We start from the raw sequence: 72,089 nt of genomic DNA, 5'->3' as shown, positions 1-72,089 counted from the left end.
TAGCATTAATCTGACAGCACATCAAATTCCTGAATAAAAATCCAGGATGACTTTGGGCAAGAAGATTTTGGTGTATCTGGTCTATCTTTGCACACCATTCTTCCTGCTGTCAGGATGAAATCACTCCTATTTCCAACTGGTAAAGCTTTGAAAAAGTCCTCAAACTTTCCAAGCTTTTGTGCAGCAGCAAAGATCTAATTGCATATCTTTATGAAAAATGGCAAATGGCTTTCTAATTAGGAAGAGTTTTGTATGAAGTTATTTATATGGAACAGTCTAGATTGATTTGTGTGAATGTTTGTCAGTCCAGCATAAGAAAATGTGCGGAAAATATGTGTAAATATTGGGTGATACAGAAATATAGTGCTATAGTAACCAGTTCCCTTGTTCCAGTTTTTTTTTCAAACAGGCAGTGAAAAGTACCAATACATTATACTCCAGTAAATTTAAAGAAAAATGTAAGGAAAATTGACAAAACCACGTTTACACTCATTAGGCCTTTTTTAATGGGGTAAAGAAAAAGAAGATATAAGCTGCCATTCTGTACTTGCATTTCAGTTATGACATTTACATTTTCTTTTTGTGTTTTTTTTACAATTGGAGAATATAAAACACTGTATTAGGTGTACTTACTACTAAAAAAGTATTGCAGAGGACTAAATAGCTCTGATAAACTATTATTCTAACTTCCTACAATTTCCATCCATTCAGACCTTCACTTCCAACAGGTACAAAGCAAGTGCAGCATCTTGGTAGCTAGAAAGAAGATTGTTACTATGTATTTAAAATTAGATTTGCAAAATATTTCATTTCTAGCTGATTTTAACTCACATTTTACTGAAGGGTGGTAGATACATAAAAGGTAGTCCATAAATTATATGTGTTATTTAGTATGGTGGAGTTTAATGTGTCGGAGTGGGAATTTCACTATGATCTCTGTGCTAGATTTCTGTGCACAGGTTCTAATTTGGCATCTTCTCTGACAGGAGCTTGCAGCCATGTTCAACAAGGCTCCAAATACTGCTAGAAAGTAGCAAATGTCCTAGTCCACGGATCCACGCGTTGAGCAACTAATGATATGGGAATGTGACTTGAGAGTGTATGGTGGCTACATCTGTGGAAGAACAGCCTAAATTCCCATCCATGACATTAGAATGCATTAAAAAAAAAATAATTAACTTGGCCTCAGTCCTGTAGGAAAACAGCATTCATATGCGGTCTCTTACTGTGGCCCATTTGCAAATCCAAACTTGGAAGTCTGATTCAAGGACAAAATTAGACATCTCAGGGGAAGGGCTCAGATGAAACCTAGGTGTGATGTAGACATTGGATCTTTTATATATATATTTTGTAAATCCTTGAAATTTAGCTCAATTTCTTTAAAGATATTCGGTGAAATGAAAGGGGAATTGGGCACCTAAGTGCCTTTGATGTTCTAAGAGTTTGTGAGGAAGAGTTACTTATGTGAAACCTGATAATGAAATTGTCCATAGTATAGTTTTAAGCATTTTTAAATTCTAAGAAAAAATAAATTATGCTGCCTATGTGCATATCAACTGTATTTTAACTGTAAATTCTTATTAATTGGCTTTATACCCTTGTACATGGAGGTCAGCCAAGCTCAAGACCCTGCTGTACTGAGTCCTGCACAAACGCACTGACAGTTTTTGGCTTGAGGGTTTAATCTTTTGGGGCAAGATAGAGTAGGGAGAGGGTAACTGAAATGGACGATGTGATCAGAATGAATGTAACAATGGCTTGAAAACACCATAGGAACATTAAAATCTTCTAAAGCTTTGCTATCTCAGCCCTTGCACTGGGGTACAATCAGGACAACCTAGATTATACACTGTACGTGCATGGCTAATTTCTATTAACTGACTGTGTTTGGGGAGAGCAGAGAGGAAAGGGTTGAAAAGCAAATCAATGAAACTAAAGTCAAGAAGCTCTAAGGCAGAGAGAAGATGGGTGTAGAAGCAAACAGGCAACTTCTAGTATCTTCCCGAACCCTGTCCTCTGCACTGTTTGCTACCCCTCCCATGCTCATTTGTCTTCTAACGTTTACGTTCTTCTCCGTCATGGGCACAGTGAAGAGACCAGCCTCCTCTCAAGCTTTGTGTGGTTTCCATACCATGTATTGCAAGACTTACCTGCGTCTTCTCCTGGCAGAAAGACACTGGCAACCATTCTCGAAACAGAAGTCTTGACCCAGTTTGTACTCACCATATAGTGATTTAGACGGTGTTTTGTTAGAAAGCTTGTGTGAATGTTACATTGGACACCGTGAAGATCTTAATAAAGTCAGACTTGTGTTTTGATGGGTTGTAAGTAATGTCAGGTGCCTCTTCACTTTCTGTCCCCCTGCGGTGACTGTCATTTAAAGCAGCTCAGTTGATCCTATCTGTCATACTGGAGATCAGCAGGAGGGTGCAATTCTAATGCAGCCAAATCTTCTCTTATAGAGGCCTGTTTTGTAAAAACTCAGTGAAAATAAAATCTGAGCCTCAGATAAGGTAGAACAGCAAATTCAAGGCACCTTCACAAATATTTAAGGAAAATGTGAAATTGATTTGTAGTCTGCTCTGCTGCATATTCTATACTTATTGTTTACAAGAGCAGGATGGTTTCAGACACAGATAAGCAGTATTAGCTGGGCAATTCTTCTGAAGCACACTTATTCTCTTCCAAAGGCATTTGCATAATAATAAAGGAAGAAAGCTATATAAGGTAAACTACATATCAGCAGAATTGTTTCTAAAAATGAATGCTTTTCAAGGTTTTCCAAGACGCAGTGGAAGCTCTTTGAAATCAATGAGGTAATTAAAACTAGTGGAAAAGGAGAATACGAAAAAGAAAGAAAAAAAAAGAGATTATTTGAAAGCTATTAAATGCCCAGTGATTGCAGAGTTTACCTGAGCTTGGGTGACCCCGTTTTTCATCCCTGCACTGCTACAGTTTCCCTATGGGAATTCTGGACAAGTAAATTCCTTCTGTGGCTCATCTCATGTACAAAGCAAAATTACAGTATTACTCTAATTCTGGGAGATGAAATCAAGCTTGTGTGGAGTGCAGTGGAGTGCAGAACAAGTTCCCCAGTGGCCCTATAGTATTAGTAAATTAAGCAACAACTCTCTTCCCTTACTGCAGTAGCTACTACTGCGTAGTAATAGCTAAATAGTCCCCATCTAGGCATTAAACTCAGGAGGAAACAGAAAGGAAGAAAGGAACCAGGAAAGTTTGTTCTGGGGCCTGTGACGTTGCTCAGTGGTTCTTCATCATGAAAGCATATGTGTAATGAGGACCTCCATGCCCACATATTATGATGGTGGAGACCTTTAAAAGTTCCCAACATAAAAAGATGGTCTTCAAACATTCCAGATAGCAAAGAAACATAATAATCAACCAAACATTTTTTTTATATTCCACAGTTCAGTGTGTAATAAATAATGTTTGAAAGGCGCTAGAGTTGCAGCACACACGGAATTTTGGTATATAATACTAAACTTGCATTTTCACTCTAATGATTCCATGATAAGCTGTCTCAAACTGCAGGTAAGTATATAATAACATAATGGAGAAAATTAGTAAAATTATCTGTGTCTTCCTGGTCCTGGCCCCAGCCCTGAAATGAATAGCACTGTTGGCATCTGGAGGCTGTACCTGTTGTAAGTTATGGCCCCTATTTTTACAGGAAGGATAAAACTGATATTTCAGTGACATTCATCATATATAATAAACTCTCTACTTTGGTAAAAATGCATTTATATGACAGTATTGGAAACGAGTACAGAAAATATAAGTAGTCAACTGTACATGTTACATACATTTTTTGCAATACTTTCTTTTGCTAATAAAATGTCACTAACTCCATTTTCCAGGCGTAGTTGGACAGAGTTGAAATTGCGAGCTCTGTGTTGTGAAAGAGCACAATACTCTTCTTGCCCTTTAAATCTCGTAACAATGTTAGAGCTTTGGCTATTGTATGGGCTCTGAATTGCCTGGTCAGAAACATGGACCCAGGGTTCATGTTATCCCAAAATATTTAGTTATACAACCAAACACATTCTGCTCACAAGGCTGTCAAGATGTCTGAGTGAGATAAATCTCTTATTTTCTGATGGTTTCTTATGAGTGATAGTGCTTGTGAGCTGCAAGGCACAGAAGGCAGTGGAGCCCAATGGGCTGTATTTGATTTTGGTGCTCTCACACTATTTTGCTGGAACACATTTTCATACCAGCATTTTGACCCACCATCTATCTACCTCTTGACACTGTTTCCTACAAGCAAGTAAGGAAGATTCAAGAGACCTGCCCAGCTAGCTTCCTGATTTAAGCCCCATCCCTTGTCAAGCATCATCTTCCTTCATGTAGGGTAGTAGGATTGCTCCATGGTTTCTCCTCAGTGAGAGACTCCCACTGCCCAGCGATGGGTCCATCCAGAGGGGTCGAACATCACATTTCTTGCAAGGACCCTCCTGCTTCCTTACACGTTTCTGGCCATGACAGTGCAGAGAGCAAGACTGAAGTGAGCCCTAAGCCCAGGTTTCCTCAGCATCAGTCTGCCAAATTTGGCACATGCTCTGGTTTTATGCTTCCTGCTACAGAATACTGAGTAAAACAGGGATTTTTTTAAAAAATTTTATTTTCTAATTTACTGATAGCACCATCTGAAATGCTTAATCAATACACATGAGCTAGAAAGAATGAACTTGTTATTTTGGCAGTGAGGTATAAGTTTTAGAAATAAAGCTGATGTCCCAGCAGGAAAAGTTACTCTGGTGAAGTCAGTTTGCCAGTTTAATCATCAGGTTTCAAATAATTAAACACCCCAGAAATGTATTTTCAGATTATAGCAGGGTTGACTTTACCCTCTGGTTATAAGTGTCAGTAATCAGTAATACCATTAATTCTTTTTAATACTCTTAATAATTTCTGTACCGGCAATAGAGAATAACATGAATGATGTAGTGGAGGTTTTTAAAGCGAGAATAGGGCCATGACAAAATGAATCAGCTTTTTGGTTTATCTAGTTCCTCTGAAATCAAGGGAGTTATACTAAGTTGCACCATACGAGAAGCCAAGTCATTTCAAACACTGTATGATTTAATAGTAACTGTGCCAAACTCAGTTATGCTTTCATAGGAGTAGTAGAAAATAATGACGCTATGCAAGGGAAGGTGCAGTTTTTAAGCCTTATGCATATGTATTCATTCTGTGGAGTAGACTACAGAAATAGCTACTTAAACATTGGTTTAATACTTTAAGAGTGTCAACTTTTTAAGAAAATAGCTCCTTTTGCTGCAGGAATCCTTATATAAAAAGTAATGATGAATAATATTGTCTAATTTTACCTCCTCTTTTCTGTGATACGGTATGCCTTAAATAAATAAATAAATAAACAAGCAAGAGAACAACAGTATGATTCCTTGTAAGAATTATATCCTTTTCAGAGACTTTGCAACAAATATGAGGCTTAATTCTTTTGTTAATTAGGACAGAAACACCATAGAAGTACATTGGCCAAATGTTACTGAAACTTTTCTAACACTTTAATTGTTGTTTGTAGAAAGGCTTTTTTTCTGTTGTTGTTTTAGCATTTCCTCTGTTATTATGAAGGACAATATATATCATTTTTACTGCAAAGTGCCAGGCAAACCAGGATATTCAAATGAACAAACCCAGATGCTTTACAACTTTTGCCCACTTGAAATCAGATCCGAAAAATATAGGACCTAAATATCAATACTGCAAGGTTTTAGTTTTATATCAGGCATAAATCTTAACAACCCATACTTAACAATGAGCTCAGATTTTAACTTAATCTTTGGCAGGCTGAGAATTAAACCAGCACACTCTCCATTTTCTTGTCTCCCAGGTGGCTCCTTGAAAAAGCCACTGTCTCTGCCAGCCAGTTTAAAGGTTTTATAGTTTGTGAAAAGCAGATACAGTACTGCCTAGGTGGGCCACAGGGTCCTCCTGGAAGACAAAGAGTTGAGTCTTGCACTCCCGCGCATTCTTCTGCTTAAATAAAGTTGCTGGTTGCCTAATGAATGTTAGCTGTAATACTCCCTGTGGTCAGTGGGGCTGTTGTTTAATGAATTGCTTAATGTGCTTGATTACTGTTACTATGTGGAATGAGGGAAATAGCCAGAGAGATTTGAAAGGCCCACTAGAGAATACGATGAAAATGAATTGGATCAATAAGAAGTTTTTGCTCATCGCTGAACAGCGCATTTTATGCTGCATTGTTGGAGTTGGGGATAATGTAATTTTGTGGCTTGCTGTTTTTCTTTTTATAATTCAGAAATATAAATCTCATTTGACATTGGGTTTTAGGGCTGGCCTTCCTGGAGTTATAAATGTTCCCCTGACTCCAGTCCCGGTTACTCACATGGACAGATAAATTAATTAGGAAAACTTTTATGCCAATTACTTTATGCCCTTGGCTTTCATATGTTTCTGAAGAGCAGCAGCTAATTAAAGATATGATTCATAATTACTGGTCGATCGAGTAGTTGAGTAATGGAATCAGGAACTGTTCCAAAAAAATTATCCATCACATCATTACTAATTGTTACATAATACATAAGGATGTGGAATTCAAATAAAAAATTACTCACATTTGGAAGATTCATTCAATTAGTGGGTTTGTGATATTTTTTATAACAATTATAAACAGAAAGATAGTTCTCACATTTTTAATGATCACAGAGGTTTTATAAATATTTATAATTAAATAAGAGCATAATTGCCAGTAAGAAAAGGACTCAAGGACCTAGCTGGAGGAGTGGGTTAGGAGTATATTGAATTTATGGAAGCTGGAAATCAAATCTTTGGGTCACATTAGGGCTCAAGTGAAATGAATATGATGGTGTCTTCCTAGTACTGTTTGCAGAAGCCACAAAACTGCTCTTGTTTGGCAAGCATCACAGACTAATTTCTAGAGAATAGAAGAGCTGTTGCAAGCTATAATTTGGCACTGAACAGAGCACAGAAATTTGCACAGAATTTGTCAACACTACTTTTTCACAGTCAGCATTTGCTGTCCCAGCAAGAAGATCATAACAGATGCCACAACCTGGTGAAACTAGTAAAAAGGTGAAAAAAAATTAAATTCCTCCAGCATTTGCTTGCTAAGTTTGCAGATGTTCCGCGTTATCACATTTTATGAGCAGTAGTGTCACTTCTTCAATAAAAGATATCTGAAAATTTTAACCATGGATTCATTCATGTGAAGACGTCCCAGCCAAAAGTTCAAAAGTTCTCATGAGAGCACCCCAAGTACTCATAAAAAATTCAGCTGACAATATTTATTTGAACTTCTTAGAGACCCTGACCCCACATATTCCTCAATTTCTTCATTTATTAAAGTAACTCAGATCTCGGGTTTTTCACCTACTCCACAATGGGGCTTCTTTTTTTGCTATAGTTTGTTGGGTTTATATGATTAACCTAACCTACTACTCATTAGACATATGGCATATGGTTTGGAGGAGGATTAATAAATGTTTTGCTGTATCTGATAGAAAATGAATGAAAACAAACTTTCACTTCTGCTTACAGCTTTAAATGACTGTTTAGCTGCCATCCACCTGCAGGTACCACGTTCTGCCCTCCTATCATCAGGGAACAAAGGAGAATTCAATTAAACATTTTTATATTCTCATTGACTTGGATTGCTATAGATATCTACAGCAGCACATAGGAGAACCTGACTGATGGATGGATAAAAGCATGCAGCAAAAGAATGTCCCGAATACCTCTAAGTCCAGAGGTGCAAGGCAGACACAAGACAGAAAAAGGGGAAAGGGATCAGCAAGGCATGTTTGGCCTCTACTGAGAGTCAACATGGGAGAAAAGTCCCCTGACGTACCCACCAGCATGGGGCTCTCTAATGAACCTTCTTTACCCCGTACCCTGTTTCCAGGGGAAACAGCTGCTTTTTCCTCTTTTATTTATTTTTTTAAGAAGTTTTTTTCTAACATTACTTCATCTTTTAAAACCATGTTTTGGTGCTTCAGGTCTTAGTACCTCCTGATGAAGCGAGCAGGAAGAGTTTTCCCCCTGCACCAGGTCAGGTGAGCACAGGAGGAGAGGAAGGTGGCAGTGATGCGTAGAAGTCTGCAGAGACGCTAAGGATCGCAGCTGTAGAACTAAATGCTTTTAAAACTCCAAAGTTAATGTCCCAGGGAATAATAAAATACAAAAACAAGTAATATACAATCATGATGTTACATTAGATGGGAAATCAATACTGAACCTGGTAGCCATATTACAGTTTGTTTCTACTGTGATCATTAGTCAGAAACTGCTTTTTAGGATAAACGGTGACAGCCTCTGACCCATCAATATCCTTATCAAACACACACTCCTGCCTGGCAGAGGCATGGATGCTCCTCATCTGCAACAGCCTCAGCACTCTGAAAGGACTGTCTACAAGCCAAATGAAATTCACGTCTAAAGAAAAATCCAAACCCCAACACAATATAACTTTAATTCACAAAATACACAGGAAAATTAAAAAGGGCACTTTGAAATGAATTAAAGCTAATGGCTCTATAGAAGTTTTCTTTTTAAACGTTTAAGCTGCTATGCTGCTGGTTTATGAAACATTATAAATGTATTTGCATAAGCGGAGCAGGGTGAGGAAAGATATTTGAGTTTGATACGGTTAGGGGGTTTTATGGAAGTTTAATTTCTTCTCGTTTTAACACTAGAATTAAATGATTCAGTTGTCTGGACATTTGTCTGGAACTAGAAACCCTGTGGACATATGTCAGACCTCCTTAAGATGCAGCAGGGCACAAGAGCAGTTCAGTCAATGCTGCGTATCTTTGGGGGAAAATTCTCTTTTTTAAAAAACTTTGAACAAGAGAAGAGAAAACGTATGGTCTATTTTAACACATTGTAGTCCATGTCTTAGAGAAAATTTTGCTCTAGATTACTCAGTATTATATGTGGCACCCTCTGACTTTAAAGGGAAATAAAGATTATTTTCATACTATTTTTAATTACTATACAAATTGCTTTAAAGCAATTGAAAAGGAGCAGGTTTGAATTAAAGGATGAAAAATTACATTGAATTATTCTTATTATGAGAATAGCCCTATAGCTCTTGGTGAAATGGAGATTTTCATATTTTGGGTAAAATAATCATATCAGTGGTAAGTGCTACCATGTAACAAATTCCCCTATATGTTATATATTTTATAAAGATACATAAAAATACAGCCTTACACTACAAAAGCAAAATCCCTTCAGCCATGTTTAGTGCTTGAAAAGTCACATGACCAAGACTAATTAAGCCCCTGTGGTTTATCAGCTCAGATCAGTGGGTGATGGATTTTTCATAAATATTTGGGGTCATTTGATACATTTTACTTTGATACATTTAAACATTTCACAGTTTAAGTTATTTCAAAATTAAAACCTCAAACTATTGCAAGCTCTCATTTTTTTCACTAGATAAAAAGCAACCAGATAGACAGAACTTAATGAAATACAAGTTAATTCAGTTGCCTTAGCATTTTTTCACTGGAAAACCTTTCTTTCAAAACAAAAAAGTTCTGGGGAGCTTCAAGAACAGCTGATGGTCTTTACTCCTTGATACCCGGAAGGTGTTACCTCTTCTCTGGAGTACCCATAAGGATGGAGGCATGCAGAGCTCCAAGAGGGTGAAAGGGAGTGGAGAACAGAGGGTAATGGTGAAATGGGGTGCACAATTTCCACATTAGCCAGAAATTTTCTACATGCAACCTGTGTCACTTAGTACTTGGCAGCACCATGTACTTATGAAACTGTTAAGGCTGTTGTTTCTGTCTCTGAAATACTTCAAACTTGAGAACCTCATGAAGTAACTTTCAGGCAAAGCAACTATTTGTCACTTCTTGGATTTCAGCTAATTATATGCTTTCACCAAGAAGCTGCTATTTATTCTGCATGCGTGAATTTCTTTGTGGAATAAATGTTATTTGTAAAAATTCAAGATAACATGGTTCATGACTGTCTGTGTCAAATGTAATATGCACTATTAAACTAGATGTGCCCTCAGAGCAGATTTCATCATTAGTTTACCACCTTTCTGATGTCAAATGCAAATGTCTGATGTTGCAACAGATTCCCAATAACGTCCTAATGCACTGCATATGCCATAAAACTTCCATTACGAGCAACAGCAGCTGGGTTTGTGTCACTATAACCAGTGAAATTTTATGAAGTGCAAACTTGTTCTACAAAGATCCATAATCTAAAAAGTGGACTAAATTTCCATAGTTTCAGGGCTTCACCAACTAGTGCAAAATAAGCTGAAAATCCACTAAGTAGCACATGCTGTTGTGACCATTACATGCCCAGACTCTGCTCTCAGAGCTACCTCTCTATTAAACGCTGGATAGAATTAATACATGGTATTAATACACAGTATGATACTGCAAGATCTCCCTGTCTCTGTCCTGATCCTCTGAGACTCTTTCCTCCCTGCCTGAGGGTGCCCCATGGGTGATTGAGCCCCCAGCATGCAGGGACAGTGACAATGCTGGGAAGGCTGGTGAGCATAGGTGGCAGGACCTTTGCGGAGGCTGAACCTAGGAGTGAATGTTATCTGGGGCAAGACAAGGAAAATGGCTGTGGGACTCTTCACAAGGAGAAATAAATGCCTGTTTATGACAGCTGCTTTTTTAAACAGCCACATCTCAAGCCCAAAAAAAGAGAAAGGAGAACCATTCTTTCCCCAGTACTTTTTTGTGCTTCTGATGAGCAGTAAGATACTCTCACAATTTGAGGGTGGGAGGGGCATACAGGTACATCAAATCAATAGATGTGCCTTGCAGAAACCAGACAGCTAAATTATTAACATTATTTTCAGAAAAAAAAAGAAGGTGCTTGTTATTACATGATTCATGCTTGAAGTTTTCCAAGTATTTAAAACAGAGTCTCCATGATTTACAAGTAAGAACAGATTATGAGTGTCTGAGAACCTAATTGACTGCCTCCTCTCGGCCATTGACTTCAGCAGTAAATTTTTTTCCACTTACCTGCTCAAAATAGCAGCTTCTGCCCCTTAAACACCCAGCACAGATCAGGCATGGGAAAGTTCTATGTGTCTATTCTTACTGAATAAATCAAAATTTGAGGCTAAAAGCTTCAATCTTGTAAAACTCACACTGTTGGAAACAAATTGCTGGACACCTTGAAATCTCTGAGGGACAAAGAAAATCAAAGCCAATTTCTAATATTTTTCTTCCTAAAGCTCCTCTCATTTTAAAATGAAGAGGCATGTGGAGTATTCAGGCTGAGGTGAAGGAGGTGGGCAAGCACAAAAGAGCTTGTGCAGCATTGGGAATCTCCAGTGCCACACAACGACTTAGTCTAATTTATTCAGCAGTGAATTCCAGTGAGATCTCCTCTCAGCCCTGTTTACACACATATGTTCCAATGTATGAGAGCTCTCCTCTCTCACATAAAAGCTGACACACAGATGTATAGCACGCATGTTATACTTTCCTACTTGGCAACTGATTGCATATCTTAGCTCCAACGTGGAAGTAATCCTCACATATGTATAATTATTTTTAATGAATTTAGTCCTTGAAGTGTGAAGATCCGTAAAGATCTTTATAGTCTCCTTTGACACTTGAAGGTAAATATTTGCATTGTGCATTTCAAATTAGATGTGGAACGCCTGTTAAAAATAAGGGGAGCTGGAAGTCTGGTCTGTCTAATGATTTCCTTCTTGATCATTGCGATAGTAGAGAAAATATAGAGAGCAGGTGCTCAAATCCTTCCCCGGCTCCCTAGAGGATGGAAAGTTCTGTTAGCAAAGTCACCCTTAGGGTGGGTGAGAGCATCCTTCCCAGAGAGGGTCTGTGGCATGACATCTGTTAAATAAATGGCCCCCTTCCCTGGTGCTTCCTGAGTGATAACAAGCACTTTCAGATCCCCCTGCATTATTGAGATATAGACTTTTTTCCATCTACAATTATTCTGTAACTTATGCTGAAATATTTCTTGAGTCAGATGGCAGCAAGAGGGGAGACCATCAATGTTGTCATGGAAGGGAACACATTGGTCACACGGCAACTCTACACACTGTGAGAAAACTGAACCAGTTGGATTAATGCAAGGGAGGGATGAGTGGGCCCTCCATGAGGTTGCTCAGAGGACTGTGCAGCACTGCTCGTCAGTGTGAGTTAGCCAGTGAGGAGCTCTGTGCCAGAAAGGCAAGCTAACCCAACCATGCAGAGCTGCTCATCAGCCTGCCTAGCACTCATCTCTTGCCTGAACTTAGCCAACTGGCACTAGTGTGAGTCTGTTCCCACCACAGCCGAGTTGGTTGGGCAGGCATTGCCTTTAGTCAAACCTCTCAGATTTTGACCTCTCATGAAACTATTCAGAATTCCAAAAATTAATTGCATCAAGTCCCCTCGCTGATGAAGCCAAACCCTCCCACCATGTCCCATGTGTCTTAGCCCTGAACAGGTTGATTGGAACTTGACCCTCATCTTCCACGTTGACACCCAAGAAATCTGCTGAAGTAGAAACAACTTGTCCTGTCACAGCCCCTGATCCCTCTGAGCTGTCAGGCACTTCCTTCACCACTGAGGCTGAAATTCTCATCCCGTGTGAGGAGCATCCAGCAACACCTGTCAAGATGGAATTCCACCATGCTGCCCTTAGTTCTTCCCGAGGACTCCTTAGCTTTACATATCACGGACTCATCTTATTCGTGTAAGCCATTATGGTTATCTCTGCTGTGTGATAGCACAAGTACATTGTCCACAGCTATTACACCTAAGGAAAAAAATAAGTACACATTTTTATTGTAACAAAAGTTATGTGCCACTGACTATACACTTTAAAAATTGAAACATCTGATGCAGTGAAATTTCTGCTGTACGTAAGGATGGCGTGCATACATTCTTGTCCCAAATCAATAAAATAAACCCATGATTACCGCTCATCTGTTCAACGCTTTTGAATAAGTCATAATTCTACAGCCAGGATATACACCAATACACAGTGATTCATCAACACATGCCTGCTACAATATACCATATCATCAATTTCTAACCAAAAATGTAATATAACTATATATAATGTAAAGAATGGTTTGGAGCCTTAATGTGAGAGACTTGAGAGGAGGGAGAGTTAAGGAAATGTTATGTCCTAAATGTTATAGTCGTCTGGTCTGTTGCTCCAATGCACTGGTTTTGTAAGCCTTTAGTTACCTGGAAACTCTCGTAAGAGCCTGAAGAGGTGGGAGAAGGCTGGGGAAGGGAGAAGGGAAAAAAAAGAAAGAAATGAGGATTAAACTGAAGCACTCCTATCAGTGCTACATTTTCCCTCCAGATAAATCCTTATTGTGTACCGAGTACTGCAAGTGTGTATTTTGTTGAGGAGAGAGAGAAGGAACAATCAAAAATGCTGTTACATTGTATCACCATGAAAAGCACTTGTATTTTTTTAAAAGAAGGTATGACTGGGTGGAGCAATTTCTCACTCCTTTTTACTATCTTATATGTGGTTCAGGTCAGTACAAGAAAACGAGTCAAGCTGTGTTCCTGCATACCATGATGTGAAGGAGCAGAATATGCTGTTGTCTTTCTTTGACTCTAAGTAGCCCAAAGAAGTGATTTAGTTCTCCCCTTGGCATAAGCATTCATTACACTGTAGGCTGTAGAGAAACCTGCTTGGGTCTAGTAGCTGCATGCACATGCAGGGAAAAACACATTATTGTTCGCTCCCTCAGCCCTTCAGTTTTTCCATTCAGGATGATCATTTTGGGAGATCCACAAACTCATTCACTAGGGGATGCCTAGGAGGGAAAGTCTTGGATATGGGGGGATTGTTACCTCTTGGTTTTCTACAAACAACAGGCAAATTGAGACTGTATTTAATCCCTCTTTTACTGGACTGATCCAGTTGCAGAGGAATATGCTGGGATAGTGCTTGAGTGGAAACTGCAACATCACAAGAGAGTATTTCAGGTTTCACGCTTTAATAGTTGCCATTTGTTTAACCGATGAGAAAGTGAATCTATTTTTATTTTTTAAGCATAAAGAGAAAGATTGAGCTCTACCAGTCATGGATAATTATGCCTTATCTCTTGCTATGACACTGGCTTTCTCTGAAAGCTACACCTAAATTATGACTAGGTAAGAGATACCATTTTGATAGATCTCAATCAGGAAATACCAGAACAAATTGAGATGGATTCTTCCTTTGTGTCAATACCTTGCTCTTTTTCAAACAAGAAATGTGATGTCTTCGATTTCACCGATTACTAGTTTCGGTGTCAGTCTTATCAAGGCAGTGACAGGCTCTATACAAATGTTCTCCTAATGTTATTTCCCTAACAAAAGTATTACCTGACCTGCAGTTTTTAGAGACAGCATGGGAGAATAGATGATATTTTTTCTGCTGGCTCTACCTGATTTCCTAGCTAGCTGCTTAATTTAATGTCACTGACAGCCCTCATCCAAGGAGCACTGCAAGACTAATACTGAACATTTTACCATGGGGTTTTGTGTGTCAGCTTTGAGATTCGTTTATCTTTAACTCACACAGTCTTTTGCGTCAGCAAAGCTGGTCCTACAGTTAGAGCTAAACTTTCTGAAGACATGGCTGGCTGGTAAAGGAGAGTACAAAAATACCATGCCTGACCGTGTCTGGCACTGACAAAGCTTGATCAGCCTTTTCATGCCCTCTAGTAGCAAGGTTAGATTCTTGCAAATGTGCAGCCACTGTCATATCTGCATCATTGAAGGACTGACAGTTCTTAAGACTTCATCATTATTTTTATTAGGGGATCTGTTAGCACTGACAGTTTTTTTTTCTCTTATTCTTCATATACACTGGATACTGGTAGCTGAGAATTCTGCATGACAGTTTGCGTTGAAGTATTGGGATATTTTTCATGTCAGGACAGAGAGAGAAAAACTGTCAACAGGAACAAAAAACAGAGCTCAGAGATGGGTTTGTACATCTTAGTTTATTTCAGAAAGGTCCTATTTTGATTTTTCAATTGCAATTTGTAATTTTAATCATATGTGAGCAAAGGTTTTTGAGAAAAATGTATGCAACAAGATGAATTTAATACCTCTTAACAAATACATAGTAAGAGCATAGTCACCAAGGGAAGAAATTTCCTGATTCATGGCTAGCTTTCTTTATTTAGGTCACCACTAGAACGGTTTCATCTAAGCCCATTTTTTAATGGTTCAGTACTGAATGATGTCAGATAATGAACGGCCTTCTATATTCCTTCTTCATAAACAAGGAAGCAAATCCTAGACAGATTAGTTTTGATGTGTATCAAAAGCAAGGTCTTTAAGGATATACAGAGAAAACTTTAAGGTTGCTTTAAAAGTGTACTTAAAATGCAGGGAAGATTTTCCTTGACTTTCCTGTCATAAAAGATTGTGCTGAACATGTCTAGTAACAAAACACTTGGCATACTGAGAGCAGGACTTTCAGATCCCAAACACCCAGTAAGGAGCAAATTGTGTTGAACACAGAAGCAGGAGATGTGGTTCCTTGGCAGACCTCATGAGCAGTGATGCCAAACTCTGAGCTGAATTACCAATGGGGAATCAGTGAGTATGAATAGCACCAGATAGGGTTTAGAGGTCTTCCTTTCTGAATGAGCATCAAGAGAAAATAAAGAGTGCCTCTACAGTACTCAGAGCTTTTATAAAATCAACTCTTCAGAGACACAGGTTGATTAATTAAACTCACTAAAGTGGATGTGATTAAAAAAACACACTGTTAAAGCAAGAGGAGAAAGATGAAGAAGTAAAATTTCTACGTGAGAAATCATTATTTGCATGAAATCATTGTGAGATCATACAAAGGGCTTATTGAATGCACATTGGCCAACCTTATTGATGACTATGGATTTTCTGGGTATGCCTCAAAAACAGCATTTTCAACCCTGCATAATTGTTTTTTTGCTCCCAACCATATTTTAAATTTTATTATCTCTATATCTCCTGCAGTATAACCTTTCTATTAAGAAATGCAACAGACGCACCAATAAAAAGGTATTAGAAGTAAAGTAAAAATTATCTGATTGCAATTTGTATTCAAATTCCCTGAATTTTTGGAGTTCTGTTTCTTTCCCTTAACTAATATTGTAAATGCAAACAAGCCCTCAGAATAGTATGTATATGTTTAAGTGGTGTATGCCTTTGTTAATGATATTGGGTGGTCAGCCTACCCAAATATTTCTTGTGTGCCCAAATGATGACTGCTCACTGCATATCATGACGGTCCCCTTGGTCTCCACTGTGACAACCACAGAATCAGGTTCCAGGCCCATTTCGAGGTAGATACGTCCATGCTTTCAGGCAGTGGAAATTAAACCTCTCACTCTTCACAACCGTCAGCTATTTAAAAATAATTCTCTGTGCAATAACTGCTGGTGATCCTTTCCAGTTCCTGAAACAAGTCCATGGAGAGAAGAAGTGAATAGGTTTGTATTTAAGAATTATTGCAAACTTTCAGGATTTTAGCTATCTTTTTGAGGGGGTACTTGTTCTGCTGGATAGGACAATGGATTGGCAGACAGGAAATATGAGTTATCCTGGCTCTTTTGCTCTACTTTGCAACAAGTTGTGAATCACCTCAAAGTCCTGCTTCCATCATTCCTCCAAACTCCATCAGTTTTTTATGTGTTGATTTTAAAATGCTGTTTGCATGTAGGCTGCTCAGAGTACTTATTTTTTCAGCTTCTCTAAGTGCTAATGACTCTGCACATGAATATATTTTTAACCCTTATATAAAAGAATTAAGAAGGCAATTTAGACTTCTCTTTGCTGTTTTTAAGTATTAAAATAGCCTTGTCAGTTAATGCCCTGTGATATAAACACATTACTATGCACATACTACCTGATGTCTAGTCCTGAAAACAGGACTCAGCATCAAGCCAACAGGGCTGGGAAAGGAAAGGAGAACTAAACGTGCAGGTACTGTCTGAAGTTAGGGCTATCATTACAGACTTGTACTGATGTTGCTGCAGCTGATCTTTGCTTCCTAGATAGTAGGACTTCCCACTGCCAGAACCAACTACCTAAGACATAATAACCACTAAAGCAACAACTAAAAAATAGGGTATTTTTAATGAAGTGAAAGGGCTTTTATAATTCTAGAAGTCTTTCCAAGTCCTTCTGGAACTTTAAATAAAATTTTGCTTTACCTAATTTTGACATTTTGACAGAGAAATAAGACAATTTTTGCAAAAATAACAGAAGAGTAAATTGTACACTTAAGTATTGTAGAAGTCTATTCTTCTACAGAGAAATAAAATACAGGGTGTGTATGTACTTTCAGAAGTGCTCAGATATATGGTCCAGAATCAGTGTGTAGATAATTGTTCTTATATTGTATGGGATGCCTCACAGCTTGAGTAACAACCTATATATTCATTTGCAGGTCTGACATTTAGAGTCTCAATCTTTAGAGAGAGGCACCAACATACCAAGGTCCTGCATCTTGTCCTGTGTAAGTCTCTGCCATTACCAAAGGGGAGAAGAATTTGAAAAGATCAGGATGGAGAATGAACCTAAAGGGAGAAGAGTTGATGCAATATGCCCATGGAGATGGTGCATAGGTGGAGAGCAAGTTCATGGGAGACATGCAGGATGACATCAGCTACAATTTGCAGCCTAGATGAGGGTATTATTTGGACATATTTGGCAGACTAAAGTTTGAGATTAGCTTCAGATGTGAATGCATGCTGAATGGTTTACACCCATTTACAAGTTAACCCTGGCTTTATTCATCACTTGCTTACATGTATGTAGAGATATATACAGATAAAGGTGAGATGAGATGAGATATAATATTATAAAGACAATAGATTATGAAACGACTATGTGTATATATGAACACTTTGAAATGTATTTATACTTATGTACATACATAAAACAAAGTGATTGGAAATTACAGCATTCACGTATTCTGTGTAAATTAAAATGCATCCTTTTGTCAACAGGTCTCCCCAGAATACTTGTGCAAACAGTGTATGCCTCTGTCATGCAGCTGTGGGTAATTAACATATGCAAAACACTACAGTCCTGATAGAAGCTACCCAGCCCTCCCCTGAAATTTAGGCTCTATTTATTTACAACAAAATAAAGTGGACCCTTCTGGAAAGAAACATAGCTTTGTGGCTGCACCAATGCTGGCGCACAGATGCTTTAAATCTTTTATATCTCCCAGACCTCCAGGGGCTGGTGTTGGATGGTATTGAGCCAGGGCCAATAAATAATTTATGCTAAGTAGCAATTTAGTTGTTTGGCTTGGGGTAAAGAAATCCAAGAAATTCATAAATAAAGTTCCCATTTTTGCTGTGTTCCAAAGTTAATTTATGTTACTCCGCAATTAACTAACATAAAGGTGAAAAAATATGACAGGCCTAAGGTAGAAAATAAAGCTCATAAATCTGCCGTATCTTAACTAGTGGTGCTTTAGTGATAGTTGGTGCTTGCACTTGGTTTTCCGTTCATCTAATTCACCTGTATTTTCTTGACCCAGAAAAATGTAGTAATTGATTTCTAATAGTTCTCCTTTGGAATAAACAAGCAAACCAAACAGTTTTTTCTCTGTCCTTTGAACTAGAAAGTAGGTACCAGATTTTGGCAGGTGCTTTGGCAAAATACACAAAACTGGAAATGTGTAATGAGTGGATAAAGTATGTTTATCAGACAGTCTCTGTATGCAATAGACTGTATTTAAAACCAAATCCATTTGGTTATTAACATGAATTAACATTCATTAATGTCCTTCATATATACGCAAACATTGCACTTACATACAAAAGTATAGGATCTTGATGTAATACCAGAATTCTTTCCCTTTACATAATATGGGTGTTTCCTGCTAAAGAAATGAGTTTTCTGTCATCACTATGTTTACTGTTTAAAAGCACATACTGTTTAAAAGGACACTCAACCATATCTGCAAGGGTTTGATGGTTGCTTTCATTAAACACCATCACTGCCTAGGGAAGAATAAAATTATATAAGTATCTGGGTAGACTGAAGGAATGAAAGTTAGGCAAAAGTCTGGATTTAGGTTGTTCCCACATGAAAAGGCTATGCTTGTGTTTTCTGCCTGGATATCATAGAATCATAGAATAACCAGGTTGGAAGAGACCCACCAGATCATCGAGTCCAACCATTCCTATCAGACACTAAATCATGCCCCTTAGCACCTCGTCCACCCGTGCCTTAAACACCTCCAGGGAAGGTGAATCAATCACCTCCCTGGGCAGCCTCTGCCAGTGCCCAATGACCCTTTCCGTGAAAAATTTTTTCCTTATGTCCAGCCTAAACCTCCCCTGGCGGAGCTTGAGGCCATTCCCTCTTGTCCTGTCCCCTGTCACTTGGGAGAAGAGGCCCGCACCCTCCTCCCTACAACCTCCTTTCAGGTAGTTGTAGAGAGCAATGAGGTCTCCCCTCAGCCTCCTCTTCTCCAGGCTAAACAACCCCAGCTCTCTCAGTCGTTCCTCGTAAGACCTGCTCTCCAGCCCCTTCACCAGCTTTGTTGCTCTTCTCTGGACTTGCTCCAGAGCCTCAACATCCTTCTTGTGGTGAGGGGCCCAGAACTGAACACAGGATTCGAGGAGCGGTTTCACCAGGGCCGAGTACAGTGGGAGGATAACCTCCCTGGACCTGCTGGTCACACCGTTTCTGATACAAGCCAAGATGCCATTGGCCTTCTTGGCCACCTGGGCACACTGCTGGCTCATGTTCAGTCGGCTGTCAACCAACAACCCCAGGTCCCTCTCCTCCAGGCAGCTTTCTAGACAGACTTCTCCTAGTCTGTAGCACTGCATAGGGTTGTTGTGCCCCAAGTGCAGGAAATATATACTATATATGCTATATATATATATACACTATATACTATATATATATATGAAATATATATTATATATAGTATATTATATATACTATAAACTATTAACTATAATATTTAGAAAAAATCTTCAGTTTCTATTGTTGCATGTAGAACTTTCAAACTGCCCATCTTTCTAGTGCAGAAGAATAGGAGTAAAATGGTGTAGCTCATTAATTGTAGGCTCAAAGAACTTATTTCAGGGAGGCTGTCTTTTATGTTTCTACAGAAATAGGTTCTGACTATCCATAAAAAGAGAAAAATTGAAATACAGTTAAACAACTGAGAGGGACCAAGACCTCTGCTTCCCTGAAGCATTGCGCAGTCCCTGATTTCAGTGGAACTACATTGAACTACATTCCTCCCTGGAGGTGTTCAAGGCCAGGTTGGATGGGGCCTTCAGCAGCCTGGTCTAGAGGTAGGTGTCCCTGCCCATGCCAGGGGGTTTGGAACCAGGTGATCCTTCCAGCCCAAACCACTCTATGATTCTATGATAATATGATTCAAAGCAACTTAATGTCCCATATTTTCAACTTTAAGACTCATCTTTGCAATTACAAGTAGTTTGAACAAGTACATTCAACATCCTTCCTTTCAGGATGCAAAGAAAAAGCAGCTTTTTTCCTCTCTTCAGTCTCACTCCTGCAGAGTACAGTGTTGCAAACATCCCTTGCTGAAATCAATACCTTCTTATAATTTCAAGGAGCCAGTAAGCTTCAAACCTGTTCAGAGGTGAAGTGCACGGGAAGACTTCAGGCTCACACACACAGATACTTGCCTGTTGCAGAAAAAAACATCTTTGACCATTACCCAAAAGGGTCTTATTATGAAAGAGATTGCATTTGCTGCAATAATGGGACAAGAATATGCTTCACTATCCACTATATTATTTTGTTTCTTTTTCTGGAGTTTTCTGTGTGATGAAGATGAATTCAGCTCTTTACTTCCCGAGATAAAAAGAAAATTGCATGATTGATTTCTCTTTTAATTGCAATCCAGAATATCTTGATTTCTGACTCTAGCTTTTAATCATGTTCCAGGCAGTGTTCTCTGTGTCGATGGCAAAGAGGAGCTGCGGGATGTTGCCACATGAATGAGTGTGACCCTTTCCAGGCCTTAGCCCTGGAGGATCAGTCCTAAACCCTCCTAGAGTCTACTTTTTAGAAACAAATCTTGAATTTGCCAGCTAAGAGTTTGGAAAAGACCATGTAATTTATTTAACAGAAAACAAGGTGTGAATCTACTCATTAAAATGCATAATGACATGCATCTGGCATCTTAACACTTCTTACTGTTCTGCAAATAGACTTCGTTAAAGGCCATTTTGCTCTTTGGAGCAGGACTACATGGCACAGATAAAGGGGTTTGAATTGCAGAAATGAGAATACATTTTCAAGTCTATTACCTCCAATTTCTAGTCATTAAATGATTCAGTGGGAAAGTTTCTGTTTTAACTTCAGTGACCTCTGAAGGGACACCAAGCCAAAGTGACTCTTGAAGAAGACTGTGTGTACCACTTTCTTATATATACATTGAGAAACAAATAGAGGGATGGCTAAAAAGCAGTTCAGCTTAATCATAGAATCATAGAATCACCAGGTTGGAAGAGACCCACCAGATCATCGAGTCCAACCGTTCCCACCAATCTCTAAACCATGCCCCTCAGTACCTCATCCACCCGCACCTTAAACACCTCCAGGGAAGGTGAATCAACCACCTCCCTGGGCAGACCGTTCCATTGCCCAATGACCCTTTCTGTGAAGAATGTTTTCCTTATGTCGAGCCTGAACCTCCCCTGGCGGAGCTTGAGGCCATTCCCTCTTGTCCTGTCCCCTGTCACCTGGGAGAAGAGGCCATCACCCTCCTCCCTACAACCTCCTTTCAGGTAGTTATAGAGAGCAATGAGGTCTCCCCTCAGCCTCCTCTTCTCCAGGCTAAACAACCCCAGCTCTCTCAGCCACTCCTAGTAAGACTTGTTCTCCAGCCCCTTCACCAGCTTCGTTGCTCTTCTCTGGACTCGCTCCAGAGCCTCAACATCATCCCAGTCTGACTCAGATCAGATCAGCTAAAACAATGTTTCCTCTGAATAGCCATTTTTCAGTGTAGTGGATACAAATAAGTAGCATCATTCCATTCTTCGCTGAACGGAACGGAACGGTGCTTCCCTCCACCTTAGAGATTTCCATCACACAGGAGATTCTGCAAAGGAGCCAAGAAGAAGCAGAGATCTTTCTACTCTCTGGGGTGAACTATCCCTTTTGCCCTGTCGAGGTTAAAGGATTTGTGTGGCTCAAGGCACATTTTCCATTCGCATATCTGGTTCTCTACATGTAGAGCATTCTGGACCTGCCAGAGGCTGATGTTCTACATTTTTCTCCTTTCACTGTTACTTTACATTTTCTCTTTTAGGAAAGTCAAAGTGAAGTTAGGAGGCAATTCAACCCATGAGCAAAACAACAAAATTTTTTCACCCTTCCACCCTTCCTCACACCAGAAGCAGTGAATTAAAGAGTTATCCAGCCAGCTGATGTTATGGTATGGGTCTTCTCCATCAACTTGGGCAGATGGGACTTGAGTCTGTGTCTTTCCCTCTGCTCTCCTTTCACTCTCTGTCTGAAACAAGTCTGTTTCTCTTGAGTGATTCTTAACAGAGTCTAAGTATTTTGTTAACAGGACTTTTAACATTCACTCTGATGATGGAGAGTGAAATAACATAAAACCAGAAATGTAAAGCAAAAAGGTATTTCTCCAGATGAAGAAAGCTCAGGAGCATGAGGAGTTCAGGAGCATGCATAACTAAAACTGTGTATGCGTGGAGTTAGATATGGATACATAACTGTGGGAGCTTGATCTTGCAAAACATGGGGTTTGTATTTTAAATGGATGCCATGTGAGACATATTTGCTGACAGTCTTAGAGATGCACTACATCTCCTACACATCTTTCTTAATTTAAACATTTCCTGAGTAAAATAGAGGATTTATTCCACAGAGTATGCTCTTGGATAGCTCATGCATAAATTTGTTCATAGCTACACATATGGCTATACATATCTCTAGCTAATTTCAGTGAAGTTTCTTTGTAGGAAATATGCCATCCACGGTCACTTGCACTTGTACCATCTAGTCCCATGTTCAGCTTACATAGCAGAAAACAGTTTCCGATAGCCTTATGCAGTACACCAGTTACAACCGTCCCTTGTCAGGGTGGCATGATGTACTTCACATAGCAGATTTACACATCAAGCATCCTGATGAAGTTGGTGTTCAAATAATTAGGGGAGTTAGAGAAAAATAAGCAGACTGTATCTTTTACCAGAAAGAGATTGGGTGCCAGTCTGGAGCTCTTGTCTAGAGCTTCTTGTCTGTGGAAATATGCACATGTAAGACACGATCTGCATAATCCATAATAAAAGGAGTGTGCATCATATTGTATCTCATAGTTTGTTGGTCTACTCATTTCATTACTGCAGTTTTACTAGTGATTCTGATAATCTTTCCTGCTATGACATGAGAAAATTTTTAGGATGATTATTCTCGGTGTAGATTCTCAGGTCTCACACATCTGCATGTAGGAGCTAAAGATTATACATTAGGTGATCATTGCAATATTTTTGAGGTTGTCTCTTTGCTGTACTGAGCAACAGGAAAGCTAATGTAGTAATTCAAAACAGTGAGATATTTGCATAACATGCCCTAACTAACTATCAAGTTACTGAGGAGGGAAGTGTATACATGTATATCAGCTGATGCAAGTAAAGGAACCTTAATTAATATTATTAAAGAGTGTTCATCATCATAAATGTTCAGAATAATTTTTGCTGCTTTCACAGCATCTGCTGAGGATTCCATTAGTAAACATTTTTAAAAAGAGGGCCTTCCTTCCCCTTTGGCCCTTCTTAAGTGATATTATTAAAATGATTCATTCATTTTCACAATTTGTTCTCAGTGTGGGTTAGATGAGTGGACAGTGAGATGGATTGAGAAGTGGCTGGATGAGAGACCTCAGAGAATTGTCATCATCGGCGCAGAGCCTCATTGGAAACCTGCAGCCAGTGGTGTTCCCCAGGGGTCAGTACTGAGTCCAGTCTTGTTCAATATATTCATCAATGACCTGGATGAGGGAACAGAGTGTATCCTCAGCAAGTCTGCTGATGATACAAAACTAGGAGGAGTGGCTGATACACTGGAAGACTGTGGTGCCATTCGGCGAGACCTGGACAGGCTAGAAAATTGGGTAGAAAGTAACCTAAAGAAGTTAAACAAAGGCAACTGTAGTGTTCTGCACTTCAGGAGGAAAAACCACCTGTACCAACACAGGTTAGAGGTTGACCAGCTGGAAAGTAGCTATGTGGAGAAGGACCTGGGATTACTGGTGGACAAGAGGTTGACAATGAGCCAGCAATGTGTCCTCATGGCCAAGAAGGCCAATGGTATGCTGGGATGTATTAAAAAGAGTATAGCAAGCAGCTCGAGAGAGGTTATCCTCGCCCTCTACTCTACCTTAGTGAGTCCACATCTGGAGTATTGTGTCCACTTCTGGGCTCCTGAGCTCAAGAAAGACAAGGGATTAATGGAGACAGTCCAATGGAGGGCCACAAAGATGATCAGGGCACTGATCAGTTAGCTCAGTCTGTTTAGCCTGGAAAAGAGAAGACTGAAAAGGAACTTTAGCATAGAATCATAGAATTGTTTGGTTGGGAAAGACCTTTGAGATCATTGAGCCCAACTGTACCTCTCCACTACTAAACTGTATCTCTAAGCACTTCACCTGCCCATTTTTTAAATACCTTCAGAGATGGTGACTCAAGCACTTCCCTGGCAGCCTGTTCCAGTGCCTGATAACCCTTTCAGTGAAGATTATTTTCCTGATATCTAATTTGAATCTGACCTGGAGCAACTTGAGGCCATATCAATGCCAACATACCACTGACACGTAATATAATGACTTCACTAAGGGCTTAATGTCCAAGTGGAGACTGGTGATGAGTGGCATTCTGCAGGGGTCATTATTGGGACCAGCGTTGTTTAACATCTTTGTCAGAGACGTCAACAGTGGGATTGAGGGTACCCTCAGCAAGTTTGCCAATAACACCAAGCAGTGTGGCACAGTGGAGGGAAGGGATGCCATCTAGAGGTACCTTGACAGACTTGAGAGGTGGGCTTGTGCTAAGCTTATGAATTTCAACAAGGCCAAGTGCAAGGTGCTGCACCCGGGTCAGGACAATCACAAGCACAATTACAGGCTGGGTAGAGAATAGATTGAGAGTAGTCCTGAAGAGAAGGACTTGGGGGTGTTGGTGGATGAGAAGCTCAACAGGAGCCAGTAGTATGTGCTTGCAGCCCAGAAAGCCAACTGTAACCTGGGCTGCATCAAAAGTGTAGCCAGCTGGTTGAGGGAGGCAATTCTGCCCCTTTACTCCACCTTCACGAGACCTCACCTGGATTACTGCATTCAGTTCTAGAGTCCTCATCACAGGAAAGACATGACTCTGTTAGAGAAAGTCCAGAGGAGGGCCACAAAGACAATCAGAGGGCTGGAGCCCCTCACACACGAGGACAGGCTGAGAGTTGGGATTGTTCAGCCTAGAGAAGAGAAAGTTCCCAGGAGACCTTATCAGCCTTCCAGGGGGGCTGCACAAAAGATGGGGAGGGTCTCTTTATCAGGGAAGTGCAGTGACAAGATGAGGGGTAACAGTTTTAGGCTGAAAGAGGGTAGATTTACATTAGATCTTATGAAGAAATATTTTACTGTGAGGGTGGTGGGACACTGGAACAGGTTGCCTAGAGAAGTAGTGGATACTCCATCCCTCAAGGTGTTTACAGCCAGGTTGGATAAGAGGTTGAGCAACGCTCTCTAGTGGAAGGTGTCCCTGCCCATGGCAGGGCAGTTGGATCTAGATGATTTTTAAGGGCACTTCCAACACAAACCATTCTATGCTTCTGTGATCTAAGGAGCAGGTGTCACAAAGATGGGGGCCAGACTCTTCTCAATGATGCCCGGCAAGAGGACAAGAGGCAACAGGTATGAACAGGAACACAGGAATTTCCACCTTACCAAGAGGAAAGAACTTTACTGTGAGGATGATGGAGCATTGGAACAGGCTGCCCAGGAGTCTCTTTCTCTGGAGGTAGTCAAAACCCACCTGGACACATGAAGCTTCTTTACCGGAGGGTTGGACTAGATGATCTTCAGATGTCCTTTCCAACCCTGATCATTCTGTGACTCAAAGAGATTTTTTTTTTATTTTGTTAGCACAGAATACACTTTGTGCTTTTCATGTAAGTACATTGCCTACAATTTTTGTAAAAAAATGTCAAGGACCCTCTGATACTGTAGTTCTGTTCTTCTAATGAAACTATGATACAAAGCTGGTAAAATAAAATTGGTTTTCCAATTTTCCCCCTTCTTCAGCTGCAGATACATGCAACAGCCCATGATTTTAAATATCTCAGATAGACCTTCAGTGTAATACTCTATCTAATCGTACCCAGAAGCCTACCATTATTATTGTTATTGTTGTTGCTATATTTATCTTTACTCCAAAGGTATCATCAGTCCTGAAAATTAAATATTTTTCCTTCTGTCCATGTGGTATGTGCTCAGCACGTTGTTGATCTTTGCAATTACTTTTTCTAAACAGAAGGGTCTTGTCTTTCAACATGCTTTTACACGATCAAATTCCTTGATAACACAGAGTGAAAAAAATCCTCATTTACAAAGATTTCAGAATTCATGCTAAGTCTTTCAGGACTCGGATGTGCTTGCTATCATTTTCCTACCTTTCTCATAGAAAATTCTGTTACTTTTTTTATATTTCTTAGTTACTGCACAGTCCAAAATTTGGACCATTATCTGTCTGGGGTTTTCCCTCTCCTTTATCATCATTTTCTGCTATGTATCTGTCCAGTTGTCTTTTTCTTTCCTTTAATTTCTGTTTCATGGTCCCCAGATAGAGAATGAAATATTAGGTTTGTCAAGCGTATATCATTGTTTAAATGCCTGGAGATGATGGGTTAAACAGCCCAATCAATGAAACAAACCTCCAGTGCATTGCAGCTACTGCAAGTGATGTTCCCTCTGGCTGTTTAAGACCTACCAAGTCAATAACCTATTAATATCATACTCTGCTAGGGTCAGCGCCAAACAAGTCACACATCTTTTCAAGGCATTCAGCTCATGGGTGGATTAAATGGAAGGCTGTTGGTCCTTTGGTGGCCTTAAAAAAAATGTATTCTTTTAATCTTCTTGTGAGATTAAACCTTGTTGACTGTGAAATAAATTAAAAATTAAAAATGGATCAGATAGTAGTTACTGTAGCCACATAAAATCATAGCGTAACACAAATTGCACCACCAGTAATTCACGTGGAACCATCCCTCCTCTTTAGAATCTGATAGTATTTTACTGCTACAGACTGGAAAATAACAGTCAGCAAACATGACACTTACTTTGATCTATATATACTGTAGGAAAAAGTTCTATCCCTGAATGGAGCAAAGTTCAAAGTTGTCTGTTTTTGTAATAAGTCCAAAATAGAATCAGAGAGTACAAATAGGTAAGATGCCATTTGAAGTACCGTCTAGCATCATCATTTACAGTCAGTAATTTTTCATACAAGAAACATTCCAACCATGAAAATTTTGGGCTGAATTCTACTCAGGGTGCATTTTTAGGGCACAGAAACTCTCTGCATGCATCTGGAGAAAACTACTATATCAAGCTGTAATCCATTGCATGAAACTGCAGACCTCGCTATGATTGGTACAAGCGGTTAATAGTATGTCAATGTGAAAAAGACTTCTTGAGAAAGCAACATTTAGTCTGAGCATAAGCTGGGATATTCCCAGCTCTGAAAGAGATGTGGCTTGCAAAAAAAGGATTTTTAAAATATCCAAAGTATATCTCATCAAGTTCTACTCAAGAGGGACATTTATTCTGAAATGATCCATTGCATTAATTTGTACCCAAGATTGTACCTGTGGTTTGCACCAGATTGTGTAATTGCAAATCCATCGCTTCCCATTCTAGACTGGAACTGGAAGAAATTTTTCAGATTTCCTTGTCATAAGCTTCTCCAAGTGTGAGTACAAGAAAGCTGAAGCACATACTAAAATGTCATTCCGAAGACAGTGCTGGGAGGCATCAAAAGAGATCCCAACGTCTTCCCGTGTGTCCTTAACAAACCACTCAATTCAAGATGGTTAGCAGTAAAATTAGTCACCTCCTCACAGGTTCTTACTAAGGTCACAGAATCAAGGGGCCCAGATTGCTGTACATGTCCTGTACAGCCCCTGTGGTCTCAGAGAATATCCTTGCTGGAGCTGTATGTTCAACAGGCATTTTAATTGTGCCCTGGGAGAGTACTGTGTTACTGGATGCAGATGTAAGTGAAGCATCCAATTCCATTTCTGATCCTGTACGACCAATGCTTTCAAAACACAAGATTGGAGGTCTCTCACTTGATAGAGTTGTATTTCATTCAGTAGATCTTAGACAGAAACCAATGATGAGGAGGGGAGAAAGAAAGCTGAAAATCAGTGCTAATTCATTCCCATATCAAGATTTACGTCTGATGCATCCTCAGGAGGTGAAAGTATCAAAAGGCTGGGGCTCAGTCCTGGAAGGTGGTGACTAATTCAGTCTGATAGAGCAAAGCATTATGTTGATACAATCTTTAATGCCAAAGAATAATTTCACTGACTTCAGGAATGAATGGTGAAAGAACATCAAACCAGTGGTTAAGGTCTCTTCGTAAATATCCTTCAAGGTTCAGTCTTTAATTAAAAAAAAAAAATTAAAAATAAGCCAGATCAGCACAGAAAGTAAACAAATAAACAGCACATTCAGTCTTCTCACACTAGAATTTATACAGGGTTCAAAATACATTGGCCCAAATTAAGTAGAAAAGAAAGAAAAAGTACCTATCTCATCCGTGATTATAAAAGAAGAACTTCAGGGGCTCACGGTAAAGCCTTCTGGCAGAAAGAAACTTCAAAATCTATCCTTTTTTTTCCTTAACTGAGAACCCCCTTTGAAGTACACTGCAAAGGATTCTGCCTGTCCCCAGAAGCCCTGTGCAGTGCCGCTAGCCATCAGCTCCCACCACTTCTGAATTAACATCCCACAGACACTCTGAAGGAGCAGCACACCTACATTTCCTAGCAAATAACTTATTTAGTATACGAGCGCTGGTTACCCACCAGGCCAAAAGAAAAAGCACTGTACCCCCTTGGTATTATCCCTGATCCCCAAGAGGAGAGATCAGCTCTTCCATGAAACATCAAATAACACATTGCAGGCACAGTGCATTTGAGTGTGTGTGTGACAAGGTTGTGTAATTTACACAACGCTCTGTGGTAGAGTCTGGGGGCACATTGTTCCACTGCTTGGAAGGTTTGCTCTCTGTATCCCTCTGAAGTTTAACATTCATGAAAGTATTACACCAGCCCAAATTTCTCTCCTTTTTGTCAGCTATACTAGAAGACTGGTCCATCTCTTCACACTTCAATTTCTAGTTATTAGATGGACAAGGACAGCAGCACTCAGTGCTCATGCAGGACTATTGTACTGCACTCAGGAGGCAAATCTCTCCCCACATCTGTTGTGAGGTCCTGCTCAAAGCCAACCAAAAATACAAGAAGTGTGAAATTAAATTAGGCCAATGGTTCATCTAGCCCAGTTTTCTTTTCTGCAGGAGCAACCAACAGGGTCATACATCAAGAAGAAACCAGAAATACAAAATTGTCATATCCTGGGTAATGACTAAATAACCTTGTAGGATGCATAATGTCTTCTGAAACCTAGAAAATAAGTGATTTTTTTTCTGCCATTCCACAGAATATAAAAGTTACTACCAGTATAGTTAATTTATACTGACTAATACCAGGATGTTTGTATGAACACTAAATCCTTTCTTTAGATTGTCCCAAGCTCTTGGCCTCAGTACCATCTTGAAATAGAGCCAGTTGAAGTTTTCTCCACCCACTCAAGGGGGGCAGGATGCCCTATTACTAGTGCTGTTGCCTGTTGCACCAATTAGAGGAACACAAAATATATTCTGGAAATCTATGCTGTAATAGTCAAGAATGTTAACTGAATGACAGGCCAGATCCCTATGACTGAAAATCTCTGTGCTCCTCTTACCCACACAGGTATTTTTCAGGTCATCAGCGAAGGATGAAGTAAGATACCTCAAAGTCACCTCATTAGACACTCTCACGGGATCAGGACCTTCACTGTCATAGCTTAGCCATACCACCATGCAGTAGATTAACATTGAGATACATAAGAAGGGATCTGCACCTAAAACATTTTATAGTTCTCTAGCATGGCTGCCTTTGCTCCAAGGACTACTATAAATATGGGCACTGGCAGTTGATAAAGGCTCTATTATAAATAAAGGCAAAACATTTCAGTCAATTACCAATGTTGTGTCTTCTCCGTGGCAGGAAATGCCCAAGTACTATGTCTGAGTCTTTCAAACACAACAGGCTCCCTTGCTTTTCATTGCAACGGAGTGATGAATCCCTCATGCTCATCTTCCACTCCTCTCTCCCAAAACAGCTGGCACCAAAGAGTGCTCTGTTCCCACAGGCTGTTGCAGTCACAAGGATTTAGCAGTACAACAGCATCCCTTCAAATCCCACTCTATGTGTTTTCCAAATATCACCATGTTCCTTTGCTGGGAAGAAAGCCAGGTACATGCAAGCAGATGAGATCTACTGCTATTTCCCTTTGGTATGTTATTTGCCCAATCTATTAAATGCAATCCCAGTCAGGCAGAACTAAACCTGCCCTGACAGTGTGGTGATGCTTTCAGTGAGATGAAGTGGGTCAATTACATGTTTATGTGTACCGCTCTTCTTGATCCTAGGGCTCTGTTCAACCTGTTGCAATTTCCCTTGTGAGCCTCATCTTTCCCTGTGCCTGCTGTCTTCCTTCATGCTGGTGCAGCAACACCCTTCCCATTCTGGTTTATGGACCCTTAACTAAAAAACTATAAGGAAACATGGTCCACAATGGTAGCATTCATACAGATAGTTAATCCCATAATTAAGAAATTTTATCTTCTCGTTAAAGTTTTTCAAGTCTGAAATATATGTCATTCATCTAGTTTCTAGGAAAATAATCAGCACACGGTAAGGATAGTGTGAAAAAAAGAAGCCCTTGAATCCCTACTAAAGTATTGAGCATCACTTTGATTTCCACGTGACTTTGGAGTTCTTTTCTTCCTCATTAGTCTTCTGTGTAAACCCCCAAGGTTGTCAAAGGTTTTCTTAATCCATATGTCAGCCACAAAACTATGTTAAGATGAGAGTTTGGGGAAGAGTCCACAACAAAAAAAATTGAATCAAACACTGATCTTGTCATCAACATGAATACTCTAGAGTTTGACAAACCAAGGATGTTAAAAGAACATAATATAAATACATGTCATCACGTTCTGATCCAGAATATCCAGGTATGATTTCAATTTATGAGTTCAATTAATAATTAATTTTGAATTATGTTCTCCAAAACATACATAAACATTACCACTTCGTATTATTCTGTCTTTTCAGAAATGTAATTTTCCCATCAAGTAACTTCCATCTAAGGTTTTTCAGATGTTTCACAATAGTTTTATGAACATAAAGCAGGGTTTCTAGAATTGTTCAGTCTTTGCCTCTTTGCTGTACAGTTTAAGTCAGAGTAGATTTTACCACAAGTTCATTGCACACCCAGTACAACATAATAGCCAGTGGCAAAATCTAGCATTTAAGAAAAACTGTAAGTTTATCAGGTAAACAATCTCTCCTATCTCTGCTCCCATGGTAGTACATGGTGGAAAACTAAGTGAAAGGTAATACATGATGGGGAGCTGAATGAAAGGTGGTCTTTACAAGCATGAAACAAACATGAAGAAGGCTTATCTGCTCCGTAGTATTTTCTTTTCACTTCTGCAGTTTATAATGATCTTTGTAGGGAGATGCTTTTAAATATTAATAATCTAGAAAGAAAAGCAGTGTCAGATCACTTTATAAGAAAAAAGCAAACTACTTCCAAGAATTAAGGAAAATAAACATATTTGGTCAATGTGTCCTCTGTCCCACCTGATGTTGGCATTTCTGAGCAGTGAAAACAAGAATTTTATTCTGAGAACCCCTGAGGACTTCTGAGGTTAAGGTTCTGCTTGTTACAGGGAAAATAGCTGATGGCACTTCAGTAAAGGGTTGATTAAAACTCAGCTGAGAAAATATTTATTGTTCACCTTGTCCAGAGGCAAAAATCTCGGTCATAGTCCTGATTCAGATATTGCTCTGTCAAAGTTGGCCAGGAGACTGTCAAGGTTGGCCCTAGGAGTCTGACATCAAGAAATGAGGTCTTGGGTAATTTACCCTGTGCCAATAGAGTGGAACTCTACCATTCAAGAAAAGCTTTCTTCTTTATCCCTTTTTATTCCTCCTGAAAATAATTAAAAAATGGAATCAAATTCTAAGTAAATCCCAGGAATACAAATCCTTGTTTATTTAGATGTTTGTCTACAGAGGAGAAAGGACTGAAATAGCTACTTCTGATTAAATATCTCTTTGGGGAATTAGGTGCTGGGGAGACATGGGATATCGAAAGAAGGAGGCTTCTCAAAGAACAAAAATGGGTCACATAGGCCAAGGCAGCTGGGCTGTCCGATGCATTTGCTAGTTCCAGTTCTGGACTTCTCATTTTCCGGGGAATGAAAAAGGAAAATCCATACCTTTCTGCATCAGAATGGCTTTGGCCTCTAGTTCTGTACATTAACAGTCGTAGTGATTCAAATGGAGTTGTTTCAAGATAACAAATGCCTCCTGTTTACATCTGTACAATGGTGAGGCCATGGTGCTTATATTACATGTGTTTTTTCGTTATATATTCTTTGTGTACTCTTTTATTGAAAAGTAAAGCAAAGCAAAGTGAAGTGAAGAAAAACTGGAGTTATGCTATGACCTTTCCTGAATGTTCTTTTTGACAGGTATCACTAACGTATTATTTTAAATTCAAGTATTTTTGTTCTCTATAAAGCATCACTGGGAAAAAGCCATGTCCACACAACTGACTACAAGGTTTAGTACATCCAGGGTTGTCTATTTTTTTTCTCTTCCTGTGCCTTATACTCATCAGATTTTGACTATGATGCCCTTCTTGTATTAAAAAGGAAGCTGTTGTTGAGTGTAATGTGTATAACGGCACCACTTTCATTGGAATGCAGAATGCATAGCTTTAAGTGTTTGCAACACTTTAGCTAGTTCCTTTCAAATTGAAAACTGACACACAGCCATTCTGAATGCAACTTGCTAGGTCCAGCCACCAATCTTGTGGCTGACATCTCTACAAACAGCTCAGAGTTCACTAAAGTTGGGGAAACTTCTAACGGCATTGCTCTTCAGTGCCTCAAGTTTTAAAAGTAATGTATAAATGGTGATTTCTTTCATAAATCGCATTAAAGCAAAAGATTGGTTTTCCTAGGGAGAGAAGCATGGTCATTTTTCACAATTCGAAAGCATCTGGTCCATACTGAGCAGTGTGTTTAATATATCACTATTTTATTCATGTCATTTGTAAACAGAAAAATATCCTTGGCAGTGTCAGTACTTTCTCTCCTCTTTTGCCCTTTAAAAAAATGCTTATAAATTAAGCTTCCCTCTGCATCTGTGAGCTCAAACTGATGGTTAGAAACACTCTGAGGCAATACAAGGTACAGAGTTTTCACACTCAAGACTCAGCAGGGGCAGGTTGTCTGAACTAAGCCCCAGGAGATATACTCTGAATCCCATCCTGTCCAGTGGAAGAATCATTGGGAACAATCTCAGTCTCAGGTCAGCATTTTTCTTTCCCCTTTCAATGACAGACTGTCCATGGGGGAGAGAATTCTCCCACCAGAGCCTGAGATTCCTGAGCTTCTCCAGCTCAGAGACAGGGGCAGTATTTCTGCCACCCACAAACATCAATGCCTAAAAAGCAGCACTGTGCCAAATCCAGCTGAATACTAGAGTGGTCACTAAAATAACCAAATGTCAGGGGAGCATTTTAAACAGAAAGTCACTATCCCTTTGCTTGCTCCCCAGTTTCTATAGGCTAACGTCCACACCCTGGAGCGGAACTTCCTAGTGTATAATACAAGGTAATGAATGGGACAAACTCAGAAGAGGTTTCTAGCACAGTGCTGCCAGGATCTGGTTTTTGTTCATTGTTATTCAATACCTTTAACAGTGCTCTAGAAGAAGATATAAATCACTTGCCGTAAAGTTTACTAGAGATTCAAAGTTGGTGAATTACTAAATTAATGATAGAGGCAGGTCAGGTGAACAGAGCAATCTACGTTGCTTCATAAACTGATCTCCTTTGAACATCAGAGATTATTGATATTTCCAGACATGATGTACTACTTCTCAGAGCAAGAGCAACAAAAAAAAAAATCTAGACTCACACGATACCAATCCCTTGATCTGGCCTGCACCAGTCCTAAAAACCCACTTAATACCCATATTACACACTATTGCAAATCTTCCAGTCCAGTGATTTGGCTGTGAGGAACAGTAAACTTAGAAGCAGTGAAATATCAAATAGGGAAGTGAATTGTGTCTGAACAGCACCACTGACAACATTACTAGAACACTGCCCTCGTTCTTTCAGCCACTTCAAAAAAGATGTAGGAAAAATCTGAAAAGAATCCAGAAAACTATTACGATTCATTCAGAATATGGAATATTTCACTCTGTGGTAAGAAATGAGACAACTCAGTGTGTTCAGGTTCTTCAAAGAAGGTTGAGGGCAGATTTATGATGCCTTATAAAGCTCTACCTGTTGAAAAGAAGGAAAATTTGCTGGTAGCAGATGGTTCTCTAATGCAGCAAAGGCATAACGATCAGAACCTGACAACATAATCTCCATAAAAGAGTATTAGAAATAAAGGACATTTCTTTAATAGTGCTACTAATTAACTAATGGAACAATTATAAAAGGATGTGGTAGACTTTTGAACACCATGGAGTATTTATCTGTTCGTTGAAGAAATCACTAAAGAATATTTCCAGGTAGCCTCACAAAATTCTGACATTAGACAATCAGACCACTTCCATATATAGACAAGAGTCTTGTCTCCTCTTGTTGCCTAAAGAATAATTTCTCTTTGTGCCATCATGCATACTTTAGTGTATTAATCAAGGCACTAAGAGATACAACAAGGAAGCATTACAGGTGGATTGTGATTTTTTTTATTATTTCAGTGGAATTTCAGTAAGAAGACTCTTTGAAAATAAAAGGATATGAATTTTCTTAGTTTTTTAGGATAAACTGAAGCCAAACATTTGTTCAGGGAGGGTTGTGCCTTTCTGAATGGAAAATGAGTATATCGGATAGAGAATAATCAACTTCTAGAAGATCAATAGTTCTTTACCTGGTCATATGGGGAGGGAGCTATATCTCCTTAGGCATACCAATCCCCCTCTCACAGTAAGTGCAAAGGGAAGGCAATTGCACAGAGAGAAAAAAAGAGGGAGGTCTCTGTAACTTCAGCATGCTCAAGTCACTTGACAAGTGCCACAGGAAAGCTAAACTTTGTCAGAGCACTAATAATGAAAGCTTCCTAAATTAGAGCATTTGGGAAAGTAGATGTGAGAATGGTTCCTTATGCAGCCTTGCGGTCCATTTAGGTGCCTGAACATACAAATAAACTCTGAAGTCGATAGTCGTTTAAAGTTAGCTGTATAGTAACTGAGAGCTTGTCCTTTCACCCCTCTGCCCTGCTGCCCTCTCCCCTTGTTACCAAGAACATGTCGTATGACAAATCACTGCAGAGGGCCTATCTTTTTATCAGGCTCTGAACTCTCCATATAACGGTGTGTTTGCTGGATTTGATTTGGGTTTGCATTTTCTTTTCCCTCCATAAAATACTCCAGGGATATCAGGTACCCAGTCTTCAGTGGGTTGGTTGGTACTTGATGTCACTGGTCTCAGAGCTATTCACTGGGAATAATGTTTGGTCCTTTTTTATTTTAATTGCTGGAATGGCTGTGGATATAAGTTGCTCGACACAAAAGGGTGACAAATAATGATGAAAGACACTAGAGTGCTCTCATGTGTAGCTTGGACCAGAAGGAGAAAAGAGATTATTGCAGCTGAACTGGTCACATGGAATTTGCTGGACCTGCCTGCTCCCCACCCCCTCCAGCCACTCTCCGGGAATAGTGCTCTTACAAGCTAAGAAAGACACAGTTGGCACTGGAAAAAAAAAAAAATTGATCCCATTAACAATGACCTTTAGAAATTTCAAGGACATAACGCTGCCTTTGTGAAGTGTAAACAGATGCATTGTCAAATAGTTAAAGAACAGAATTGCTCCTGGATCTGTCATTTACCTCCTCATGAACTGGAGGTCCAAACTGTAAAAAGCCAGGAGGAAGCCGCAGCAGCATGATTATACAGTTAAAGAGACAAATACTTATGTTGGTCTTCTCAGCGACTGATATTTCTATTATATTTTTAATTAACATTTTAATCCTTTAAAATCATTTTAATCCTTGGGAAGCATGTTACAGAGTGAAATCGTCGCTCTGAAAAGTGTCAAACAGATAATAGCTAAAATTAATGGTTTTGTGATATATCAAATTTTCAAATTGTTCTTTTATTAAAAGAGCCTGACATTTTTCATTACAGCGAGCAGAGCGTTTTGAATAAAAAGTGAGCATGTACCCCAGATTACAGAACATTTAACTATTTGCATGATAAAGTCCTTGTCCTGGTTTTTCTCCCATTTGAAACAGTTGCCAATAGACTAGATAAATATCTTTTGTGGTAGCAAAACACAGTGAAAACCAAGGTGTCCTGCTCTCCTCCTCTTGTTCTTTATTGTTTTAGCCAGGGCTCTTTGTAGCCTCCAAATCCCTTTCTCATGCCCAGGTGCTGGCTGGCCTTCGCAAGGATGGCAGGTTTTGGCTGGGGGGTTCTCCATGCGCTCTGCTCAGCTGGGAGTCATTGCACGTCAATGTCAGAGGCTGCTCTTCCTCCTTCTTAGCTCAGTGTCATTGGCAGATTTCTCATTTAAGTGGTTAGAGGCAACCTCTGATAGGCTGTAACTCATAATAGGATAAATAACTGTGTGCATAATTGCAAAAACACTTCAGTAAGTGGATGCAAGCTACCACATACCTCATCTTTAGACCTTTCAAAACACACACGCACACACAATTTCTTCTTTTGCTCTTTCCTTCTGACATCTCTCACTGTAGTACACACAGAAGCTGGCACACATAAACTGTAAATCTCTTAGTTACTAGGAGCCATTGATAGCTATGTACAGATATAGATATGTACAGACTGTGACTCATAGGAAATGGGATCATTGCCTCAAAAATAAAATAATAAAGCAGTTCCTCTAAGAACTAGCCTTTTCTTAAAATCACTATGGTATTTGCTCTTTAATATATCATCTTGTCAAAAAATATGTTGGGCCAGCAGTAAGCAGAGTCCTTTTTTAGTGAAAGTTTTACAGTGTTTTACTTGGATGCAGTTGCTCCACAGGTTTTCTTCTTTCTGCTTTTTCTTCTTGAAATGGTGATTAAAACATTTCCTGTGGTTGTAAAAGAATTCTAAAAACAAGAGGATGAATGATCTCCTTAAAAATTGTTGATTTCCAGCAGAAATGTTACTGACTATGTGCTGGATAATATGGACCTTTTGAGGAGATCCATCTTTTGTCTTTTGGCCTCTCTAGGACTCCTAAGCAGAGTGTAATGAAATCACAAGTAATACATTGCCCAATATTTAATGTTCAGGGTCACTAATTAAGGCAATATATGAAATATTGCAATGGAATGTTTTCCTAACCCACCCTACCTCTGTTTGGGTGTACAAACCCAATTAGCCAGTCAAGCAACTCAGCAAGGGTTTGGAAATCTGTCTTAACAGAAACTTGCATAGATACTTTAAAGCATTGGGCTGATACTCCAGGAGATGTGGCTTATTATCCACCTCTGCCATTAACTTGCTGAGAGCCCCTGGACACATAATTCCCCCTCTGTCCTTCCCAAAAGGAAGGCAAATGGTGTTTCAGTTCCCTGGGACACCTCTATGACATGACACATGTAATTGGTGTGGGGCAAGGTTGCTCTGGCTGTGTGTGCATGTTCACCTCCATGCCCAAGGGACGCAGGCTCTGCAGGGGCTGCAGCATGAAAGGATAAGGGCGAGAAGCTGGGCAAAAGAAATGCCCTCTCGGAAGGCACACAAACATGAAACTGGAAGAGCAAACATCCAGATTCACAGCTGGTATCCATCTCCCACCATTTCAAATGAATGTCAATCATAACCCAATCACATCCCCATAAAGTCAGCAGTAGATCTTTCTTGGGGAGTTGCAGTGTGTGCAAAACCTCCACGCAAATCTAACCCATTTTAGCCCTAACAGGGAGCGATGTGCCACATCAGTGCTTATGTCCATGCTGTCCAAGTTGTGTTGGCTTCCAGCTAGTTTTCTGCTGATGTCAAACTTGTTGTGTTTGACCTCAGGAGCTATGTCTGGTTCAGGGTCCTGGCAGCAAAGGTTTCCTCACCTTCAGTGGTGCCACAGGAGCCTCGTGAGTGGAAGCACCGCCAAGCCCCGGGCTAAAGTGGGGAGTAGGGGGCAGGCAGCCAATTGCTTTCCCTGCAGTCTCCTTGATTCTGGATTTTGGCACCCCCTACCCTTTCAAGGTCAATGCAGTGACCTTGAGGGCAGGCTGCAAGATCTGTTTATTTTCCCAGGCTCTCTCTTGCAGTGGGAGTGCGGCGAGGGGAAAAGAATGGCAGAGAAAAGGTGGCAACCTTAGAGTCAGGAGATGGAGGGGCTACTTCTGCTTGTGGCCATACATAGCTTGCATCCCTGTGTACAGACTAATTAAGACACTTCCTGTATTAAATAATAAACACTCATATACTGATATCAGGCCAGAAAATAAAAAGTAGGGTAAATCCAATATTGATAGTAGTAAAATATTTTTTACCTAAATGGAAATTATCCCAAAAAACAAAATGAGGAAATAGTGATGCGCTGGCTTAAAAAAATAAGCAAATCCATTTTTTCTTAAAAAGTGCATGTAAACTGTAAATCCTGATCTGCATTAATTAAATTTCAATTTCAGCAAACAGTAGTGCAAATTTTCCTTAATCCATAGTATCTGACTTAACTTGGGGGAGGGGGGGGGAATTTTTGATTCCCAGCAAAGATATTTCTTGCATCCACTACCAAGCTTTACTCTTTATTCATCTGTACAGTGAAAGAAATGCAAAAGGTTTGAACACTTGGAAAGAAAAAAAAAGAAGCAGAGAGAGAAAAAAAAAAAAAAAGCCGCTTTCTTTGTGTCCTTATCTCTCCCGATGCGTGTTACATGTTGCTGCAAAGAACAGGGGCGCTGAAGCCAAGCCCAGAAATCCGACTGGATTTGACGACGCCCCCAGTAAACAGCGTGGCACAAAAGTCCATTGTGCTATGAGATAACTGCAAGGCTGAATGGGGAGGCTGTCACGGGGGGGATTGTTGGGCCAGTCACCATCGGATCACAGTCGAGGCCTGAATTCCTTTATGGTTCATCAGGGCCTGTTGGTACCGCAGAAAGTGTCATGATCCTTTTTTTCACTGGGGCCAGATGGTGTCCTTTTTTGAGGCCTTCCTAATGCCCGGTTTTCCACATGTAAAACTCCTGGGAAAATGACCTAACTCACAGCTGCTTAGTGAGGCTTGAGCAGGTCTTTAGAAAGACTTCTGTCAGGAACAAGGCGGCTGTACCACTCTGGGGGAGCAGGGGGAGGCTGCCACCGCAAACCTGCCCCTGGCCAGCGATATTTAAGCGAAAATTAAAAACACATCGCAGCAGCACCAGCCCGCAGAGGGCACGGGTGCAGCTGGCTGCAAAGGTAACGCGGCCAAGGAGCTCGCTGCCAGGAGGGGATGCGGTGCTGGCGGTGGCCGTTTTCCCATCCCCGGCGAGGCGAGCAGATGGCCTGAATGAAAACGTAGAATGTGGTCCAGAAGGGTCGGGAGAGGACAAAAAGTGAGAGGTTCCCCAGACCACGACCAGCCGCCCGGGGAGATGGGAGGGACCCGCTGCTGAAAGGGGCTGAGGGAAAGTGGAAACTTTTGATGTCGGTGGGGTGGTATTTGCTAGGGCACTGAATGATTCCCTGAGGAACAGCGGTACCGCAGGTGTGATACTTATAAAGCCAGAAGCCTTTGATATGAATAAAATAATGCCTGGCCAGAGGAGCTCTTTCAAGGCTGCAAGGGATGTAAAGCTGAAAAGCTCCCATGATGGTGCTTATTTTCCCCAATCAAGGCATTAGCAATAATTACCTTGATAACTTTTAGCTGCAGCCATCGACCTTTTAGCTTCCACTGTACATCACTGTACTGGGATGTTTTCACTTGCCTGGCTTTGCCAGGGATTTTTTTGTTGTGAGTTTGTGAAAGTGCTCGCATCCATCCTTTGCAGCTGAAGTACTTTGTTTCCAGCACTACATGTGTTTAGTCTGTCAGTGTATCTGCAGATATTTCAAGAACAGCTACACCTGTTCTCAAGTCCTCCACTAGTGTTTTTCAAAAGCCTGCATATAAATAAGTTCAGTAAAACCATTAACTGTCAATTTTATTTTACTTGTTCTGTGACTGCTTTGATCCCAGTGTTAAGTACATTTCCCCTCATATATTTTAAAGTTTACAGTGAATATGGGAACCTCCGGTAGAATTTCTTTCCTGGACATGGCCATCTGAGGAATTAAATAGAGCTGACTGAAAAGTAGCTGTAACTGTTCAGGGGAAATTGGAGGGGGAGGGAGGCTCTCATACAAATGATTTTGCAATTAAAAACTGTAAGCCAAAACTGAACAATTGTGCTACAACTCTTTCAGTGCTGATAGTTTAAAAAAACAGATTTGGTTTCAAATATTTAATTTCTGGAAAAAATGCAAAAATACGCTTACCCCAACATTTCCCATTTTCAGGCTTGCAGAGAACACTTCTATGAATGGTTTTATTTTTTGGCTAAGATCTTTTCTTCACATTTTTTTAGTTCAAGCAGAATCCCAATCCTCATTTTTTTGATTTTGCAGTCAGATTTGAATGCACAATAAATATACCATTTGATCTCGGGTAGCTATTGTTCAAAGGTTTCTTTCTACACTTGTTAAGAATACAACTTTGCTACAGAATATGCATCCAGGGCATAGAAAGATGATACAAAAGAAAACAAGTAATTTTTCAATCTCACTGTCTCAGCTAAAAGAATAGGAGATGGAAGAAGTGTATGTAAAGATGTTCCTAGCTGCTCAAAAAAGGGCCATTTTTTTGGTGCTGTCTGGGTATGAAACTTAAACAAAAACGACCCGACAGTGTTTGGGCATCATCAATCTGGAGTGTCTGCCTTTGACACAAAAACTACTGACATCCATGAGTTTCATTTCTCTTTGGTAACTTGCAGATTATTGATTTTATCGTTTGCCTGACATTTCACAGTGCATTGCCTCACTTACAGAAATGTTCAGCATTTACGCTGTGATGTGAACTGTCATAAAGTGAGGTAACATTCCATAAAATCCTAAGGGGAAAAACACTTTGATGAGATGCAGTCCAACTTGGAAGGACTGTATTTTTTCTCAAGCTGTTCTAGGCTCACTCACCCCGAAAAAGCACAACTCAGAAGGGACAAGATCATTTTAAATAAGGACTGCTGTTTGAAGGGAAAAAGGAAAAGGATGAAATCTTTTCTTGTAACCTGAACAAGAGTCATTGTCAATGTGTAATGTATAAAGGAGTAAAATGCACATGTATTTACTGTGCACCATTTTCAGCAGAGCATTGAAGTTCAAGAGAAACAGCTTGTGCTTTACATTTTTTATCTGCTCATTGCCCTTCTTGTTTTAAAAAGTATCACTCAGGCTGAATATCCCCAAGAAATCAGGCAGAGGCATCCAGCACGTATTTAGGATCTGTGTCTTACAACAGAAGGAGCCTGAGAAAGAGAGCCAGCCCTTCTCCTGCTGGGTCAGTCACATGCAGTCAGGCTTTTGCATAGAGCTAGCCTTCTGTCTCCTTCCTTTCAGGGGCAGAGTAACATTTTGTAGTGACACAAAGAAATTCTTCCCTCTCTTGATCATAAAGACCCGCAGCATTAGGTCCTCTTTATCAACTGCTCTTTTTTATAGGATATGATATATTTTATTTACATATGAATTGATTGGTTTGTCCAGCAAGCTTGGAAATCTCAGTGGTTTGAAAAAACATAAACCATGCTAGTGGAATCATTGCTGAAACTTGAAGAAAACAGCTATCACCCTGCTTTGATTAGCTTTCCAAACTCTCAATCCCATCCATTATACATGTTAATATTGGGGGGGGCTCATAGATGGCATGTAATTAGATAGATTTTGCAGGTGATAAAGCAGAAAAACAAACTACAATGAAATTATAGCCACAGATGAAATCATAGTATTCTTCTTTTTGGACAAAAATCTCTATAAAATGCCTGGCTTTTCATTGCCTTTGAAAGCATCTGTGCAGTTTGTGAGAGCCTGCAGACACATCGCAATAAGCTTTCAAAATTCTATCTTCTGTACCTACAGGTGTGTTTACAATACCAACATGCCTTTCCTTCCAGACTCTGTTGTCATTTCTTGTACTTTCCATATGCTCCTATTAGCACAATGCAGCTTACCAACAACTGCATGCCTTGTAATGTAGGAGAAACCTTGACAAAGATAAATGACAGGGAGATTTTCTGGCTTCATGAGCTTTCTCCCTGGTCCAATCAGAATCTTGCAATGTCTCTTGGCCTGGTAATTGAGAAGCCTCAAATGAAATTACTAGGTAGAATTGTAAAACAAACAAAAGTTCTTCACACTCACTGTACTTGGGCTCCTTGTAGGTCCTTCCTAGGAGAGGATGTGGAAGCCAAAATGGCTCAAAAAGCAACTGTGCAAAGCCAAGAAAGAAAAGTCCAGTGAGTACAAAGTCTGTGCCACAAAATTCCTAAATTATGAATAGCTAAACATGGAGAAACTGCACCATAGGAAGGCTCACTCTCCACTGTCCTCCTCACAATCTTTCCCTGAGCAGTTAATACTAGGCGTTGTCAGGGACAAGAGCAGAAGGGCCTTTGATCTGACTTGGTACAGCTGTTCTCTTGTTCCTCTGTTCTTTTTTCATTCCAGCAATAAAGTCTATTTATATTCTTCTCCCCAAAACTGTGGCAAGCACGCTGGAAAGGATTTTACTAGGAATCCAGACTGCTCTTAGGGACACTTCTTTTCTTTCTTGTTCTGCACAGGGAAGCTCTATCATAGGCACTCTTTGTCTTCCCCAGCTCAGGATGCTAAAGCACATTACAACCAAGAGACAATATACTCATGGGCCTCGATAATTATCCCATAGGCATCAAGAAAATAAAACATTAATGCTATAACGTGGTAGTTTGACATATTCAAAAAGTAAGGATGGGTCCTCACCAGAATATGTCTATCACTAGATATCTTATATTGAAAGCTTTTAAAAAATGCACCTATTTAATTCATAGGAATAATACCTCTTAAAATTTGTAGGATTCCTTTCCTTTCTGCTGACATGGATATCACTGGAGGAAAAACTCAGTCTGAAAGTCATGGTTAAAATTGTTCATAAATGTGTGGATCTGTTCTGGAAAATGAGAAAGAAGTAACCTTCAGATGCTGAATTGTGTCCAAGCAAAGGAGCAGGCTTAAATTATGTTTCAGCACTGTTTTCCATCTCACATTTATGGCAAAAGGCTATGTTTAGCAGGGAGCATTATTCACTACTGGATACAACTACTCAGTTTTATTCTCAGCAGAGAATGGTTATAGGACATCATGATAACCTCCTCACTAGCAACTTTGCAGGCCACTCAAGAAGCACACCAATAGTATGCTTCTGATGTGTGCTGGAGATAGATTAGCTCCAGAAGGACTCTGTCTCTGTCTGGAGAACGTGCTGTTCTCCAGGATGCATGGTGGGATATAACCTCTGTACTGTGGTCAGTTTGAAGTAGGACTGCACAAGAATTCCTGCCCAGCGCAGTCAGTGCTACATCTTGTGCCTGGGCAGAGAAATAGGAGTAAGCAGAGAAGAAGCACAGTAAGGGCTAGAAGTAGAAACTGCTGAGGAGGATGAGTTGTGTGCTTAGCTGATCTCCATTAGGACTGAGGCAATAGGTGGGCAGCACAATTCCCATGTAGCCCCAGGTCTGACCTAAACGCTGAGGCCAGAGCAGTCTTTGCAGCCCCTGACAAGTGGAGGCACAAATCACATTTCCTTAGTGTCTACATAAGTGGCTCCATGTACCCAGGCCACAGGTCCCTTGCTGCCATCGGCACAGATGGATCATGGCAGTGTAGCAACCTCAGTCTAACACCACATTAAATTTATAAGAAACATAGCACAAACTTTGAGAACCAATGAAGAGTAGTCCTTAGTCTCTGCACAAAGTACTACAGTCACCAAACATGCACCCTTCAAATCCCAAACTTATTCCAAATGTGCTGGAAATCATCCTAAACCAAAACCGCATCACTCGCTGTCTCCAAACTTTGAAGAAACCTGGCAGAAAAACCATCATTTTGATGATATCTTGACAAGCTCCTATATGCAGAGAACCAAATTTAGGAAAGCTTGGATTTATATATGAATACTGCCCTTCTGCTGGATAAATCCAGCATTCCCTACTGGATAAATTTACATACTGCTGATGTAAATTAGTAGCGATGACTATATGACTATCAAATCAACAAACTACACTGGCGTTCAACTAGTACTAGTGGCAAATCAAGCCTATAAATGCCTTTGATTGAGGATCTCAGTCTCTTAGATTAGAGGTTATGCACCCCAAAAAAGACTCCCGGCATGGCATTCTGCAGCAAATAAATACCCCTTTTTGGTTGCTAACCTGTCTTCTTGGTACCTCGCCCAGGCAGAAGGCTCCTGTCTGGGTTTATAAGAACAAGCAGTTTGATTTGGAATTTCATAACACACTTAGATGTCGCTCACATCCTTCTGTTGAGCTAAATTGATCTTTTTTCCTCTCATTTCCTGGGTAGATTGCATTTGGTCTATGAGTAAACACAGTGTAGCTGCTCCCTTTTCCCAGGCTTTCTAATGAGAATGTGATGTCTGATCAGGTGCAGGCACTCTGCTGTCATTTGCAGCCTGACCTGCAGGTCAGAGGTGATTTGAGCAGGCTCAGGGATGCATACAAATCACATCCTCTTGTCTGTCTGTTTTGTTGACTGGTTCTCCTCAGGGTCATGGCTATCTTAAGTAGCAGCCTGAAGGATAAAGTACGCCCTGTCTGAGCTGTAAAACTTTGACTTTGGACCAATTGCATCTGACATACAGCAGCATGAGGTTTGGTTTAGCCTTTGGATTCAGAACAAATCACGGGCTATCAATAGCTGATAGTGACACGCAGTTTACTGAATGTCCCCTTTTTCTCTGGCAGCTGGATCTTCTTTGAGAGAAACGGATGTAGTTTTAAGTTTCTAAGGTCATGTTTTAAATATGATGTTGCAGACACTCCATTGGAAAGTAAGCGTAGCAAGTAAATAAATAGCTAGAATACATTATGCTGTTTTGTGAGCTTTGTTTTGGGTTCCCAGTTGGTGCAAGGTATGGGAGGTGTGGGGGTAGATGTAAAATGGTATAAGACTGACCTACTCATAAAACAAAATGTTTTTAGGGTTGGCACACTTACTAAAAAATTTCAGGAATCATATAAAGGAACAACAATGTAGAATAAAGCACTTTGTATCCTCAAGATCAGTGTGTTGCAGGGACCTTCTTTGCCAATACAGTTGAACCGGCACGGCATTTGATATCCTGGGTTACAGGCACAGGAGCAATGTGCTCTACTCACACTGCCCCATTCTGCATGGACCACCAGACACAGCCCCATTACTCACATGCCGAAGCTGCTGCCATGAAAGCACTCATCGGTACAGCAAACAGGCACTCATGCTGAACCCAACCAAAGAGAAAGTTTTTAAGGCCACAAAGTAGTCACCAAAGATTAACAGCTCTCAGCTGGCATCGTCCAGGGCCAGATTCAGAGCAGTGACCTGGAAGCAAGAGGCTCCGTATCACCCCCATGTGTTGTCCAGCCCTCTAGCACTTCTCTTATTAAAAGGCGACTATAGGACTGTCTCAGTGCCCTTGTGCCTTGACAGCATGGTACGAAAAATCCAGTCTAACTTATACATAAGCAAGTGGATTTTATGCAAAAGGACCACCTTTTTGTAGGTCAAAATACTTTGGTGGCTTCTATTTATTGCATCCCCTTTACAGTTATATTACTTCTGTCAACAGTTTCTTCTGTTTCATTTTCTCAGCTCTGCTCTCATGGCACTGCTTCCAAATTTTTGCCTAGTCTGTGCTGCAGAGTTATACTGAGGGGTGATTTGTGTTCTCAACATATTGTGACTTGGTAGAAAGATGCAGAAAAGTTTTATTATCATTATTATTATTAAAGGAGTGTAAAACCGGAATAGCTAAGGTGCCGCTTTCAGGAACTATCATGTTACATATCTCACCTTATCTATCCACTTATAGAGGTTATCTAGGACTCATAAAGTTTTCATAGAGTGCATGTGTAGGGCTTAGAGCATTGTAAAGAAATAGTCCTGCCAAGCATTTTCCACCAAAATGTATCTTTTTCAGTGAACTTCCTGATTATTTCTTTACTAATTTTTTTCACAAAAAAGGTTTTCCTTGTTGTCATAGAAAATTTAAACGATTGCATTAAAAATGAAACATTTTCAGTTTTCAGACAACTGTAGTTGTGTTTGGGGTAAGAAATGGATAAAAGACAACGGTTTGCAAAAGATAATCTCATTTTTTCAGACTAGTTATGAACAAGTTGTATCTCGTACAGTCTTAAACTCTCGTTAAATAATAAAATATTGTTAGCATGCCAAAACTGGTGAAGTCATGCCTGACAGGTCCAATCCCAAGATCTTTCAGGTTTTATTGAAATAAACAAAGTGTGCAACGTATGGTAGAATTTCAGCCTTAATGATATCATATCTGTGAGTTGTGAAGTGATGATACAAGATAAAGAATTGATGGCAGCATAATAGGATATGTTCCTTCCACAGCAAAATCCAGCAGAGGATTATAATAGTTCACCAGGGGAAGTAGGGTTAAAAACCTCTGACCCCTGATATCATATAAACATTACCAAAAAAAATAAAACCCTTGACTGACAGTGAAATGCGCGACTACCTCAAGTCTGGTCTCAAATCTTTCCTGATAATTGCTGGGTTGAATATTATGAGAAATGGGCAAGAGGGGTATCAGCCACACAAGTGTACAAACTCAGAGACCTAAGCATCTCTAATAAGAATTGATGTAGTGTGTCATTTGTAATTTAATCATCAGCATTACATCTTGATTGTAAAAGGACTATCATGAACATTTTCACAGTAAAGTAAGATTAACACACACACACATCCCAAATCTCTGCTACCTTAAAGTAATGTTTCAGCTGTGAAGTTGTGACAGGAGCTGATAAATGGAAGAAATTGTGAGTTTAAGCTTACATGTGACCCTGAGCTGATTCCTTGGTGTGTAGGCATTTTGCTGCATATGGCACTTTACTGCCAAGCACTGACTTGAGACATTTTGTGAGCCTTGATCCAAATTTAGGCCCTTGCTTTTTTCCACCAGCTATCATGTTCCAAAGTTCAGGTCTAGATCCAGATCTGAATCTCTCACGGCCAGGTCCATTCCAAGCAGATCTCCTTTATTTCTCATCATTTTCTTATGAGCCTGGGAGCCATCTCCTCTCCCTTTGTGGTCCAAGCTTCTTCAATGCATTCAGTACCCCAACACACTCTGACCAGAGCCTGCCTGACATGTGAGAAACTCCATGGATATCCATAACAGATCTGCCCTAAAGCAGATGCCTAGGAGTTAGTAATCTCAATTTAAGCTCCTCACTATAGACTTTCACTGTAATGGAGGAAAATAGGCCCTTCTAGAGGCAATTCAAGCAGTGTAGCTGTCTAAAAAGCCTAAGATTAATGCTTTTCTGGAAAGGTCTTTTTTTTTCTCTGTCCACAGTGATGAAAGACCAGAGTGTTTGGGACATCTATGTTTAACACTTCTGAAGTGAGGTGAGTTGAATCCCACACTTGCTCTATCCAGGAAACCTAATCTGCAGAGGAGGCTGTCAGACATGAACTCTCATGACATCTGTGTCAACATCTTTTTAATCAAAACTTTAAGATTTCTCACCAACTGTGTCTGAGTAATTTTTTCTTTTTTTTTTTTCTATTTTTAACAATACTCAGTTGTGAGAGCTGAAAGAATTAGCAGTAAATTTACTCTGGGGAAAAAACACATTATGACAATGAAGCGAAGGTCTCTAGTGTCTGCAGTCCCGCAGTGAATATGCATGTTCAGATGTGCATATTAATTGTCATTTATATCAGTGGCTAGAGGAAAGGAACAAATGGTGCGTGGGCATCTGTTTTCAAATGCTTACCCAAGGTGCTGACTCATGTCCATAGGTCACCTGAAAGTAAAATTACTCCCTCAGGATCCAGGCCAAATGTTCTGAGAAAATATCCCATCTCAATAGTCTTTGGAGCAACTCCTAGCAATTCTGGGTTTTTAACCCATTTCCCCATTTTCTTTGTTCACAAATGTGAAATAACCTTGTAGTAATACTGTTTTCAGAGACTTTTGTCTGATTACACGTCTTGCCACTGTTCTGTTATTGGGTTAGCCTCTTTCCTTTCATCCACCAAAACAAGAATGGTACTTGATAATGCAGTTTTATCTTCCAGATACATCAGTATCAATCTCATGGCACAATCTGCATTTTTTATGATGTATTATTGTATTTATCACTTAAAAATTTTATTCTGTGTTGATCAGTAGTGATTAAACAAATATACTAATAAAGCTAAGGCACCCAATACAAGGCAAAAAAAACCTATATCAGAATTATAAGTTACTCAAATAACAAAGTCCTGAATCTCTGACAAAATTAAATTGTGATATAAAAGAACTTAAAGAAATGCTAATGTTTTCCATTATTTTACGTAGGCTGGTCTTGTGGAGATTTTATCTTGCACTTACAGGGTTTTTTTGATACTGTGGCAAAATCCACATGTAATTCACAAAGTGAGAAGCATTAATTGTTTTTATATGTCTTTTAGTTAAAACTTTTGCTGTAACCAATGAAACTTTTGATGTCCTCAAACAAGTTATATAATGTCACTTAATATCAGTTTCCATCACGGTGTATTTCAAGACTGGTCTTTTAACAATTGCTCTCCAGGAGACTTACTTATTTCTTGTTTTATTTGTGTGAGGAGCTCTCCAGTGTGACAGGTCCATGAGAAAGTGAACCCAGCAGAGGAGCAGGTGGTCTGCTGCTCCTATGTTATTGCCATTATGTTGCCTTTGTTAAATTACTCCATAAACCTAAGTTTCCTCGTTGCCATTTGTTAAATTTGCCTACCTCAACTCTGTGAGTATAGATAATCAGTCAAACCTTAATTGGGGTGTATTTAGATCAAAGTATGCAGCCAGCGTTTGCTCCCAGTACCTGGGTAGCAAATGATAGTCACATGAGTGCCTTGCTCTATTGGACGTGCTTTTTGTTTAACCATGATCATTGCTGGCAGGCAGCTTTTTGTGTGAGTGAAAAGCCCTTTAGAATTCCTCTAATTCTGACAAAGAAACTGTCTTTGGGAGGAGAAATTGAGTATTGCCTTCTTGCATCTGAATAGTCTTTCAGCTCTATATTCACAGCAATAATACTTAATATCCAAAGACAAGAAACAGAAGGTTTAGACCCATGTGTACTATTATTTGATCCATTCCTAGCTTCTAGGAACTCTTGGAAGCTAGTCTTTTCACTGGTTAAGGAGATATATGTAAATTTTGCTAGTACAGGGATGAATTTCCCTGGAGAACTATTGCAAAAACACTTTGCAGCAAAAACCATATAATCTTTTTTCTATTTAAGAAGGAACAAATTAAAGCAAGGCTTAGGTGAGGATGAGTGACACATTGCTTTTGCACTGCACCCCTGAAAAGCCCAGAAATTTTTTGTGGAAAGATTTCTAGTTTTTACCTTATTTCTGATCTAATTGCTGGTTTAATCAGTTGTTTTCAGATGAGTTACATTATTTATTACCTTTCATTTCTTTCACAGAAGACTTCTATAGACAGGTCTTGATGTTTCCCCTTTCTTTCGCAACACCATTTTATATTGCCTTTATTTATTTGTGTTGTGGTAGCACCTAGAGACCCCAGCTGAAGTTTGAGTCCTGTTACACTGTAAGCTTCGGAGAATAAAAGGTGACCTGTTCTCTGAAGAACTTACACTTTAGTCAAGGCAGTAAGGCATGCGCTATGCTAAATTCTGAGCTCAGCAACAAGAGCAAAATATCTACAACTAGCTTTTGGTGCTAACAACTCCTGAGCTTCAGTTGAGCAAATGCATATGCAGGCACTAAATTTTAAAGCATGTTGAACTGCCCCATTTAGTTCAAAGCGACAAGGACGTATGCAAAGCTGATGATAAATCTTCCAGGGCAGAAGGTTAGGTTGTGTGACCAGGCCATTGGCCAGTACAGAGGGAAAGCTGTCACTAGGGACAGACAGTTGACCTGCTCTTTGGATTTCTCTACATTTGAATGCTTAGTTAACAAAGCACAGATTTAGTATGTTTTAAGAGTCAATGCAGAGAAAATACTGTAAAGTAGCTCTGTTTTCCGCAAAATTCCTTGCAGACCTTATTCTAAAGGAACTTTGCAAAGACTAAAGGCCACTTTCGAACCAACATAAAAGCCACTTTTGTCAGTGAAATAACTTGCTGGACTTTTTCTTCCCAGATTTGTATAGAGCACTGGTTCACATCAGGGTCTGAAAAAAAATTAGTTTTGATTGTATATACATACATACAAAAGCGTAAACAGTCTGAATAAAGCCTTTTGTACTGGATTAGTGTCTTAGCTCTTTAACCCAAGCTGCAGGTTTGGGATGTCTTTGTTCAGTTAGGTTTTTGGGGCTGACCAAACTGGGTGTGTTTGAGTTTCATTCCTCCCTCTTTTGAGGTCTGTAGGACTGATTCCTTGCATTCAATGCTGGCAGTACTGTAAGTGCCTGATGCTTTATTCTCTAAGCTATTCATCCTTTCAACCTTTGGCTTTTTTCCTTAATCCATCTACCTTACTGAGGCTTCAAGTCAAGTAAAATGTTAAACATGTGCTTCAAGCAAGAGCAACACAGAAATAACAGAGTACGTGCCAAGAATTTCTGACCATCTAGTCTGTTTGTTCTTTGTGTGTGTGTGTGTGTAAATATATGTACATGTGTGTATGTGCATGGGGGTATATGAGTGCACCACAAAGGATGAATCTACCATGAGACAGAAGTCATGCAAAACACATATTCCAAATTATATTAGAGATAGAGAGACAAAATAAGCACATTTTAGCAACTTTTCTCTAATATCAAAAACAAGTAATTGCTGTACATCACAAATATTTTTATGGAGAATTCAAATGCTTAATGCTGCTTGTCTGAAGCCTTGATGACTTTTTTTTTTTGGCTGCAGGGGACAAGAGGCTTACACACATGCCACCACTTCAAAGATTTGCCTTCTATTAATTTTTTACTTAAGCTTCAGAGTGTTAAATTGTTCAATTTAAGCCGTGAATACATTTTATAAGATCATCCTAGCCCACCATTTTTCCCAAAATAGAGGAGTTTGGGTTCTTTGGCAGTTTCACCTCGTCACAAACTCTGTGCAAATATATATGAATAATTTCTTTGAACCCTAGCAGCTTGCAATATAGAGAACCACAAGTTCAAGTCTTTGCCTTTCCTAAATGGTGGAAATAGACTGTTCTAAAAATAAGTGCTGAATTTGATGATTTAGATAAAAAAAAACGCACATCATAAATAGAAATGTGTTGTAACATTTCCAATTGGAAATTAAAAATAATGGGCTATTTTCCATTTCCTTGTGGGGCTTTCATGAGCTGAATCAATATAATGAAATGTTCTAGTCAGCAAAATAAATCAAGAGCCTTTTACTGTTTTTATCATGAGAGATCCCCTGTGGGGTGAGGGATGAGAACAGAAGAGATCACATGATGTTATGCAACTACCCTACACCAGCCTGCAAGTCCAGCTGTTGCCACTGAGCCAGGTGCTGTCTTTGCTCAGCAGAAGTCAGGAGAGAAAAGGAAACACGCACTTGCCAAGAACGGGGCACACTGTCTCTAATCTGTCTCAATTATAAAGAAAACAAGGGGACCCACTGACCTCCTGAGCTCTCACCATGACTCAGAGACACTCTGCTCATGTGTTCCTGGGAGTGAGAGACTGCCTGGCCCTATTTCCTCAAAGCCAATGGAAAAGATTCCTACTTTATTTCTGTGAGAATCCTATTAGTCTGATGTGCAGAACTGAGGCATTGCTAAGCCTGATTGTGCTTCAGGTGGGACCCACAGTTCCCTGAGCAACAGGCTCCCCACACCACAACCCCATCCAGGGGCTCCTGGCTCCCCACTATGGCCTGAGACCTGGGGGCTGTGTACCTGCAAAAGCTGCTTAACCCAAGGGCCTGGAAACACACCACTGGAAAAATACCCCAGCCAACAGTTTTACATCATGTTGCATTCTGTAGGAAATTCGTATTTGTGCTTTGAGAGAGAAATCCTGCTATTTCAGATTCAGAGCCTTTACTGTCTGGTAAAGAAGAATGATAAACCAGCACATGGGCAGCTGTTAAAGAGCAGAGCTACACGCGCTGCAAAGCCACCTTCTTGTTAGCTCCATGGTAAGAGTTCCTATGCCATAGGGTGTTTCCTGCTGCTTTTAGCAGGATATTCATCTGAAGCCAAAGGAATTCTAGTATCAAAAAGAAATCAGCTTCCATAGCTGCCCTAGTTCATCCCAGAATCCCTCTTCTCTGCTGCCAGCTCTCTTTCCAGGGTAGGATCAGACAACCTGGAGGAAAGATCGCCAGGGTGCCATCCATAAGCAGGCCACTGCAAACATGTGGATGCTCATGCTCTGAATCAAAGTAGTAAGGAGGAACAGGCTAGAGCTGTGAAGGCTGACGACCTATTTCTTTCTATGAACAATTTCATTTGGTGCTTTTAGGCCTGTCCAGTTGGCAGTGACTATGGGACAATAATGCTTCAGCTCTAGAGTGACTGCCAGTAGACTCAGGACTTGGGGAAACTCGTGCCCACTTTGCTAGAGGTGTGGATAACGTCATCCTCGAAGAGAAATGGCCCAGTGCCCCTAGCACAGGCAGGTACTTAGCCAGACTACCTGGAAACTTGCCACTCCTGACTGCTGCTTCAGAGCAGACCATTTCAAAGCTGTTGTAATGGAGATGTGTGCTACTATCAGGAAAATGCTATTACTCTTGCTAATAAGAGTAGGTGATATATAGAAGGCTATCAATGAGCTTAGACTCTTGGATTCCCAAAGGCTAATGCTACCCAAGTAAATTAAAGAACTCCGATGAAAATCCTCTGGCACTGAAACTTGATTGTCTGAACCATTAAATTGCTAGAAGGATCCTTGGCACAGTTTTGACCCAGGCCAACTAGCGCTCTTCCAGGCAATTCCTGGACATGCTACAGAAGTTAGGTCAGCCCAGAGACTGTTCCCATTAGACAATCTGTGTATAGATGGACTCAAGCTGTTCCAGGCCATTTGGCCAGAGAACAGTCCTGGGCATGTTTAATTCACCCATTTAGATGTAGCCAAAGTGTAATGCAGTTATTAATACATATATTTTCTGTTCCAGGCTCCAGACTTTGGACTCCATGAATAGGTTAAGGAATAACTTCATTATCCTGCAGGAGTCACCAGTAATGAGATGTTTCAGTAGTCTGGAAATCATTTATGGTATTAACAAAACACCTGGCAACAAGTCAGACCAAAGAGACACCTGACTGAGTAGTCTGTATCCAATAGTGCCCAGAAGGAGATGTCTAGGAGCAGTATAAAAATAGTATAAAAGCCCTTTTATATTCTCCTGAATATCAGCAATCTGGGTTTAGGTATTTTATAACTTGGGATCCTTCAGTCTTGAGAAATACTGCACTGTCTACTGCACTGATAAAAGGACCCATTTGCCTGTCTGTATTCTTGGGCAAAGGAAGTACTGGTATTAGTCTAACTATTCAGGAAAAGCCAAGTTGAGTTCTGCTCCACAGGCTTTCCTGGGACCTCTTTCTGCGTATTCTAAGCTCTTTCACTGTGACAGTGCAACATGCATTAGGAAGATAGACAGGTAGATGGAGGAGTGATGTTTAGCCTGCAGGCTACTAAAAAATACGTGCTCCCCCTGATAGTTACTGTGTGCTGGTTTGCACACTAGTTGAAAGGATGAAGGGAAAGCTGGTCACCTCCCACTCCTTTTCCCACTTGACAGCTTGTTCAGTAATGTTGTACGCAGCAATGAAGAGGGCTTCTAGGAAAGATTGAGGAACACATTTTGCTCTTAATTTTGAGTAAATAATAAAGTACTGGTCATTTTGTGTTGAAGAGCTCTTCCCATGCTTCATGTGGGGCTCCTGCAAGACTATATATGAGATATACAGGGAACAGAGAAACTGTGGCAACTTTTAAGGGTGAAAAAACATCTTAGGTGTAATAGGATTGTTAGAGACTTGGCTAAAGAGAAGCAGCAAAGACAGGCCAGTAATTGTGTGTGTGTTTCTGCAAGCTGATCTTCCTTTGAAGGATGCTGCAGTGCAGCATCTCCCTAAAGGAGGGAAGAGTTCTGTAGAGAAAGGCAGTGAGAAACTACGAAAATTCACCTTCTTGCCTCTGCTTGCCTGGTGCCTCCTCTCTGCTGCAGTAACAGGAGTCAACTGCATGCCAGATTAGGGCACACTCTCTAATTTACGTTCTCACTTTTCAACAAGCATAAATCCTACAGCAGCCCAATGGGAAGGGCCTTAAAACCTCTCTGGAGACCTCTGTGCTGTAAGACTTGTCCCATTGAACTCATTATACCACATATCAGCTTGAGGCTGAGACCACTGATGAAACTGAGAGTTAGGAAAATGGTTCTAGGCTTTTTACTGGATGCTACAGTCGAAGTGGCTGTCCTTCAAACTATCTGCCTTTTAAAACATATGGTATTTCTAGCTGCCCACCACTACTTTTGATAGTGTCAGGCCAACTCCAGAGAGGCAAGAGCATAATAGCTACCATGACAAGAGCAGAGAGCTGGAAATGCAAAGTTGCATATGCGTATGCATCTGCACTGTATATTGCAGTAAGATTTGTATTTTTGTCTGAACATCTCCTCTTTTCCCTGCAAGGTTTAGGACAGAATTAAGCAAATATATTATCTCACTGCTTGTACTTTTATTTCTGCCCTTCCCAAAAGAGTCATAGAATGGCTTGGGTTTGAAGAGACCTTAAAAATCATCTAGTTCCAACTCCCCTGCCACGGGCAGGGACACCTCCCACTGAAACAGGCTGCCCAAGGCCCCATCCAGCCTGGTGTTGAACACCTCCAGGGATGGGGCATCCACAACTTCCCTGGGAAACCTCTTTCAGTGTCCCACCAAAGAAAGAAACTTATATTCCATATTTACAAGAAATTATTTGTTTTAATACTACACTTACATTTCCTGTGCCTAGCAGTCCAACTGTGGTTTGGGGACCTGCAGGATCTCAAAGCTCCTTTCAGCTTCTGGCTTCACCAAAAGCCAATAAGTTCTAATTTTCAAAACTAATCTCCTGGCCTGCATCTTGTTCAGACCCACTAGAAGGATCTGAACCTTGGCAGCTGGAGTGCCTACTTACCTAAATCAGCAGCAGACTTTCTGAGGACTGGCAAAAGTCTTGTCAGCTTCTGAAAGATGCTTATAAGCCAGTCCAAAAACCTGCACACCCTCGCTTTCATGTGTTGGGGTAACTGTTTTTGCTGTGATTGAGAGGGGTGGGTATCCTATACTCTCTGCAGGGTGAGAGGTTCGGGGACACAGTGAATTTTACTGCTGCGTAAACAGAAGAAGGACAACCCAGGGGTCCCAAAGCAGCACTTGCTTTTAACCAGTGGGGTTGCTTCTGCTAGGATAAGTCCGTGGCAAGGTACTACAGGGGAAGGGAAGGAATGACCCTGGGAGCTGGCCAGGTTACAGGAGAAGGAACCAAAAGTACAGGGATATTGAGGATATGGATAGGGATGGGGATGCAGGCACTCCTGCAGCCCTGAGGTTCCATATCCATGGGTTTCATAATGTGCAATAGAATACCAGATGATTTATAACTGCAACAAGGTTACTTGTGAGCATACAGCATTTTAGAAAGAAAGAAATTAACCCAAAATAAAATACAGATTGTGGAGTAATACTAAAGTACCATCCTCAAAACTGGCCTTTGATGTTCTGCCTTAGTTTTCTTGTCTGTAAATAAGTTTAATATTTAATTCAACCATTCAATTTAATTGGTTGATGGTTTTAGCTTAGAAAGTTAAATGCTATGTGCATTTTACTTAACTTCACTTACTGTTAGCTTAGCTGCTACCCTCGTGTGTGGCTCTAAGCTTTTTCTGTGAGCAGTATCTAAAGCCAGACCTGTGCCAATCTTTAAGCAATAAAGTACATTCTCCTGATGGTCCATATCAGATCAGGGGAAATCTCACAGCATCATTTTCCAAGACATTCTCTGGTGTGGGCGATGCACTGGCACAGCACAGGATAGCACCTCCATCAGCAGCTGGAGTCTGTCCCCATGCAGGCTCAGGAAAGAAGTCCTGTGTAAAGTGAGACTAATAGGAGCAGTAAAGCAGAGAAAGTTTCTTCCTGTTTTTCTGGCACTAGTTAGCACAGGGATTTCAGTGTAATATTATTATAACATTTTTTTTACAGTAGGAATTGTAATTAAAATTTGTTATGTATGAGGATAACTAAAACGCGATCATTTCACACTCTTCAGTCCCTGCCTGAGGACATTTTGGGGTAAATAGATTGCTTGGAAACAGCCAGTGACTACAGCTAAAATTACATTTTACCAACTGAGCTGAATGGCTTTTTAATTACAGCACTGATGTCCGCATGCTGTCACCACCGTCTAATATTAAGATGATATTGATTTGATTTTTAACTTTGATGCACCAGGGGAAAAAATGCAGAGTAGTTTTTTCTCTGAAATCCTTTTCCCAAAGTCACCAAGAACCCTAGCTCTAAAATGATGGGTTATTTTTCGTCTGTCTCCTTTTCTGTTTGTTTCTGTTCATTTGTGGCTGTATCCGCCTTGAGTATTGTTACTGTTCACCTTGAATTTGTTTAGTTCTGTACAAACATTTTTAAATAAAAATTTATAATTTCAAGGTACTGGTGAGTCTCAAAAACAATGAATTATGTTCTATACATACAAATGTTGTATGAAATAACTGAAAAATTACAAAAACTTACCTGAGCTGAATGTTTAGTTTGCAAAAAGATTGCTTCCTTGCCCATGAGCTGTGAAGAAGCTGTGGACACAGATCATCTCTTCTTCATAGAATCATAGAATTGCTTGGTTGGAAAAGATCTTTGAGATCCTCAAGTCCAACCATACTTGTCCATTACTAAAACGTATTTCTTTCTTGAAGATCATCCAGCCCTCTTGTGCTCCTATGCCTTTTAGGACTACTGCCCAAGGAACTTTATCAACCCGCCTCTGAATGGTCCAAAGTCCATCCTCCAGAAGTCCAAAGTGGCCATTCTGCTGACCCCCATCCTTACTTCTGGGACTGAGAATTCTGTCATCTCATGATTGCTATGCCCCAGGCATCCTCCATCTGTTACATCTTCCACAGGGCCTTCTCTGTTCATGAACAACAGGACCAGTGGGGTACCTTCCCAAGTTGATTTGATCACCACTTGTGTTAGGAATCTGTCTTCCACACGCACCAGAAACCTTCCATAACTGACTTCAAGGGCTCTGATCTCTGGTATGTTTATGAATGAAAACAAAGTCCAAGTGAATGAAGTATGATTCACTCAGTTGTCTTCTACACTTCTATGGCCTTTTAATGTCTTCAGTTGCCAGAAGAATGGGATGCTGGGATGGCCTCCAGGAGCCCTGAGCTTGAGTTCTGGCTTGGTTAAAGATTCAAGTTGTGTCCTTGGGAAAACCACTTTAATATACTTCATATCTCTACTAACAGGGGCAATAATTTTGTGTCAATTGTATGTAGATCACCTGAATGTCAAATTCAGTGATGAAAAGTTCTGAGTTATTAGAAAGGACACTTTTTATACTGTGCTGTATTTCCCCCTCTCATCAGTAGAAATACCCATATTTACTCCAGCTTATACACATCTGTGCATAACAACCATTTCCAACCTAAAAAGATGTGTCAAATAATCAAGCAAATATGCAAATAGAATAAGGAGGAATGAGACTATCCAAAAGAAGACAAAGCTGTGGCAACCCATTCTAATTCTCCCACCCCAAGAAATAGGGCTTGGGAAAGTGAGGAAAACAAAAAGGAAGAAAGAATTTGGATTTTTATGAAAAAATTTGTTCACACTTTTCAGGGATCATAATTCCAGCCTTCTTACCACAGGTCAAAGAACTACATGAGAAAAGTAATGATTCTCATGAAGTTGTGTGACTACAGGATCTGGACTTCTCCAGAGCATACTAGATGCTGCAGTGGGTATGACAATTGCATGAGGTGTTTACCATGTCGCTAAAGAAAAATATTGCAGGCACAGAGTAGGCCTTAGGTTGTTTTCATTTTCACTGGGGCTGAAGCTGAGAATATGCGAGTGGGTAACCCATTCCCTGAAAGCTTTCCTATCCTGCTGCTCTTTCAAGTAGAGTTTTGCCCCAGGCTGATTGATCCTGCAAACCCAGCTCTGCTTGAGATAGCTGATTTTATAATGGATATTAACTAAAATTTCACCCTTTAGAAATTACATTAAATGCCATTACCTCTGTTAGGACCATTACCAGCACTTTGTACACATTATTTCATAATATGTATGCATATCACTTACCATACATTAAAACAACCTCTTTACAGCTTATATTGAGAGCTCTGCCATCATTTAGAGTGCCAGAAAAATAGAGGGAAACATGGACTATATGCAGATATGCAGCCTCTGAAGGGTTAATGAACAATGAGGAATTTGTGTATAGCTCATTAATTGTTATATTGCATCCCTTTATCTAAATTGTTAGTGGCCTGCTTAGTCAATTGAAACATATTACTTTGATATTAAAACTGCAATCAAAATCTTTATTCTTGTGCATGTTCTACTTGAGAATACAAATCTTTCAGAACAGGGCAGTCAGAATTATCTTGAAAAGTATTACAATTCAATAAACCATATGCTCAAAAATAGAGACATCAGGTTCAGCCAAGTATCCTGGGCACTAATGCAGTGATTGTGACTTTCCCATCTAAACACACTGATTTGAAATGCTGTATGGAAAAGCCCATGAGGGTTTGGATTCAAATTCTGGCCTTGTGTTCAAGGAAAATGAGGATGATAGTTCCATGCCAGCCCATCACACAAAATTAGTGTTGCTTTGCTGTAATAGAGCCCTGCACAGGGAAAGTAGTTACTGTGGATTGGTGATATGGTACATGAAGGTTTTTATATTTGTTACATAAGCTTCAGAGAATCCCACCTAACTTATGATGCTCTCTGAGGCATAGTTGTTCTAGGCTTCTTCTCTAGACCACAGAGCAAGGTAAGCACTTTGAAACCTCTTCAGACCTTAACGAGGCTTAATCGTCTTGACAAAATTCCTTTCTCACCTCAGTGGAAATAAAACCTTTGCAACTGGACACGGGCTGAGGGAATTGGGGATGTTTAGCCTGGAGAAAACGAGACCGAGGGGAGACCTTATTGCTCTCTACAACTACCTAAAAGGAGGTTGCAGAGAGGTGGGTATTGGTCTCTTCTCTCAAGTGATAGGTGAGGGAGTGAAATCAAGCTGTGTCAGGGGAAGTTTAGATTGGACATTAGGAAAAATTTCTTCACAGAAAGGGTGATCAAACACTAGAACAGGCTGCCCAGGGAGGTGGTTGAGTCACCATCCCTAGAGGTGTTTAAAAAGCAGGTAGATGAGATGCTTGGGGACATGTTTTAATAGTAGATAGGTACGGTTGGAGTCGATGATCTCTAAGGTCTTCTCCAACCTAATGTTTCTATAATTCTAGGATTTATTACTCCCTGAAATGAGGATGGGTATATCCCTTAGTGCCCAGGCAGCCTAGCAGCCTAGCAATGTTTCGGACCCCTAGTGCATTTAGCCTGTGCTGGATCAGCCCAAAGGTGATCACTATTGCAAGCAGTTTCAATGGAAGAGAAAAGGCAATAGATGAGGCAGACCGGAGAGAAGGGAAATAAAGAGCAACACAAATCAGCAGAATTGGTTCTAGCTGCCTACATTGTCAATCATCACTAGAATGAGTTTTAAAAGAGGAGGAAGAAAGCAGTGGAATAGCATTGCAGAGGTTTGTAGGAGAGAGGGTACAGAAGCCACATGTGGGAGAGGCGCTTCTGCAACCAAATCCTCTTCTATTTAAATGACCATAAATTCAAAGTGGCATCATCTACTGCACTGGAATTTGTTTGGAGTTGCAGAGGTGTATTCAGGCATGGGGGTCCAGCAGCAGGGTGATTACATTTTTGACCTTGGACACAGGAAAGTGTTGAAAGACTCAGTATAACTGTGCCCATACACTCAAATGTGCACCCCATCAGTGAAGAAACAGAGTCTCTTTGGGTGTGTTGGGGATTGCAGTGCACCATTCATAATGATTCTATCAGATTTTGTGGCGTGTTTTCCTGCAGAAGCCAACATGAGACAGAGCTCCTCTCTTCTACTTACTCTGCTAATTTACAACATACTGTGATCAGCATGCATATGAATGCATATGTGAACATGAAAATACATGTGTGTGAAGTGCTATGTTATTGGTACCAATAACTACATAAACAGGTAAAATGACAGACCAGTGCAGTAGAAAAATGAGCAGCCATATGAACATTCTGGTTGTTTCTGTGGCAAGAGAAGGTTAAAAACTGGAAGTGGAATAGGATTTTCCAATCAGAATGTCTTCCTGGTTTTCAAGGTGTTCACCATAAGGTGTATAGAAACGTATGCTTCTATAGACACTCACCTGCTTTTGCATTTTAGGTTTTTTTTCCTGTTAGTATCTTGATTCAACCATTATTAAGAAAATGATGTCACGGGTAAAGAAATATTTAAAATATTTTGCTCACAAAGTTAATTTGTTTACTGGACAGCAATTAAAAATCAAGTTTTCTAAAATGCGTTTTTTTACTGTTAAATTTGATTGTATCAAATCAGATATGTCAAGCTTAACTGCAACCTATGGAAAATAAATGCTTGAGCTTTGTTTTAGAGCACATGCTAACTAGAAAGCTCAATAATGAGGAGAAGATGCCAGGAATGCCAAGATATCTTCCTCTTACTTGCAATTCAGCTTAAGGTCAGTGACATTGATATACCTTTGACTTCAAGAGAGGCAATATTTCATAGTAAACAGAGCACAAATGTATCCCCTTGGAATAGTAAAGGTACAAATTGCTTTAGTTTTCTTTTCTGTAGTGCTAAATTTGTATTTCATGTGAAGGATTGCAATTGATGACTGCTTACTTGTCTGGATGAAGAAGGATGAAAAAAATATATTCTGATTGGCAAGGTTGTTTGTGTTAGTGGCTAAAATAGTAGATATCATGCTGAAATCTTTGTAGACAGTGCACAAGCAATTCTTTTCTTCTTAAGCAAAACAGAAAAGGAAAAAAGAAGCTTCCAAGCCAAAATATCCTTGTATCATCTGGCTGACATCTGGGAGTGTAATGTACAAATTTTCCTGGAAATATTATTTGTATCAGCTGAGCAAACTCCAGTGTACCAGCCAAAGCATTAGATCTTTACTAAAGCTTTGAGGGATTTGAGGAGATTTTAGCACCAGGTATCCTAATTCCCTTTCTACCAAGGTTCACAGTTAAACCCAAATAGGTTTCTTCCACAGCATTTCTCGGTAAATACTGTAAAATCTATAATTATTATTTCCACACGCCAATTTCTCAGCTCTTCCAAAAACTCCCAGTTGCCTCTCATTATCTGAGATAGTCCCACATCTAAATTTCCCCTGATCCCTTGCAGACAAGATTATGTCCCAGTTAACAGTGTAATTCATTAACATTCTCTGTGTTGTAGAGAAAGCAAAATCAAAACAAGACTCTCTCCAGTTAACATTATTTTCACATCTTTTGCAGAAGAGGTGGAGTTCTTGTTTTATTTGTCTTTTCTAGGCTTTCATCTTGGTCACTATTCTCTCGTGAGGATAACAGTGAATTGGAAAAAGAAAATACAATTATCTTCCCCTAAATAGCCTACAATCATGATCCACCTTCAACATTATTTTGGAAACATTAAAGCAATGTTATTTTGTGGTTTTTGGTATTAAAACAGAGCAATTGACAGAGACCCTGGATACTTTGATTTTATCCTGCCATTGTCTTGGAATTGCCTTGAGGAAGTTGGGGTTGAAAGCCAGCAAGTTGTTATAGCATGGTGAGTTAATGAAAGGGAAAACACAACATTGTAGTTGGTAGCAAAGGACTTGGATCAGTGACCCATAGACCCATTCCAGCTCTGACTTCTTATTTCATTAACTCTGATTACAGCTAAACCAGAAACAGAGTCTGCATTATCTTATTCAAGAGTGATTACATTGGCGTAGATTTGTATATGGAAGAGTAGAGTCCATCAGAAACTTACATTTCATTTCAGGAAAGAAAATTCATTTCATTTCTGGAAAGAAAATTCATTTCATTTCATGTTAAGAAAAAATGTCAAGCAATTCCTTTAGGGTCAGTTTCCAGAGCCCATAATAAAACACTTGTGGTTCTTAAAGGGAAAATTATATATAATTGGGAAATATTATGTGTAATTGGGAAACATTTGGAAGAGAAAGAAATCTATGAAGGATCAGTAACACATCTCTTTTTACTATGAATTGAATAAAATTCACAGATTTCTAAACTCACCCTTTGTTCTCCCTGCTTCTGGTAATGTGTGATATATACAGATTCTCTCATATAGCTGCTTTTCTCAGCTGACCTCAGTATTTTTTCCAGCATGAGCAAGCTGAGTGTTTGTAAGCCTGAAAGAAGGGATGACAAGGAATGCTTTCTTGTAGGCATCCTGATAGTTAGGGCACTTTTGGATAAATTTACTTAATCCTGTAGACCCCTTCCATTCTGCAGATCTATCGGGTGTCTCATTGTTGCCTCAGAAGACATCTCGACCCTGATGCAAGAAAGAACTTCATCATATAAGAGAGTAAAAATATGTTTTAAATTAAGCACAAGCTAACAGGTTTACTGGATATATGCATTTGCGGCTTTTGATCAGCTGCTTTTATTTACTGGTTAAAATTAATAAAACTCAGCCAGGCTGCAACTACTCTATCTTAAGAAGCTGTGTTTGTGTTTTGAGTTTGTGTGTAGACTACACAAGTGAAATGGACAGTATGTCACATGGAAGAAATGTGCAAATTAACCATTATGTGCTTTTTCTGTGCTCCATCATACGCTTCTCCACTTGGTTCATCACCCTCACAAGATCTGAGAGCTCAGTTTGCACATATACTGTGATGCGTGACACACAGGGGTTCCTGTGACACACAGGGGTTCCTGTGCCACACAGGGGTTCCTGTGCCACTGCTTAAACTGCAATGGATCCAGATCTTTATCTCTGGTTAGTGGTTACCTGAAAGCTTTTGCTCCCTTAATTCACAAGCCTGCAACAAACAGCCTGACTGCCTGGGCACTGCCAACAGTGGATATTTGAACTCTTTTAATTTATAAGTAGCAATTTAGGTTACAGCATCCAAAAAAACTGGAAGACCAGTTCTTGTATTGACAGTGGATGGGCCATGGTTGTTTTGTGGACTGAACAGTAGCATAATTGCCCCATTCTTTTCCACGAGCCTTTACAAGGATGTGATAAAATAATGGCAAAGACTCTGTTCCATCAGTGATTCCCAGAGCATCATTCTCTCTTGTGCTCAGGCAATCACACACCCGTGCTTATGGATTATACACTGAGAAATTGTAAGGAAAATATGCAGAAGTAGGTCTTTCATCCTTTCCGTGTCTTTTGTTGTTTACGTGTCCCAGAATTACTCTACTTGTTATAACTAAAAAAAGTCTGAATTGTTAGCTTGTAATCTTTGCAAAACCGTTGTGTGTCTGTATCTACCTCTGGTCAAATGGCAGGTCTGACTCCAATTATTAGAGGCTGCTGGCTTTTGTACTATCATCTTCTTTCTACCTTTGTTTAAAGGGAAAAAAAAAAGACCTATCTATATTTACACACACACACACAGAGTCTTCCAGTGACATTATAAAAAAACTCTTCTGGACTCCGCTGTTCTGATGTTGTTTCAGCTGATAAGTGTTAGTGAGAAGCCAATACAATGGAGTATGAAGTCAGTGTGAGAGTTCCATTGGTGTAGGTCTTTATTTAGAACAATATACACTGTAAGATGATATATACGGTCTTTTCTACCAGCAGTGAAGAGGCATTAGACTGAATTCACCAAAAGCTGTTTCAAACTCCTCTGCTGCTATCCAAGTTTTACCTCTTTGTCTATTTGTACAGCTGAATGAAACTCCATTTTCATGGTTTTCTTTTTTTTTTCCCTCCCCTTTCATGTGTGTTACTTGCCATTTTAATTAGCTTTCTATTACTGCTTAAAAGGGGCAAACAGTGATACCTGTTCTATAGCTACTGAGAGCTCTTCTGCTCTGTATGGGTTTGCTTACGATGTTATGCAGGAGGGGCTGGAGAGAGAATGGCTGCTTGCTTGGGGTGGGGGAGGAGTGAGCACAAGGCTCTTTGCACTACAGACTATGCCTGCACACCTAGCCCTTCCGGAGGCAAGAAAGCTTCCATTTCTCCTTCACAGAACAGTTCCCTTGAAACATTTAAGGTCAGGTTGGGCAGGGTTCTATATATCCAGATCTAGTTGAAGATGTCCCTGTTATTGCAGGGAAGCTGGACTAGATGACCTTTAAGGGTTCCTTCCAACCCAAACTACTGTATGATTCTATCAATATAAGACACTAAAGATAATTAAGTATTTGAGTGTTCCTTTACAGCTTCTACACCCTTATACTCGACACCAGCAGTGTCCCTGTCATTTCACAGTTGCATGTACTAGGCACAGGATAGGACTACTCAGGACAGCTGGAAGCACACCTGAAAGAGTACAGGGTCCCCTGTAGTCTCGCGGAAGTCCTCCTACACTGCTTAAGTGCTGGGACCTAGAGCTGAAACAGGGGGGCTTGGTGATGCAGGTGATGGCATTCAGTGCTTGTTGCTTCTGTTTCATCATCTGGCACCGATCGCTTTGGGAGTCTGACAAGTGTTTTACAAGAATTAAGTATTATTTCTTATTAGATGGAGTAATGAAGGAAAATGTGAGAGTTTGGTATTACTTTCCTAACATAGTTGAAAAGATGCTTTGTTCCAGGCAGCTGTGCTCCTCATACATTCTTTTGAATGTGAATGCTTACACTGTAATATTCATCTGCTGGTTCCAAAGACCTCAGGAGAGTCATTCTTACAAAAAGTGTTCATGGGGCACAGGGCAGGGAACAGTCTTCGTAGGATCACCCCCTTTCCAATGTAAAGCCCTTAATCTATGTTGTGTGCAAAGGTTGTGCTTCTTCATAAATGCGGACCCTTATGAGATATCTGGGCTTGCACTGGGATATTGGGGAACAGCCCTCTTGTTGCACCCAGGGGAATCCTGCAAACCATCCTCTGATGCCTGCTGGAGATAGAACTGACTCTGGCAGCTCTCAACTGCTGATGGTAGGATTTGTGTGCATTTCAGGCTGGGCTATTTATTCAGCTTTAGAGTTATGTCCATGGAAAATAGTGGCAAATAAAACAAATGCCTTTGTCCCACTAACACTGGCACTTCTTGTTTTCCCAAGGACTCCTGAGACCACCAAAATAATGTAATTAGCACAAATGTGGCATGGCAGAGCAGGGACAAAAGAGAATAAGACAAATTTATTCTGCAGAAGAAAATGCTAGTGTAGTTTAATCCAACAGCTCACAGGGTGACTGTCTCCATGCCACACTGTCACTTGCGGGTGCAGTCCATGTGAGAGGTTGAGTGGGTGAGAGTTGTGACTCCCCAGGGAGATTACTTGATCAAAATACAAAGGCAGAAAAATGCAGTATATGAAAATACAGTTACCAGAGTAAATAAAACTGCTTTTGCCATTATCATCTCATTGCTATTGGCCAAGCCATTCAACACATTTTTAAAAGAAAGCAAACAGACAGTTTGTCTTCATTTTTCAGGAGAAAGCAAAACAGTCTGGAGGTGGTGCTGGCCTACATAGAGAGATGTTGTCCTGTATCTAGACAAATTCCAGCTGGTCTCAGACTTTATTTGGTTTGCTTTCTATTTGGGACATTTAAGATTATAGTTCATTTCCTAATTGCCAGCATAGTCTGCTGGACTGTTCAGTAGAAGTGAGATGTCCTTGTAAGATGACATTTTGCTCTTCCCTTGCCAGTACTGGCACACAGGTCAGCCACCTCTTTCTGCATTCCTTGTTGATATTTCTAGCTGTAATACAGTGCTAAGACTAGCTTCTCTGCCACTGCTGCTAGCTTCTTCTTGCCACCCGTGCCAGCACAGCCGTGATTGATGGCAGCTAACTAGGTGCCTCAAAGATATCTGTATATGTGCGGACACCAATTCACAAAGTACTTTACACAGTTACCAGCATATATCTGGCTCTACAGATGGATACCATGCAAATTTTTCCCTGAGGAGTTCAAGTTCCTCTTCTAGGCACTTTGGCAAGGACATTCAGACTACTCTGAAGGGAATGGCCTCAAGCTCCACCAGGGGAGGTTCAGGCTGGACATTAGGAAAACATTCTTCACAGAAAGGGTCATTGGGCACTGGAACAGGCTGCCCAGGGAGGTGGTTGAGTCACCTTCCCTGGAGGTGTTTAAGGGACGGGTGGACGAGGCACTGAAGGGCATGGTTTAGTGTTTGATAGGAATGGTTGGACTTGATCCGGTGGGTCTCTTCCAACCTGGTTATTCTATGATTCTATGATTCTATGAAGCTCTGGAATGGGTACCCTGTTGTGAAGGTCTTTATTACCTTTCTTGTATTATTAGTGCTTCTTGGAGTCTTGTACCTAGTCACCTCCATCCAGGATGTCTTTCCTGAGCCCCTGCAAGCCTGCCTGTCTGCTCCTTCTTCTGCCACCACACACCACTGTCAGAACAAGGGTACGGCTGTCCCTGTCTGACTTCAGCAGGCTCATTGTACATCAGTTGTTGTCCCTTACTGACATTAAAGGGAAGAGGCTTTATCTCACATGATTTTAGCTTTCTCACTCTTTCCACAAGGAGTGGAGGCCAACAGGCATCTCCAGGTGGAGATTCAGCCCATTATCAGAGACTGGTCCAACTGTACCTGGTGGAAGAAAAGGGATTAAAAGTTGGGTAGTTTGCTACCCTTCTGCTTTTGCTTTCAGAAAGGTTGACTGATGGAAAGAGGTTTACTGAGGTCTTAGACTTGATCAGCAGAGTCTAAGCAAAGAAACACTTAGCATGGAGGAGTACCCACCTTCCCACCTAGTTCCCATTCACCAAAGCACATTGCTTCCCAACCCACAGGGCACAGCTGTGCCTGAATTTCAAAACCATGTTCTTCAGGCCTGTGTGGGCAAGAGGGAAATGCAGCACTTAACAAAATGTTTAGATACACTTTGAAAACAGTCTATTTTTAATCTTTCCTTATCATTCTCCTTCTGTCATGTCCCCCTCCACATTTTGATTTATTTCACCAGATAAATACTAAATATTTTATATATCACATGCTCTGATAATTTTCTTCAACTTTCAAATTCTTTTCTTCTTTGGATAATATGTTAATTTGAATATAAACTGCATTTTTTAAAAAAGGGAACTGGTCCACAAACAAATTGTCAGTCATAACAAAATTAACATTCCTCTTGTCTAATACTAGAACACTAATTCTAGATGTGTTGGACCAGGCCTGAAGTTTTACAGGTCCTTCCTTCATGGCACCATCCTGACCCCTGCAGTGAGAAGAGTCAGAGGACAGACGACTCCTATAACCCTTCTCTCAGCTCCATGCTGAAGGTACCACTCAGACCCAGAGGCAGCCCATGCCACCCCAAAGTGTCCTGCGTGCTGCAGCCCCATGGCCCGACCCCACGGTGCGCTCACAGGACCAAGCCCATGAGTAAGGCAGACAATCCTTTACTCAGGGGAGACATCCCATAAGAGCTCAGCAATGCCTGAGGAAGTTTTCACAGCTGCTGGACTCACAGCAGCATTTCCTGCAGTAAGGGGCAGGTGGGGTCCACACTGAGAAAAGAGTAGGGTGCAGAGACCTGAGCTTTCACTGCATTGGGGTATACAGATGTGAAATAACTTTAATGTCTCTTCTGCTTTTCTCCAAGCAGCCAGAAAATCACTTACAGAGGTGGATTTCAAAATTAAGGGGCATTTCCTCTTTCTGCTCCTCCATGGAGGCCAGGAAAAAACCCTACTTCAAAAGATGCTTATAGGATGAGGGCAAAGGCTATAGGCCTTTTCCAGTTACACTGACCTTAGTCCCAAGCCTGGAAGGACAGTCAGAAGGAGGGAATTTGTTTGCACTTCTGGGTACCTTTAAATCCAGTTGGATGTTATTTGCCAAGGCTGATTGCACCAAAGGGGGCGTATGAGATTGATCTTTCATCCCCTGGCTTTAAGATTTGGCCCTCTAATTAATACATCCTTTTAACCTCAGTGTACAGGCCCACCTTTACAAATAGTTTGGCAAGTGTGTGAGCCAAAAAAGATGCTGACTTTATCTGCTAGGATGTGAGTTCACAATATTGAAATTATGTGAGCTCAATATTGAAATTATTTCTACACAGAAGCCTCCTAGATAACTTACTGGGCTTAAACTTAAGATGTCCAGTGCCCATCAGGCAGGAGACACCTGGCTGGGAGTGCATTTTTGTAGAAACTTAAAACAGAGGCACGTTGCAGTTTTGCATTCCAACTTCCAAGATCTTACCCTGTGCCTCTGCCTTTCCTAAGCTGGTTGTCCTCATACATCAGCTGCTGCAGCTTCCACAGTTCTATTTTGGTCTTTTTTTTTTTTTTTGTGATCACTTTACTTTGTAATTAGAAGTGCCGTGGAGCATAGCTCAGTGTGATGAAGGATGGGGAGGATGAAACAGCAAGAAGCTGCAGAGGGATGCCACCTTTCACTACCTGCTTTCCTGCAAAAAGGCAGCTGCTGACACCACGAGGCTTCCTGCAGCTGCTGATCTCCCCATGCAGCAGGATGCAGAGCAGGGCAGCATGTTTCAGCGCTTCAGGCAGCTAGATTTGGGTCACTGTCCTTTCCTCACTTGTGAAAAATTTGTAGCTCCCTAAGGATGAAGCTGTTAATAAGAATTGCTCAGCAGCTAAGGGGATGGTTAATGGATATCGGTGACTCCTGGACTGTGTGAGCATGAGGTCAGTGTCACCTTTGTCCAAGAAGTGGGGCTCAGGGCTGGCCACCAACTCTCCTGCAGGTGAAAAAAGCCACTTGCAGTCTTAGTCTGAGCCCTACAGCAAAGACGGGCAGGAACAAGGAGTTAAAAGAGATCTTTGCATCACAGCCTGGAGGAAAGAGCAGTGGGTAGGGAAACATAGCAGTGGTCAAAAGTTTTCGTACAGGTCCATGGTGCTTCAAGGGGCACTAGTGTGAGGAAAGGTACGGATGTCTTGGTTCTACACAAGTAAATGCAACTCTAGCTAAGGAGAGGGGTGTTGTATAGCTAGTACACGTGGTATAAGTGCTACTGGGCTTTTTCTGTTTTCTCTGGAGAATCATGTCTCAAATGCTGAAGAGCTAATGCCTGCACTTGTTTCTCTTAACCACTCCAGCCATACCTCTCTTCATCATGCTTTTATGGACCCACTCTATTGAAAAGACCTCCCCAAGCAGGAGGAAAAAAAAAAAAAATCAAGGGAATACTCTAGACCTATTGAAAAAAAAATCACCTAAGAATAACCCTTAGAAAGGTTCTGGGATAGAAGGAGTGAGACAGCACTGGTGAGACCGCACCCCAAATACTGTGTTCAGTTCTGGGCCCCTCACCACAAGAAGGATGTTGAGGCTCTGGAGCAAGTCCAGAGAAGAGCAATGAAGCTGGTGAAGGGGCTGGAGAACAAGTCTTTAGAGGAACAGCTGAGAGAGCTGGGGTTGTTTAGCCTGGAGAAGAGGAAGCTGAGGGGAGACCTCATTGCTCTCTACAACTACCTGAAAGGAGGTTGTGGAGAGGAGGGAGCTGGCCTTTTCTCCCAAGTGACAGCGGACAGGATGAGAGGGAATGGCCTCAAGCTCCACCAGGGGAGGTTCAGGCTGGACATCAAAAAAAATTTTTTTCATGGAAAGGGTCATTGGGCACTGGAACAGGCTGCCCAGGGAGGTAGTTGAGTCACCTTCCCTGGAGGTGTTTAAGGGATGGGTGGATGAGGTACTGAGGGGTATGGTTTAGTATTTGATAGGAATGGTTGGACTCGATGATCCTGTGGGTCTTTTCTAACCTTGTGATTCTGTGAAAAAAATACGCAAAACAACAACTGCTGTAGCATTGCAAAAGGAAGGAAAATGCTCTGAGAGGCAAGAAAAGTCTTTTCTACCTCCTTCTTCTGACACTTGCAGCTCCTCAGCTAGACTGGTGAGCTGGGCAGGCAGAGAGTGTAACTCATTGAAAAATGGGCCCAGTATTTTGATTGAGGAGAGTCTGTACATCACAGAATCACAGAATCACACTGATACAAGAATCCATAACATTTTCAGCGGCAAACATTATTCAGCTCTTAAATGGACAAAAAGGGACATTTTGAAAGGTCCATATTGGATTTTTGCATGAATTGCATTGCTGCTGAAACCACACTTACTCTGAAGCCTACATGATCTAGATATTATTTGGCTATAAGGAATTCAATGCACTTGACAAGGTGTAACATCTGTGAGACATCCACATAAGCATTGTTTATTTTTGCGAAATGAGACTTACACTTCCAGCTATGCGCTTTTGCTTTATATGGTCCAAATGAAAATATGCAAGGAGAACCACAGCACTTCATTTCCAGTGGTTTGTGGAGGCGTAATATACAAAGTGGGCCCTCTGTAGCATATTGATGATTCTACCTAATTACAGATACATGCAGAACTAGTGTTGACAAACTGAAATCAAAGTCTGCTTTGAAAAAAAAAAATCTGTGTTGTTACACAGAATAAATCACGGAAAGTAGATGTGTGGCTGTATTCAGATTGCTGTCTGGAATATGGAGAAGAAAGCTGTGATTAGGCAAGGCTTCAGTTTTGATCTGGGGCTGCTGCTGACTCCCTCTCACCTCCAGCAACTTCACTGGCTCAGTTTCTCCAGCTGTGAAAGGCAAATATGATGTTTATGTATAGGTGTGCTGTGAGAGCTATTGGCTGCGCTCGAGCAAATGCTAATCTAATGGTGGTGAAGTGCAGCCTAGACAAAGGTGCTACAGTATGTATCCTTCGCAGTGCATCTGCTGACTTTCACTACAGATAAAAGAGAGAGCTGCACAACCTGGGCATAGTCCAGAGGGGAAGACTACAGGGATAAAATTATAACCTGGGCAAGTACCGTTTGTAGAAGAAACATGCAGACAGAGTGGATTTGGAAAACAAGGATGATGTGTTTTGGTCTGCATTTTCAGCCTTTTTTTCCCATTGTACTTTATCTGATTTTCTAGTGAGTGATAGTCTATTGATCCAAATTCACCTCTGATTAAGTCCATTCACCCACCACACATATGCCTAGCAAATAACAGCAAAGAAGTTGCTGAAAAGAATACATATTTCTTAGACTGTAGATGTAGATAGAAAGATTAAAAATTCAATGTAAAGTATGGTTCCTTATGACTGGGAGACTTTGGCCTCTAACTAGATGCCATGCTGTGGTGACATCTGTATTCCAAGATATATTTTTTGTCCCTTTTGAGCAGAATACAGTGAATATGATGGAGTCTGGCAAGTTTTTCTACCTCAGTT

The sequence above is a fragment of the Phaenicophaeus curvirostris genome, chromosome 2, assembly GCF_032191515.1.
Source record: "Phaenicophaeus curvirostris isolate KB17595 chromosome 2, BPBGC_Pcur_1.0, whole genome shotgun sequence".
In the NCBI taxonomy this organism is placed as follows: Eukaryota; Metazoa; Chordata; class Aves; order Cuculiformes; family Cuculidae; genus Phaenicophaeus; species Phaenicophaeus curvirostris.
This window is presented reverse-complemented; position numbering follows the sequence as displayed.